The sequence below is a fragment of the Pristiophorus japonicus genome, chromosome 4 (assembly GCF_044704955.1).
Source record: "Pristiophorus japonicus isolate sPriJap1 chromosome 4, sPriJap1.hap1, whole genome shotgun sequence".
In the NCBI taxonomy this organism is placed as follows: Eukaryota; Metazoa; Chordata; class Chondrichthyes; family Pristiophoridae; genus Pristiophorus; species Pristiophorus japonicus.
Genome location: NC_091980.1, coordinates 139,392,420 through 139,464,087, shown reverse-complemented (window position 1 = coordinate 139,464,087; position 71,668 = coordinate 139,392,420). Strand labels below are relative to the sequence as shown.

The following is a 71,668-nucleotide window of genomic DNA, read 5'->3' as shown; positions in this document are numbered from 1 at the left end:
TGGTTCCCTATCTCCCATTCGTGGTGTTTGCTGGGTTCTAGCAGCAATCGGTTCCCCTGATGCTGTCTGCCCATGTTACTAGCAGCCTGCCGTGAATCTGTTTGAGGTGTTCAAACAGGTTCCTGACAAACCGGTCCTGGTTCACCTCTCTGAGCTGACCTTCTGTGAGCACCGGGGCTAGGACATGGGTGGGGGTCCGCATGATCCGGCCAGTCATGAGCTCGTATGGGGAATACCCGGTGCTCTTTGATGTAAGGGGTGGTTTGCAGGGGATCAGCTTTCGCTTCTGACCTTATATGAACGGTTAGGAATCGCTCCCACACCCTTGGTTCTAGACACTGGGATTATGAAGGGACTGTGACAGACTTGGACAGACAATCGGTTTCAAGGTAGGAAGCAGCTATGGCTTTATTGTGTTTAAAAAGAAGTAAAAGGCACACCTTTAATAACACACACAGACCAATGCACACTGAGGGGTACAACACATTGAATAAAATGTCAAATTACAGCCTGTGAGGAAAAGAATACAGCTTAAACTCTAAATGGGGTAAAGAGGAGAATGCAGATACACTTACACAAGTTATCCCAGCCTCCCCGCTCCCAATTCCCCGAACTAACTAAGTTATAGCTCTGAGGGTTCAGGGGCTATGCTCACCAATCCCTTTAGACAGTTGCCGGTGAATCACGGTTTCGGGGTTCGCTGCACTTGGCCTTCTAGGCAAGCCGTACCCCGGACGGAGGAGAGGACTTCGGACTGCGTAGTCTTCGGTTGGGGTGCGTCCGTTGATGCGGTAAGTTGCGTTTTGGATGTTTGGGGTAAGTACCCATTTTCTTTGGTTCGGAATAGTTTTAGCTAGTCCCTTTTGGTAATTTCTCACCCGTTGGGTCATTCAGAGGTAGATTGTAGAGTGGAAGTAAAGGTCGATTCTTCGGTTTTTGCTGAGTTGGTTTTGGTTGGTCGTTTCGCTGGTTGTGGTGGCCCGGGTTGTCAATTTGGTTGCTGAAAACCTTCCGTTTCGTGGGCCTCATGCTCGGTCGGTTCCTGATGAGTTCTGGTAGTTTCCTTCACTATTCCATTTCTTCACTGTAGAGCAAGCAGGCTGCTTGTATCTGTCTGTGTTCCTTTCAACTCTGTGCGAGTTCCAGTCTCTCTGTTCTGCTAGCTTTGAGTTCTGCTAGTTTTCCTGTGTTCTGCTCATCTTTCCTTGTAAAACTGGGGGATAGATATATCCCCAAACAAAGCTCCGTTATCTCCCATCAAATCTCTTGGGCTCTGTTTAAACTGTCTGTCCATTGATTTTCAAATGCCTCCTTTGTCAGCAATAACTCGATTAGGGTGTGAGAATGTGCTATCACTGGGTTTGCATTGTTTTAGGATTGTCCAGTTTTTCTGACCATGATTTCCATTGTGCTTGATTGGGTAATTCTATTATCTCTTAGGGGGTGAATAGTTCCCCCAGACAGTCTGGGATCCTTAATACACGAATTTGGCCCCACCTCCTGTATTTGGTAACTCTTTTTCACAGCCAAAATGTTGTAGAATCTTAAAATTGATATGCTCCTTCCCATAGATGTTTAGGGGATCTCAAGCTTCTGTAATTTAGGTCCATTTTGAATTCCCTTTCCTATGAGTCCAAACACTGGTGGGGGGGGGCGGCGGTCTCCATGAATGCATCCCCTTTTATCCCCCGCAGGCTTCGTCTGCCCCTTTAAACTCATTTTAAAAGCCCAGAAAGGGATTCTTCTCCTCTGTAGGGGAAAGGTACCTGGAATCTTTGCGAGATATTGGTAAATTCTACATTGACTGGCTGGCTCGGATCCCCATTAGGACCAACGGTAAGACCCCAACCAACTTTTGGGGTGAGTCTCCCATTTCCTTCCGCAGCCTTTCTTTAATGGTGCGGTTTAAACGCTCCACAATACCAGATGACTGTGGATTGTGGGCAACGTGCCATTTCCCCTCAATGCCGAGCACCTTAAGGGTTGCCTGCATTACCTGCCCGGTGAAATGGCTCCCTGGTCCATACTGTGGGAGTCCCCACCGGGAGAACACTTCCCTCACTAGAATCTTAGCTGTCCCTAGTGCGGTGGCTGTTCGGCAGGGGAAGACTTCAACCCATTTTGAGAACACGTCCACCAGGACTAGGCAGTATTTGTAGCCTCCCTGGGCGGTGGGTAGGGGCCCGATGTCGTCAATCTGGACTGACTGCCATGGTCCCTCTATCCTCCTGACGTGTCCTAGGGACACCTTCCTTTTCTGGGGGTCAGGGTTGTTCGCAGCACACACCAGGCAGTTCGCACAGAACTCGCGGACGTCCTCCCTGAGTCCCGGCCACCATCCTGCCTGTTCCACCCGTTGCCAGGTGGTATCAGGCCCGGGGTGTCCCGCTCCTGGACCCTCATGGGCCAGTTTTAGGAATTCCCTCTGGTGCTGCTGTGGCACGACCCATTGTCCCACTTTAAACAGCATGCCTTCCTGAACGGTAATGGCTGCTGTGCCGTACGGACCTTCTACTCTCTCTCCTCTAGCTAGTGCGTTCAGGACAGCTTTCAGGACTGGGTCCTGTAGCTGAACTGTTTTTAAGTCCGGGGCCAAAGCTATCCCTGTACTCTCTGCTGCCCTGTTCTTATTCTTGACCGCTGCTATGCGGCCGGTGTCATAGGGGTCCCAGAACTTTCCCGTTCAGGCACCTCCTTTAGCCAGTTTGTCAGCCTGTTGGTTTCCCTCTGCACGGGGTTCTGTTTTTGAATGGGCCTTCACCTTATGTATGTAGACCTTTCCTTCTTCCCCCACTGCTGTCATGATTTTCTCCAGCAGGGGCTTGATTGCCAGGGGTCTCCCGTCAGCGGACGTGTATCTGCGACGGGACCAGATAGCCAGGTACTCCGTACATGAATTGCAGGTGAACATACTGTCCGAGCAAATCGTGTACGGGGTAGGGAATTCCTCGGGGTGGGTCACCACGTACATTACGGCGGACAATTCAGCACGCTGGGCGCTCATGGTGCTGGGGAGCTTGATTGCCAGGGCAATACCTGCCCTTGGGTCATAGACTCCGCACCCAGTGAGTCGTTCGCCAGCAGATACCGTGCTGGACCCGTTCACGTAGATGTCCTGGCCTGTAGGGTGTAACCCAGCCCGAAGGCCAATGTTCACCTCCCATACCCCTTCTATGGAGCACCTGTGGGCTTTCCCTGGATAGATTAGGTTGGCTGCGAGCCTTGGCGTGCGGGGGCCTTCAACTCTGAGGTCCATCTGGGAGAGGAGCAGGGTCCAGCGAGCAATGCGGGCACTGCTCACCGTCCCGTCATTAATCCTCCCATCTAGGAGCATCTGAGTAGGTGTGTGGTGGGTTAGGAGTGTTAGAGGAGACCCTCCCGTGAAGATCAAGGATCTTTTCACTGTCCAATGTGTGGCTAGGAGGTGTCTCTCACAGTTGGAGTACCCCTTCTCCACATCTGTGAGGATCCTGGAGGAGTAAACCACCGGTCTCAGCTGGCCGTGCCGCTCTTGAAGCAGCACTGAGCTCAAACTGTCCCCGCTGGCTGCCACCTCCAGGAAAAACTCCTTTCCTACATCTATCGCTCCCAAGGCTGGCGCGGTCTGCAAGTCCTTCTTGAGCTGATTAAATGCTGCCTCGCAACCCTCATCCCAGTCCCACTCTACACTCTTGTGTAGGAGCCTGAGCAGAGGGGCTGCGGTGGCTGCATAATCCTCAATGAAGTCTCTGCAGTACCCGGTGAGCCCTAGAAAGGATCTTACCTCTGTCACTGTGTTGGGGGCTGGTAACTCCTGTACTGCCTCCCTTCTAGCCTTGTCTATGGCCCTTCCCTCAGCGCGCACAGTCAGCCCCAGGAATTTGACTTCCTTCTGGCTGATCTGTGCCTTCTTGGGGTTTACTTTAAACCCTTCTTCTTTTAGCAGCTCCAGCAGCTCAGCCAGCAGTGGGCCATGCTCCTCCCCCTGATCGCTGAACAGGAGCAGGTCATCCACATACTGCACCAACTGCTGGGGTCTGCTAAAGCCCTTTAAACAGTTCGCCAAACATTGGTGAAAAATGCTGGGATTATTGTGGAAGCCTTGGGGAAGACAGTTCCACATGTATTGTTGGCCCTGAAAGGGTAAAGGCGAACTTGTACTGGTCCTCCCGTTTTAAAGGAATGGACCAGAACCCATTTGAAATGTCCAGCACTGTGAAAGTGGTCGCGGATGCTGGAACACTCCCTATGAGATCCGCTACGGCTGCTACAGTGGGTGCACAGGCAGGGATATTCTTATTTAGTACTTGATAGTCCACGGTGGCCCTCCATGAGTTGTCCGGTTTCTTAACCGGCCACAGTGGAGAGTTCACATGGGTAGTTATCGGTCTTAACACCCCTTGCTCTACCATTGATCCCAGCGCCGTTGTCAGGTCTGTCTCTGTCTTCCTGGGGAAGTTATATTGCTTTTGTGGTCGGGTCATGGGGTCCCCTTCTATACTAACTTCCACCCCCGTTACCCTACCACAGTCATGTTTGTGGGTGGCGAATGCTGCAAGGTGTGCCCGTACATATGCCTGGTACTCCACTGGGGTGTTACTGACCAGTAATTCCAAGTCATAACCCTCCTTTGGCTTCACGGTACACAATGTTCCCTTGGCCCCTTTTTCTGGGATCACCGCCACCTCACCTTCCCTGTCAGTCACTATGGCTCCCCATAGACAGTGGTTCCTGAGATCCACTAGGATCTGGTGGCTAATGATAAAATCAGCCCCCAGGATCCCTTTTTCCTTCTGCTCCCATTTCATCAGGACACACTTCCATTTGGTTTTGAGTGTCCCCAACTGAATGGTGAGTGGGATGGAGAATGAACCAGTTTGCTCATTGCCTGTGAACCCCACTAGACTGTACGGGACCCCGTTCGATAGAGGTGAGGTAGCTGGGTTATCTGCATATACAAGGGTGCTGGAAGCACCAGTATCTAGCAGGTAGGTCCCTTTCACTTTTTCCACCTCCATCGTAATGCACGGTCTCTTCCAGGCATCGTACTCTAGGGAACACAGGTACACAGGCTGCGCTGGCTCTAGTCATGCATCTGGGTGAGTTGGAGCAGAGGGTTTTACCGTACCGGCTACTGCACCGGTTGCGATAGCTACTGCTCCCTGTCCGTTTATGAGCGTCTGAAGGGCGGCTACGAATGTCTCATATGAGTCGGGTGTTCCTGCCCCGGCCTTACGGGCTGGGGCTGGAGTGGCCTTTCCCTTAGTCTCTTTCCATGGGTTCCTACAGTCCTTCCTCCAGTGCCCATTTTTCCCACACCCAAAACACTCGCCCCCTTTGTGGGGAGGGTTCCCACCTTCCTGATGCCACTCTCTCTTGCCTTGGCTGGGTTTAATCTCATGGACCCTCACTTTAGAGGAGGGCTCCTCTGTCCCTCTACAGTTCCGGTAAGCCAGTGTCAACTGTCTGACCACTGTCTCCTCGGTGGTTCTGGGATCTCTTGGATCGAACCAGACCTCGGCTTTTGCCTTTACTCCAGGTAAGCTGTTTGTCACCAGCCTGCGGAGCCAGTGAGCCAGCTCATTAGGGATCAGGTGGGCCCGGTCAAGAACCACACTGCAGGCCCTTTCGTAGACCGGCCACAACCTGTCGACGAAAGCCTGTGGAGTCTCCCCATAGAGCTGCACTGTTTTTTCCACTCGGGAGAAAGGACTCCCGTCGTTCATACCCATGGCCTCTAGAACCTCCTCCTTAACCGTAGCATACGTGTTTCGCCCCTTTCTGCTGTCTGCAGAGAGGGAATGGCACAGCTTGGTGTCTAGCGAGAAGAGCAACAGCTTAGCCTGCTCTGAATCATCGCACCCGTTAATATCCCCTGTGTGTTCCACTTCCAGGAAGTGTACCAAGGGATTCCCCCTGTTGGGTGAGCTTACTTAGGTGGCCTACATAGTCCTCAGTTTTTGGGTGTCGTGAGGGACTACGAAGTTGCTTTCTAGGGGTCCTACTGCCCCATTGGCATCAGGCGGGCCAAACTTCTGCTGCCGGCCCTGGTTCCGGCCCTTCTTTTATTGGCTCACCCTCTTCCCCCTGCTGCCAAGCCGAGTTAAAACTCGGGGCTGCCGGTGTTGGTAGTTTGCAATCCTTGCCTGCCCCGCACTCTGGCTGACACCCCTGCTGCCCTGGGCCATTCCTGGGAGCTGCAGGCGGTGACTGAGGGGTTTCTCCTTGTCCAACCAGGTGTTCCTGGGCTAAACCCGGGTTTATCAGGCACACCATGCCTTTAGCCCGGGATAGAGCAAGGTTCAAGCTTTGGATCTGCTGCTGGCATGGGCCGTGGTCTCCTGCCTCAAATTCCCTGGTACTGGCTACCTTATAGGCTTCCTGAATGTTTCTCACCCTCTCCCCGTACTCTTTAACTTGCTTGGTGAGGCAGGAATTCTCTTCCCGCAATGCCCGTTCGCTATTCTTGGCTTCAATAATCTGACACTGTAAAAGGTCCAGTTGGGTTTTGTACCTTTCTTTAGTGAGCTCTCTACTTTCCTTTAACTGTCCCACCTCTGTCCACAGCCTTTCCCCGACTGTGGCCCTTGCGCTGGACCTCTCTTCTGCCTGTCTCAATACTCCCTTTAATTTCTCATTCTCCTCATCGAGAAGCCGGATCTGTTGCTGAAGGCAAATTAGCCAAATGGCCTTCTCTATCGACCTTTTATGGTCCTTGCTCTCGGTCCATTGAGCTGCAGCATCTTCTGGATACTCAGCAGACAATAGATCGAGTGCCCACTCCTTAGCCACATTTACCCTCTTAAACACATACGAGGAAATCCCCTCTTCCATTTTGCTTCATTTCCTGAAACCAGTCTCTCTCTTATCACGTCCCTTGTATCAGTGTCCCATCTGGGTCGCCATTATGTAAGGGGTGGTTTGCAGGGGGTCAGCTTTCCCTTCTGACCTTATATGAGCGGTTCCGAATCGCTCCCACACCCTTGGTTCTAGACACTGGAATTATGAAGGGACTGTAACAGACTTGGACAGACAATCGGTTTCAAGGTAGGAAGCAGGTATGGCTTTATTGTGTTTAAAAAGAAGTAAAAGGCACACCTTTAATAACACACACAGACCAATACACACTGAGGAGTACAACACATTGAATAAAATGTCAAATTACAGCCTGTGGGGAAAAAAATACAGCTTAAACTCTAAATGGGGTAAAGAGGAGAATGCAGATACATTTACACAAGTTATCCCAGCCTCCCCCCTCCCAATTCCCCTCACTAACTAAGTTATAACTCTGAGGGTTCAGGGGCCATGCTCACCAATCCCTTTAGACAGTTGCCGGTGAATCACGGTTTCGGGGTTCGCTGCACTTGGCCTTCTAGGCCAGCCATACCCCGGACGGAGGAGAGGACTTCGGACTGCGTAGTCTTCGGTTGGGGTGCGTCTGTTGATGCGGTAAGTTGTGTTTTGGATGTATGGGGTAAGTACCCACTTTCTTTGGTTTTAGTTAGTCCTTTTAGGTAATTTCTCACCCGTTGGCCGTTCAGAAGTAGATTGTAGAGTGGAAATAAATGTCGATTCTTCGGTTTTTGCTGAGTTGGTTTTAATTGGACGTTTCGCTGATTGTGGTAGCCCGGGTTTGTCAATTTGATTGCTGACAACCTTCCATTTCGTGGGCCTCGTGCTCAGTCGCTCCTTGACGATTTCTTGTAAGTTTCTTCACGACTCCATTTCACACTCCGGCTGCTTGTGTCTGTTTGTGTTCTGTTCGAGTCTGTGTTCTGCTCCGTTCTGTGTTCTGCTCCGTTCTGTGTTCTGCTCATTTGTGTTCTGCTTCTCTCCTGTGTTCTGCTAGTTTCTATGTTTTGTTAGTCTTTCCTTGTAAAACTGGGGAAAAGATATATCCCAAAAAAAGGCTCCGTTATCTCCCATCAAATCTCTTGGGCTCTGTTTAAACTGTTCTGTCCATTGATTTTCAAATGTCTCCTTTGTCAGCAGTAACTCGATTAGGGTGTGAGAATGTGCTATCACTGGTTTTGCATTGTTTTAGGATTGTCCAGTTTCTTGACCATGATTTCCATTGTGCTTGATTGGGTAATTCGATTATCTCTTAGAGGGTGAATAGCCTGGGGTCCTTAATGCACAAATTTGGCCCCACCTCCTGTATTTGGTAACTCTTTTTCGCAGCCAAAATGTTGTAGAATCTGAAAATTGATATGCTCCTTCCCATAGATGTTTAGGGGATCTCAAGCTTCTGTAATTTAGGTCCATTTTGAATTCCCTTTCCTATGAGTCCAAACACTGGGGGGGGGGGGTCTCCATGAATGCATCCCCTTTTATCCCCCGCAGGCTTCGTCTGCCCCTTTAAACTCATTTTAAAAGCCCAGAAAGGAATGTTTCTCCTCTGCAGGGGAAAGGTACCTGGAATCTTTGCGAGATATTGGTAAATTCTACATTGGGCAGATCAGTGAGCACAGGGGTGATGGGTGAACAGGACTTGGTGCAAGTTAGGATATGGGCAGGTCAGTGAGCTCAGGGGTGATGGGTGAACAGGACTTGGTGCAAGTTAGGATATGGGCAGGTCAGTGAGCACAGGGGTGATGGGTGAACAGGACTTGGTGCAAGTTAGGATACGGGCAGGTCAGTGAGCACAGGGGTGATGGGTGAACAGGACTTGGTGCAAGTTAGGATACGGGCAGGTCAGTGAGCACAGGGGTGATGGGTGAACAGGACTTGGTGCAAGTTAGGATACGGGCAGGTCAGTGAGCTCAGGGGTGATGGGTGAACAGGACTTGGTGCAAGTTAGGATACGGGCAGGTCAGTGAGCACAGGGGTGATGGGGGAACGGGACTTGGTGCGAGTTAGGATATGGGCAGGTCAGTGAGCTCAGGGGTGATGGGTGAACGGGACTTGGTGCGAGTTAGGATACGGGCAGGTCAGTGAGCACAGGGGTGATGGGGGAATGGGACTTGGTGCGAGTTAGGATACGGGCAGGTCAGTGAGCACAGGGGTGATGGGGGAACGGGACTTGGTGCGAGTTAGGATATGGGCAGGTCAGTGAGCACAGGGGTGATGGGGGAACCACAGGAAGCCTGGTGATCTCTGGCAGTCCGGTCGTCATCGCCAATGGGTAGTGTGGTGCGAAGCCTGAGGTAGGCTCGAACTTGTGGGATTCACGGGGTTAGGTTTAAAGTAAGGACTTCAGTGAATGCGCCCCCTATTATGATCTATTAGGGCTAGGGGAAGCTTAGACAGCGGGAGGGGGATGGCAGAAGATGGGAGTTGTTTGGCCGGAGAGCTCCCTAGGAAGCTGCCAGCCCGGCGGCCATCCTGTGATGGTGACCTGGTCCTGGATCTCTTCCCCCTTTCGGTGGCCTCTTCCTCGGCATCGACTCACCAACCTCACCCCATCCTCGATCCCCAACGATGCCCAGCGAGCCTAGTGGGCCTCCAGCCAGGCGATCGGTACTCCACCTCCAGCGGCGATAGCCCCCCCCCCACCCCCCCCAGCGGCAGCAGATGGGCCTCTCCTCCTCGATGATGGCATCTGGGCCTCCTTGACGATGGCTGGATCTCTCCTTCCCCACAGGTGACCTCCTCCTCAGTGGCGACGGGGCCTCCTCTCCTACAACGCCGGTTGGCCTCCCCTCCTCCTTCAGTAGGCACTGGAACTTGTTCCTGGCAGTAAAGGAGTTAATGCACATTAATATATTAACCCTGACCTTCCACTCTGAACTCCAGTGGGCCACTGACCCTCCCAATGCCTTCCCCCAACCAAACCTCGGACCACCTACTTTCAAGAGCGCTACTCGGCGCCGAGCTTGAGGCCAACATCTCGCCGAAGGCGACGAGGCCCATCCAGCAGTGCCTGGTCTTGGACCCCCTTGCCACTGGACCAAGGGGGTCCAGCTAAGCCCGTGTGGTAGCTGGTGTGCAACGGCCATCCCACGTTAACAGAACTCACGCACAGGCATCTTCCACTCCTTTAACATGAAGTTTGGGACCTGGAACGTCAGGATCCTCATGGACAACTCCAACAGCGACAGGCCGGAACGCCGCACCACTATAGTAGCCCGGGAACTTAGACGCTTTTATATCGACATCGCCGCCCTAAGCGAGACCCGGCAGGCAGGGGAAGGCCAGCTCAAGGAACAAGGTGGAGGTTATACCTTCTTCTGAAAAGGGAAACCAGAGGAAGAACGCCGCCTCCATGGAATCGGTCTTGCCATCAAAAATGAGCTGGTCGACCACCGCAAAGACTCCCCCTGCGGGGTTAACGAACGTCGCATGACATCTGACTCACCCTATCCCAGAATCAATGTGCCACTGTCATCAGTGCGTATGCCCCAACACTCAATGCGATAGATGAGACCAAAGAGGGCTTTTACTCCAACCTAGAAAAACCCTGCCCCGCGTCCCTGCGGACAACAAACTGATCCTCCTCGGTAACTTCAACGCCAGGGTTGGCAAGGACACAGCCCTCTGGGGAGGCGTGATTGGCAGAGGGAAAGCCAACTCCAGCGGTACACTACTCCTGAACTTGTCATCACCAACACCTTGTTCCACCAGAGGAATAAATACAAGGCATTGTGGCAACACCCTCACTCCAAACACTGGCACCTGCTCGACTATGTCATCGTCTAAACCAGGGATCGCAAGGATGTGCGCATCACCCGCGCCATGACAGGAGCTGATGAATGCTGGACGGACCATCGCCTAATCCGATCCATCATCGACATTTACATAGCCCCAATGCAGAGGGGGCAGCAGAATCAGTGCCGTAAAAAAGTCAATGCTGGGGTGCTTAAAGACCCAGCTAAGAGAGCCCTATACAGTCAGCACCTCACAGCTAACCTGGCGTGCCTTGATGACACTGAGACGCAGAATGCCCACAGCGCTTGGTCTGCCCTCCAGGCCTCCATAACCAGTGCCTGTGAAGAGACGCTCGGTCACTCAACCAGGAAACACCAGGACTGGTTTGATGAGAATGACCAGGAGATCCAAGAGCTAATAGATCGCAAGTGCACGGCATTTCTGAGCCTTAAACAACAATCCGACTCGGGAGCAGCAAGGCAGCATTACAGACCGCTTAAGGCTGAGGTTCATGATGTGCGAGGATTCTTCATCGCAGTCAAGGTCACCTATGGTCTAAACACCCAAGGCCCCGCCCCATTGCTGCCCAAGGATGGGGAAACACTCATCAAGGGAGGGCCCGCTGGAAGGAGCATTTCGAAGATCTCCTCAAAAGAGATTCTGCCTTTGACTCGAGTGTTCTCGACTCCAATCCGCAGCATGCTACCCGCCACCACCTCAGTAAAACCCCAGCACTGCACGAGGTAGAAAAAGCCATAAGACAACTTAAGAACAACAAGGCTATGGGAGCGGATGAAATCCTGGCTGAGGCACTGAAGTATGGTGGAGAGGCACTGTTGGCGCGAATACATGACTTCATCTCTCTCACCTGGAGGGAGGAGAGCATGCTGGGAGATCTCAGAGATGCAGTGATCGTGACCATCTTTAAAAAAGGGGACAAGTCCGACTGCAGCAACTACAGAGGAATCTCCCTGTTATCAGCCACTGGGAAAGTCGTCGCTAGAGTCCTCCTACAACCGTCTTCTCTCTGTGGCTGAGGAGCTCCTCCCAGAGTCACAGTGCGGTTTTCGTCCCCTACGGGGCACCATGGACATGATTTTTACAGCACGACTGCTGCAGGAAAAATGCAAGGAACAGCACCAGCCCTTATACATGGCTTTCTTCGACCTTACAAATGCCTTTCACACTGTCAACCGCGAAGGTCTATGGAGCGTCCTCCTCCGTTTCGGATGCCCCCAAAAGTTCGTCACCATTCTCCGCCTGCTCCACGACGACATGCAGGCTGTGATCCTTACCAACAGAGTCATTACAGACCCAATCCACGTCCGGACCGGGGTCAAACAGGGCTGTGTCATCGCCCCAACCCTCTTCTCAATCTTCCTCGCTGCCATGTTCCATCTCACAGTCAACAAACTCCCCGCTGGAGTGGAACTAAACTACAGAACCAGTCAAAACTTGTTCAACCTTCGTCGTCTCCAGGTCAGGTCCAAGACAACCCCAACCTCTGTCATCGAGCTACAGTACGTGGACGACGTCTGCGCACATATAGAGGCTGAACTCCAAGTCATAGTCAACATATTTACTGAGCTTTAGGAAAGCATGGGCCTTACATTAAACATCAGTCATCAAGATCCATGGCGCAGCCCTGGACAACATGGACCATATCCCATACCTCTGGAGCCTCTTTTCAACAGAGCAAGCATTGACAACGAGATTCAACACCACCTCCAGTGCACCAGTGCAGCCTTCAGCCACCAGAGGAAAAAAGTGTTTGAAGACCAGTCCCTCAAATTTGCCATCAAGCTCATGGTCTACAGGACCTTAGTAATATCCACCCTCCTGTATGGCTCAGAGACATGGATCAGGTACAGTAGACACCTCAAGTCGCTGGAGAAATAAATACTACCAACGATGTCTCTACAAATCCCCTGGGTGGACATACGCACCAACGTTAGCATTCTTGACCAGGCCAACATCCCCAGCATTGAAGCACTGACCACACTTGATCAACTCCGCTGGGCAGGCCACACTGTCCGCATGCCAGAAACGAGACTCCCAAAGCAAGTGCTCTACTCGGAACTCCTTCACGGCAAACGAGCCAAAGGTGGGCAGAGGAAATGTTACAAGGACACCCTCAAAGCCTCCCTGATAAAGTGCAACATCCCCACTAACACCTGGGAGTCCCTGGCCATAGACCTCCCTAAGTGGAGGAAGTGTATCCAGGAGGACGCTGAGCACCTCGAGTCTTGTTGCCGAGAGTATGTCGAAACCAAGTGCAGGCAGTGGAAAGAGCATGCGGAAAACCAGTCCCACCCACCCTTTCCCTCAACGATGAAGGAGGTGCAAAATTCACAAGAACCACCCCCCTGCCTCCCCCCACCCACCCCCCCAGTGTTTGGGCTCATTTGAAAGGAAATTTAATTTGAGACTATCTACTGAAAAGTTTGGAACTCTTAAACTACGAACTTTAATAGAATTTTGGATTTTAAAAGACAAATTCAAGGCTGTGGGCAGGCCTAAGGAACTAGCAGGAGACAGTCTGATTAAGTGAGGCTACCTGGGTGTGAGGACTAAGTTAACCTGTCTGGAGGAATGAGTATTCGAGAATCCTTCTCCACAAGAGACATTAACATCACAAAATCACTCAGAGATAGCTACCCATCCACATGGGTCTGGAAAACCATTTCAGCATATACATCATAAAGCCTGTATGCAAAGGACTAAGCACAAAAGGACATTGCAATTACCAAACTAATACTTCCATCAGGAAACAGTTTTTAAACATCAACTCACCCAAAACATATCAACTTTTAACGAGCCTGCCAAAATATTACAAAGAACCAAGCCCGCCAAATTATTACAAAGGATTTTGAACTGATTTGGCGCCTAGATTAGAACCACTGGACTCGTATAACTGGCCCCTGTTTTCAACAGAGGTTATGTTGCTAGGTAGCTACTAGGCTGCTACTACCTCAGATGACACACTTCGCTATACAACCGAGACCAAGTTGTTGTCATCAAGACAAGGAGAGAGACCAATGCGACAGTTGTAAACTAACTTCTCCAGCCTCGAAGTCCTGAAGTCCTGAAGGAAGGAAGAACATCCCCATCGCGGCAGCAACCGATCACAGTCAACGTGGTATCAACGAAAAACCACCGCGATCAACCAAACTCGAACAAAACTCTAACGGGAAAAAGTGAAGAATCGGAAAGTTTCCACTCTACAATCTAATCCTGACCTACCAACGGGTAAAACATTACCTAAAAGACTGTAGAAACCTATTTCTAACGAAGAAAACCAGGTACATACCCCATAGATCCAAAACACATCTTACCGCATCAGCGGACTCAACCCAACTGAGTATTGCGCAGCAAGAAGTCTTCTCCGACGTTCGGGGTATGGCAAGCAGACCCTACCGAATCCAGCGAACCCCGAAATCGCGATCTACCGTTAACTGTCAAAAGGATTGGTAAGTATAGTCCATGCCTGCCCTGGAGTCCAACCTAGCTAGAATTAGGTATTGGGAGGTGGGAGGTGTAATTTTACTGTAACCCCCTTTGAATGTGTAGTGTATGGTTCTTTATTAGAGTGTATATAATTTTGAGCTTGTACCTTTCCTTGTATTGTCCTTTATTAGAGTGATTGTAAGTTTGGCCTTGTATTCTCTTACTCGAATAATAAGCCTGTATTTCCTTGACTGTAATAAAAACAAAGTTAGTTTGCACCAAACCAGTGTCCTTTGCACTTTTGTCACACCCCCCGAAATAAATCCAGAGTCTAGAACCCAGAGGAGTGGGAGCGATTCAAACCACTCAAGTTGGTCAGAAGGGAACGTGACCCCCTCATAGAGATCACCCCCTTACAACGACCATCTGTCCCACCTGTGACAGGGACTGTGGTTCTCGTATTGGACTGTTCAGCCACTTGAGGACTCATTTTTAGAGTGAAAGCAAATCTTCCTCGATTCCGAGGGACTGCCTATGATGATGGGTGAACGGGACTTGGTGCGAGTTAGGACACGGGTAGCAGAGTTGTGGATGAACACAAATTTATGGAGGGTCGAAGGTGGGAGGCCGGGCAGGAAAGTGTTGGAATATTCAAGTCTAGAGATAACAAAGGGATGGATGAGGGTTTCAGCAGCAGATGAGCTGAGGCAGGGTGGAGACGGCGATGTTACGGAGGGGGAAGTAGTCGGTCTTGGTGATGGAGTGGATACGGGGTCAGAAGGTCATCTCAGGGTCACATAGTGAGAGAAAAATACTTTCCACAGGCTTTTCAGTAGACTAGGCCTTTAGATTGAAAGTTGTTCTTGTCGGGCAGTGTGTGTAACTGTCCGTGTACACCGAGGGCAGGAGACATTCCGTCTACTGAGGTTATCTTATGTTCTGGGTCAGGGCCTGGGAACCTGGGCTGACTGTGTCTGCCGATCTGGGAATGTGGGAGAGTGTTTAGGAGGCTGCTTGGTGCGGGGAGACATTGAAATCTATTGACATTGGAAGTTTACAAGGCAGACGTGAAATCTAGTGTGTTAGAGCAGGGTTCCCCACCGGGGGTGAGCGGTCCCCTGGGGGTCTGTGAGAAGGTGTCAAGGGGTCCGCCATAAAAAGGCTTCCACGGACTGAAGCTGGTGTTCCACATCAGTGAGCGGGCCCAGAATGGTGCTCCACCCAGTGGCTGCCCCAGGAACTGCAGCTATAAACATCTCCCATTGAGCAGAGTTTCAGTCTCTGGTTTATTCACTTTAACACAGTCCCCGAGTGTTCCTCGCCCTGAACCACACCGGGGTAGAGAATGTTGTGTCCTTCGATGCTCTAGTAATGACTCCATGAGGCAGTGTGTTGTACTTGAACTGTAGTGACCTTAGTCCTTTATTAGCTAACTCCAGAATGAGGATCACACCTGGTGGCCTGCCTTTTATACTAGGCCAGGCACACCTGTACAGGTAACCTACAAGTCTCCCACTGTTATGCCCTCTGGTGGCACACCTTGTGATAGTACTAACAGTATCCATGTAGCCTACATGACATCACTCTCCCCTGAGCCTTTAGTGCAAATTGCCTCTGCATTAATTGCGCTCTGGGCTTAGCTCGATGTGGGCTCAATCTGGTTGACCCTTGGCAGGTCGTTTCAATCTTGGGTGAGTGGTTGGTGCAGTAGAGTGCTGGTGGTTGCTGTTTGCGTGTGTCCCTGACCACTCCATTCTCCCCCCTCCCCTCCCATATAGATTATGTCGGAGGCTCACAGCATTCATATACATTCAAGTTCAGGAAACTGGGTTTTGCATTCCATTTGTGGTTCGGTTGTGAGACAAGTACGTTAGACTGGTGAGATGCCTTATTGATGCAGTGACCGGTGCGTGAGGACAAACTAGTTCCAGGGCTGTTGGATTGAGTCCCTGCAGTCTGGTGGTGACTCAGTGCCCAGTGCTGGGAGTGGGAACCCGGTTGGCTCGCCTAGCCTGCTCTCGGGACTGTTGCCGTGGTCCCTAGCGTCGGGCCGGTTCACTGATGCCTGTGACCTCCCTGTCCTCTCCTTGCGCCCAGGGTCGCTGCTGCTTCCTGAGGAGCTGTTGCCAAGCAATACACAAAGGACTGCTGACTCGCTGGCCTGGGCGTTGTTTGGTTTGGGATCCTGGCTGGTCCCGGTCCCCTTTGGGGAAACTGTGGTGGGTGACCCTTCGTTTACGGGTAGGCCTTGGTGGCGATGGGGTCTGGGGACTGCGCCTCAGCACAGTCTGCTCCTTCCGGCTCGTGGCAGTTGGTGCCATTGGGTGCCGGAGAGATGGAGCCGATCAGGGGCAGGGTATCGATACCGGTGCCATTGCCCTGCTGAGGTCACTTGCTCTGCAGCTCGTGTGTGTCGGCTGTTTGTGGCCACACTCCATAGTGCATGACTCTGGTCCCCGGGACGCAGGCTACAGCATTGGGTAGCTCGCTGGACCTGTGTGCTCCCGATGGGTGTCTGCCCGCTGCATTGGCTGCGTGCAGGTGAAATCCTGCATTGCACAACTTTTCATTACTTATGATGGACACTCTGTGGTTCCGATCGCAATCGCGCGACTTTTCCTCGCTGGTTGCATGTGCACAATTCAGATTATCAGTTACACATTTTACATGATCAGTTACACATTTTGTCTCTGACTGACAGTTACTATTACATTGCTTGAGTGTGTGGAACTGTACCTTTAATTGCAGTGGGTTGCAGGCCTCCTTTCAGAGAGCCTTGCTTTCTTTACCCCAATCCGCTTCTCCGTTTGGTGCCACATGTTGCTCCATCAGCGCTGCACCTCGTGGTCTGACCGCGGCCATCTTTTTCTTCAGTGCTTCACCTCGTGGTTTGGGCGCCATCTTCCTCCATCCACGATGTCGACTGCAGTGATCCTCTTCTCCCCGGGTTCTGTCTCCGAAGCTGGGAAGTCACCTCTGGATTCAATTCTCTTCCTCCGGAGTCCTGCTATGGAGCCTGGAAGGTGCGTTCAGGTCACCTCAGCTGGATCATCTCCATGCAGTCGTGCTGAGCGGTCTGTGCCTCGGGTGCCGTGCTGGTCTGCTCTCTGGTGCCAGGTCCACCTTCAGGTGAGGGCTTGCTTTGCTTCTGAGCGCATAGGACGTCGATCGCTGGAGGGATGAAGTCTTCCCATTTCCAATGGATCTTCTCCATCCACCTTCTGCCGAGCAGCATTGGTCCATCACCTGCAACAATCCACAGGGGTAACTTGTGCACCGCGCCATAATGGAGTACATTTACATCTACACTACCAATGACTGGGATGATTTCATCAGTGTAGGTGCGCAACTTTGCCTGAACTGGGACCAACTTGGGTCGTTCAGCCTCTCAAAGGATTCATCACTAACTGGCTCGCCCCCGTGTCCACTTCCATGAAGACAGGAACACCATTTATCTCGACTTCCATCTTCAGCGGGGAACACTCGGTGGTACAGGTGAACATGCGATGTACCTCTCCGTGGGGCTGCGCTGTCTCTCTGCCTATCGATTCATAATCCGCGCTGGATTCCTGGCCATCTACAGACTCTTCATTGACACAGTGAATCATGTTTCTCTGACAAATTCGCTGAAGGTGGCCCTTTGTGCTGCCGCCTTTGCATACATAGACTTTAAAGCGGCACTGGTGAGTCCTGTGATTCCCTCCGCAACGCCAACATGGTGCTACTTGATTAGCCCCCCTCGGCGCACTCTGAGTTAAAGGACTCGGAGGCCTGTTCTCTCTTCCCTGAAAGGGTTCGCGCTCTACAGTCCAGCCTCTAAATGGTGCTCTGTGCACAGTATCTGCTGGGTTTGAGTCCTGAAGGTGAGTCATCTGCCTAGAGCCGCAGGTCGAGGTGAATATGCCTGGCTCACAGAGATGGCCTTCTGCAGTGTGACTGTGGTATCTGCCGACAGTAGCTGTCCCATAGCGCTTCGGTGAGGAGGTTGCCGGACTCGCGCGGTGCCGCCAGCCTCCTGAGGTCTGCGGCGTACTTGGTGATTTCCTGGGCTTCAGGCAGTCGGTGGGTATAGAACCGTGTCTGGCTGTGAGGATGCTCTCCTTGGGCTTGAGTTGCTCCTGGATCAGGGTTATGAGCTCCTTGTACGACTTGGTCGTTGTCTTCGCTGGTGCCAGCAAGTCCCTGACGAGGCCATAGACGGTGGGCCCACGATTGGTTAGCAAGATAGCTCTGCGCTTATCAGCCAGTATGGCCGGGACGTCTCCTGCCAGGTCGTTTGCTGTGAAGAAATGTTCGAGCCTCTCCACAAAGGCGTCCCAATCATCACCATCGTGAATAGGAAGGACCAGGAGTGAAAAGGAAGGACCAATTTCCCTTAGCAGAGAGGTCAATATCCAGGGGGGCATAGATTTAAAGTCATTGGCAGAAGGATTAGAGGGGAATTGAGGAGAAGGTTTTCAACCAGAGGGTGGTGGGGAGTCTGGGCCTCACTGCCTGAGGTAGAGGCAGAAACACGCATCATATTTAAAAAGTGCTGGGATGTGCACTTGAAGTGCTGTAACCTAAAGGCTACGGACCAAGAGCTGGAAAGTGCTATTAGGCTCCATTTACCCTGCCTGGAGACCGGAACTCCCAGATATGGCACAGACCACAATGGGCCAAATGACCTCCTGCTGTGCAGTAACTTTCTATGATTCTATGAGGAGCTGTGTCTTTGGCCCCAGTATCTGGGCCGTGAATGTGTTGGGTTTGTTATACCTGCTAACGTGTTGTTTGGTGGTGGAAGACCTGTGTAATAGTCCTGGGGCAGTACCACTGTGGGTTTACCCAATCCCCGGGTGGGTTGTTTAACGGCTGACATAGATTCTCACTCACACACCCACGAGTTTATTTTAATATTTCAATCAATAATAAGGGATGGCGGATGAAGTTAATCGTTCGGGGAAGGTGGGAGGACAGGCTGGAACAACTCTGGGAGATAAAACAAATAAATATATCCAGGAGAAGCGAGGAACAAAGCTGTCTACTTTGGGGAGCTTTTAAATCATTCAGTGGTGTGGGACTTGTTGCTGACGATACGTTTGTGGAAAGTTGGTTTCGAGGCCTGATTGATGAGTCCCCGATTGTCCAGTGACTCGCTGTAGAGGGTTTGGGAAACGCTGCAATCGGAGCTTCTCAACAGACAGACAAACACTGCGGTAAATTGGTGTCCTCAATGATACCGTGATTGACGAGAAGTCCAAACCCAAGTATCTTATTACCGTTGAGGCAATGTCCAACATTTCCAAGAGGTCAGAGGAAACGCAGTGACTTTCCTGGGTTTTCTCTTCGGCCGGAATTTTAATATGGAGGAGGAGGGGCTAGAAAGTGATGGGGAAACCCGGGAGAAGGGGTTTCTCACAGGCCCTGCCTCATTTAACTGCAGGGCCTGCTTTGTATTTCAAAACTCTGCTTTCCACCGGCAGCCAGACAGATGGAGAGGCTGTGGGCGGGTAGGCCTGGGGCACTAGGCCGCAGAGAGGATGGAGGGAGGGATCGGGTGGGGAACGGGGTGTGGTCGGGGGCTGGAAGGGTGTTGGGGCGGGGGGGGTGAAAGTATTGGGGCCGGAGTTTCCGGGGGGAGTGGAAGGATTGGAGCCGGAATATCGGGGCAGGACGGGGGGTGAAAGGATCGGGGCGGAGTATTGGGGAAAGGAACGGGGCCGGAAATAGGAAGTGTGGGGGGAGTGATCGGGGACGGAGCATCAACAACAACAACAACAAATATTTATATAGCGCCTTTAATGTAATAAAACTTGCCAAGACGTTTCACAGGATTGTTAACAAAGAAAACAAAATTTAGCAGCGAGCCATATAAGGAGATGTTTGGGCAGATGACCAAAAGCTTTGTTGAGGAGGTGGGTTTTAAGGAGAGCCTTAAAGGAGGAATGAAGTGGAGAGGAGGAGATATTTAGGGAGGGAATTCCAGAGCTTAGGACCCAGGCAGCTGGTGACACCACCACCAATGGCGGAGTATTTCAAATCGGGATGTTCAAAAGGCCAGAATAGGTGGAGCACAGAGGTCTGGGGGATTATAGGGCTGGAGGAGATTACAGAGATAATGAGGGGCGAGGACAAGGAGGGATTTGAAAACAAGATGAGAATATTAAAATCGAGGCACTACTTAACTGGGAGCCAATATCGGTCAGCGAGCACAGGGGAGATGGGTGAGTGGGCCTCACTGCGAGTTCACACACGGCCAGCAGAGTTTTGGAAGACCTCAAGTTTATGGAGGATAGAAAGAGGGAGGCCGGCCAGGAGTGCATTGGAATAGTCAAGTGTAGAGGTGATAAAGGCATGGATGAGGGTTTCAGCAGCAGATAAGTTGAGTTAAGGGCGGAGGCGGGCGATATTACGACGGTGGAAATGGGCAGTCAGTGTTAGAACGGATATGAGGTCGGAAGCTCAATTCATCATCAAACGTGAGACCGAGGTTGCGATCAGACTTGGTCAGCCTGAGACAGCTGTCGGGGAGAGAGGTCGCATCAGTGGAATGGAGTTTGTGACGTGAACCAAAGGCAGTGGCTTCAGTCTTCCCCATATTAAATTGGAGGAAATTTCTACTCATCCAGTGCTGGATGTCGGACAAGCAGTCCGATAGTATAGAGACGGTGGAGGGGTGAGAGAGGTGGAGGAGGGGTAGAGCTGGGTATCATCAGCGTACATGTGAAAACTCAGCTTGTGTTGCCGGATGATGTCACTGAGGGGCAGCATGTAGATGAGAAATAGGAGGGGCCAAGGATAGAACCTTGGGGGACACCAGAGGCGACAGTGTGGGATCGGGAAGAGAAGCCATTGCACTTGTTTCTATGGTTACGGCTGGAAAGATCGGAATGAAACCAGGCGAGTGCCGTCCCATCCAGCTGGACGATGGTGGAGAGGTGTTGGAGCAGAATTTTGTGTCAAAGCTGCAGATGAGGGAAAGATTACTTTTGTCGCAGTCAATGAGGATGTGATGTGTGAGCGAGGTAAGAGCAGTTTCAGTACTGTGGCAGGGACGGAAACCTGATTGGAGGGATTGAAACAAGGAGTTCTGGGAAAGATGATCACGGATTTGGGAGGTGGCAACACGTTCAGGAACTTTGGAGAGGAAAGGGAGGTTGGAGATGGGGTGATAGTTTGCAGGCATGGAGGGGTCAAGGGTTGTTTTTTGAGAAAAGGGGTGATGACGGCAGATTTGAAGGAAAGGAGGACAATACCGGAGGAGAGAGAACCGTGAACAATATCCGCTAACATGGGAGCCAGGAAGGAACGTTGGGTAGTCAGCGATTTAGTAGGAATAGGGTTGAGAGAGCAGGAGGTTGGTCTCATTGACAAGATGTCCTGTGAGAGGGCAAGAGGGGAGATAGGACAGAAATATGCAAATTTAGGGTTAGGGCTGGGAGAGGGGAGAGGAAGTGAGGTCCGGTGGGCCGGAGGAGGGGAGAGGAAGTGAGGTCCGGTTGGCCGGGGGAGGGGAGAGGAAATGAGGTCCCGTTGGCCAGTGAGGGGACAGGAAGTGAGGTCCAATGCGCCGGGGGAGGGAACAGGAAGTGAGGTCCAATGCGCCGGGGGACGGGAGAGGGAGTGCGGTCCGGTGGGCCGGGGGAGGGAGGGAATTGAAAGCAGAAACAGGTGAATGGATGTTGTTGACCTTTTAACAAAGAAGTCCTGAGTTCCTCACATTTATTGTTGGAGGTGAGGGAGGAGGAGGCAGGGGAGGGTGGTTTGAGGAGATGGTTAGTGGTGAAGAGAAGACTGGTGTTATTTTTGCCGCCTGGATGATGTTAGAATAGTGGGTGGTTTTAGTGATGGAGAGCAGGACCCGATGGTGCTTTATATGATCTGCCAAATCTGGTGATAAATGAATAGACCAGTTGTTTGCCAAAGACGTTCAAGTCTGCGTCCCTTGGAGTTAAGGGAGTGGAGATGAGGGGTATAACAGGGGGAATGACTCGGGTGAGAGAGTGTAATGATTGTAGTGGGACAAGGGCATCAACGGTGGTGGAGAGGGTGTGATTCAGTAAGTCAGTATCTGCAGAGATGTCTTGGAGAATAGTACGCCAAAGGCCAGGTAGTTGGGAATTAGAAAGTGCAGCGGTAAGAGACTTGAGGGAGAGTTTTTCCCAGGAGTGGATACAGAAAGAAGTGGGTTTAAGAGCGAGAAGGGGAAAATGGGTCGAGAGTGAGATGAGGAAATGGTCGGAGTTTCCCTCATCGGTGATGGTTACGGAGGGGATAGCGAGGTCACGTGAGATGATAAGATCGAGGGGGTGGTCGTGTATATGGGTGGGGGAGTTGACATGAAGGGAGAGATTAAGGGAGGAAAGGAGGACAGTGAACTCAGAGGAGTGAGAGCAAGATGAGTTGAGATGGAGGTTGGAATCACTGAGGATGAGAAGTCGCTCGGTGCAGAGGCAGAGGGAGGAGAGCAGAGAAGATATCACATTGAGAAAATTGGTGTGGTATTTGGGTGGACGGTACAGAATAAGGATTTTAAAAGAGAGACGTGAGAGGTGGAACAAGGTGAGTTGCTCAAAGGAGGAGAAGTTGCCGGAGGAGTAGGGAGACAGACCGAGGTGTGATTTAGATATAAGGGCTACATCACCACTGCGGCGGTGTGACCGTGGAATATGGTGGTACGTATAGTCAGGTGGGGAAACTTCACTGAGGGGAAAGGTCTCATCACCCCTCAACCATGTCTCCGTCAATGACATGATGTCAATTTGATCATCCACAATACGGTCATGGCTGACAAGGCCTTTATTTACAAGTGAACATACATTATAAGGGAAATGTGGAGAGCGAGGGAGGGGGGAAATCAGAGACCTCGGGGGGTGAAATCGGAGGCCTCGTGGTGGGGGGGGAAATCGGAGGAATCGGGGAAGGTTTCCGATGGCAGTGGGTGGGTGAGGCAGGGACTATTGCCTTTACACTTACCTCCTGGATCCAGCAGTCCAAGCCTCACTTTAGCTGGTGGGTTACCTGAGGCCTGAGAAACCCCACCAGCCAGAGTTACATTTGAAATGGTGCTTAAAACCTCCCTCTTTGACCAAGCGTTTGGTCGCCTGTCCCAATGTCTCAGTGGTGATGGGTGAATGGGATTGAAGGCTGGGAATGACCACAATTTGGCCTGTGTGCCAGCATCACTGTGTACAGTGAAAGAAAGAACTTGCATTTATATAGCACCTTTCCCCACCTCCGGATGTCCCAAAGTGCTTTACAGCCAACGAGTTACTATATTCCCCACTGGATAGTCCTGCATTAGACAGGCCGACACTGCCAGAAACTGTGAGTGCAGCACTGTCAGACTTTAGCATTGATGCCCACAGCAGGGGGCTCCAAGATAAAGCACGAAGGGGCGAGAGAACTGAAAGGAAGGGAATAAATCCCGGAGAAGGAAAGGCAGAAAGCCGCTGAGCAAAGGGTATTGGGCAGCAGTGGGACGGAATCCAGAGCAGGATGGGGACCAGCAGAAACCAGCAGATCACAGCTAACTCAGCAGGGAGTGAACAATTCCCAGCAGGGGAACCGGAATCTGAAACCGCAGCAGGCTCGGCACTACAACAACAACTGGTCAGGGTGAGTGAAGGCTTCAACAAATGTTACATACCACCATCTGTACCACAAGCTTCACACATTGCTCAATGCACCACACCCCCAGCACTCACTCACCAACAATCTGTGCCTAGCAACACTCACACCCACATCTCACACCTTGCACACAATGAGAGCTTCGACTATGGCAGGCACAAGGGTCATTAGTTATTAGAATTCATGTGATCTGTGTGATAAGGTTATAGATAAATTGATTGATATTGTTTGGAATATTTTGTAGTCTCTCTCATTTCACCTTTGTGCGGAGGAGGATGCTGTGATACCTCAGGAGACAGGCTGGGGAACTGGTGAGCTACGGGGATCTGGGGTTCATTCATGTGAATCGGTGTCTGATGTGCCGGTCACGGACTCCTGTCCAGAAGGCCGATTGTCTCGCTGCCTCCTCCCTCCCTCCTGTTCCTTCTCCTCCTCATCAACTTCCTCCTCATCATCGTCCTCATTCTCACCCTCCTCTGCTTCATCCTCCTCCTGAGGTGATCCCACTCCCTGCTGCAAGGGCTGCGCCCTCATGCTGGCCAAGTTGTGGAGAATGCAGCAAACCACCATGAAATGGGACACCTGGTCTGGCAAGTGCTGGAGGGCTCCTCCCAAACGGTCAAGGCAGCGGGACTGTTGCTTCAATAAGCCGATGGTCTGCTCACTGATGTTCCTGGTGGTAGTATGGCTCTCATTATAGGCATGCTGGGCATGAGCGGTGGGGTTGTGGAGGGGAGTCATGAGCCGGATGGAGAATGGATAGCCCTTCTCTCCCAGCAGCCGTCTCCCGGGCAGGGGAATGGTGGAACTGTGGGCGGACTGAGTATCGGGCACATTGCCCCTTCCCCCCCAGGCATCCTTCCTGCCCGAGCCCCCTTCTCCACCGGGCCCACTTCCACCCTGGGCCCCCTCCCCCTCAGGCCCCCTCCCCTCCGGGCCCCCTCCAACCCGGGCTCCTTTCCACCCTCTCCCCCCGGGCCCCTTTCCCCCCAGTCATCCTTCACCCCTGGGCCCCTTCCCCCCAGGACCCCCTTCCCACCGGGCCCCCCTTCCCCCTAGACCCCATTCACCCTCAGGTCCCCTTCCCCCCCAGACCCCCTTCCCTCCGGAACCCCTTCCCTCCCCCGAGTCCCCTTCCCCCCGGACCCTGTTCCCCCCTGGGTCCCCTTCCCCCCGGACCCCCTTCCCCCCAGAACCCCTTCCCCCCGGACCCCCTTCCCCCGGTTCTCCTTCACCACGGGCCGTCAGCCGCTGCCAGTCAAACCCTCGAACCCACCCATGGTGTGGATCTCAGGAGGTGCCTGTGTGCCACACTGACACGGGGAACTGAGCTGGGGAGATGTTACTGGGGCCTCCCCTAGAAACCTCCAGACTTGGACCTTCTCAAAGTTACTTCACAAACCTCCACTTCAGGGGTTCGAGCAATGACCCCGGTTGGACCCTCCCTCACTCCCATCGATCAGGAGCATGGTAACATCTCCCTTCTCGCTGGACCAGCTTCCACAGATGCCCAACTGTTCTGTGAGGTTCAGGATGCCAGGACCTCCCTTGCCCCTTCCCCTCTACATCACAGGCCCTGTAAGGGGCAGTGGGAGGCTCCACCCTTTACATGGCCTATCAGGAACTCCCAGTGCAGGCTCTAACCTGCTGTGTCCGGTTTCCAGCCTAGTGTGCTTCCCTTCCGCCACACTCCCACTGAAGGCTTTGGCCTGGTTCTCTGGCAGTCTCAGGACCTGGTGTGCGTTCCTCATTTGGAGGCATGTGTGTAATCTATAGATGGGAGATGAGGGGTGTTTACAGAGTGGGATCACACACAACCCATTCGTTTCTCCGACATTGAGTTGAATCAAGCTGCAGCTAATGCAGTGAAAGTTCCTTTTAATCTCTCCCCTGTATGGACTCTACATTGGATCAGTTTGGGATGTGTTCACCCTTCACACTGGGTGTGGGACCCACAGCTGGATGCAGGTTCAATCCCTCACTCTGCACGTGCTGATATTGCCTTTGCTGTTCTGCGGAGACACTGAGCACAAACCAGGTGCAGACTGGGGCTGCTAACTATTGAAATGATTCCCACTAATGACAGTCGGCGCTCGCTAAGGATGGGCATGGGTTTATTACCCTTTTAGCATCCTTTGGAGATCAGAAATGCTGGAGTTTGTGACGGTCAGTTCTGACCAGTGACTGGGTTTCAATAACATTCAGTTGGCTCCTGAGACACAATCTTTTCTGTGATTGAAGGTTGCTAAGATCTGCCACTTACTGCAGGCCCATGGACAGTGCAGTGTTGTAATTGTACAGGGGTCGGGGGCGAGTTCTGACCTCCCTCCTCTATCAGCAGTTACAGTGACAGGTTAGTCATTGCCTTGTGCAGGTATCTCTGCCGCAGTCTCCGAAGCCTTCCTTCCATTGTTTGGTGGCCACAGATGTTGTGCAGACAGCTTATGCAGCTAAAGTGTGAGAGGCAGCACACTGCCCTTATTGCTGGCTCATCAGTTTGTGTCTCTCTCGCTCGCTGTGTACCGGGCCAGAGGGCCATATTGGAGGAGAGGGTGGATGGAGGCTTTGTACAGTGTGAGCAAAGTCCCGTGGCTGACTCCTGGCTCCTGTCTACAGAAGGCTCACTATTAGCTGATGCCTTGGTGGTGATGCCGTCCATGTGGCGTGTCCCAGCCACATCCGCCCGGAAAGTGTTGCCGAGATCTGCTGTCGGCAGATCTGGATTGGTGTCTGACACCAGCCATTCCTCACAGCCTCTTCCTCTGGCCCAGCCTCACATCCTCTTCCTCTGGCCCAGCCTCACATCCTCTTCCTCTGGCCCAGCCTCACATCCTTTTTCTCTGGCCCAGCCTCACATCCTCTTCCTCTGGCCCAGCCTCACATCCTCTTCCTCTGGCCCAGCCTCACATCCTCTTCCTCTGGCCCAGCCTCACATCCTCTTCCTCTCACCCAGCCTCACATCCTCTTCCTCTGGCCCAGCCTCACATCCTCTTCCTCTGGCCCAGTCTCACATCCTCTTCCTCTGGCCCAGCCTCACACCCTCTTCCTCTCACGCTGCTTTTGGGGTAAAGCAGGCATTGTCATTTTCTGCGCTGCCCATTCCCCACATCATCCATCCGTGTCTGGAGCTTTCCTGATGCTATTTCCCACCTCGTGGGGCGTACCCAACCGGTGATATCATCAGCAACTGTGTGGGAGCCCCCACCCTGTTTTGAGGTGTGAGAATGCCGTCACGATACATGGGGAATGGGGGATTCTTGTGTACGGATGGAGTGGTCCATTTCCTTTACCGAGCTGCTGTCCAGTTCCCTGTGATTGGGTTTGTGTGGACAGTGCAAAGATTATCATTGAGGAACTCTGCTCTCTCTGGGCCTGTCTCCAAAGACCAAAAGACCAGTCCCACTGGTTATTCATTAATTCTCGAGATTATTACCAATGATTTGGTTTCTGCGTTTGAAGCCAGTCCAGAATTTCCCAGCGGACAGGGTGGATAAAGGGGAACCAGTGGATGTGGTGTATTTGGACTTTCAGATGGCATTTGACAAGGTGCCACATAAAAGGTTACTGCACAAAATAAAACTTCACGGGGTTGGGGGTAGTATATCAGCATGGATAGAGGATTGACTAACGAACAGGTTGGCAATCAGTAACTAGTGGGATGCTGCAGGGATCAGTGCTGGGACCCCAGCTATTTAAAATCTATTTTAATGACTTGGAAGAAAGGACCGAGTGTAACGTAGCCAAGTTTGCTGATGATACAAAGATGGGAGGAAAAGCAATGTGTAAGGAGGACACAAAAAATCTGCAAAAGGACAAAGACAGGCTAAGTGAGTGGACAAAAATTTGGCAGATGGAGTAGAATGTTGGAAAGTGTGAGGTTATGCAGTTTGGCAGAAAAAAATCAAAGAGCAAGTTATTATTTAAATGGAGAAAAATTGCCAAGTTCGGCGGGACCTGGGGGTACTTGTGCATGAAACACAAAAGGTTAGTGTGCAGGTACAGCAAGTGATCAGGAAGGCCACTGGTATCTTGGCCTTTATTGGCCTTACTTTCTCAGCACTCACTACACTCCCCTCCCCCACTACCCTGCACTGTGCTACAATCACTGCACCACACTTCACTAAACATCCTTCTCCTCTTCCTCACACACTCACACTATTTCAAACTTCACTTACACCCCCCATAATCATCATAGGCAGTCCTCTGAATCAAGGAAGACTTGCTTCCACTCTTAGCATGAGTTCTTAGGTGGCTGAACAGTCCAATACGAGAACCACAGTCTCTGTCACAGGTGGGACAGACAGTGGTTGAAGGAAAGGGTAGGCGGGGAGCCTGGTTTGCCGCACGCTCCTTCCGCTGTCTGCGCTTGATTTCTGTATGCTCTCAGTGACGATACTCGAGGAGCTCAACGCCCTCCCAGATGCACTTACTCCACTTCGGGCGGTCTTTGGCCAGGGACTCCCAGGTCAGTAGGGATGTCGCACTTTATCAGGGAGGCTTTGAGGGTGTCCTTGTAACGTTTCCTCTGCCCATGTAGCAGTTCTGAGTAGAGCGCTTGCTTTGGGAGTCTCGTGTCTGGCATGCGAACTATGTGGCCTGCCCAGCAGAGTTGATCAAGTGTGGTCAGTGATTCAATGCTGGGAATGTTGGCCTGGACGAGGACGCTAATGTTGGTGCGTCTGTCCTCCCAGGGGATTTGTAGGATCTTGTGGAGACATCGTTGTGATATTTCTCCAGCGACTTGAGGTGTCTACTGTACATGGTCCATGTCTCTGAGCCATACAGGAGAGTAGGTATTCCTACAGCCCTGTTGACCATGAGCTTGGTGACAGTTTTGAGGGTATGGTCTTCAAACACTCTTTTCCTCAGGCGGCTACTTACCCACAACTCACATCTCACACACACACACGGTCAGCTTTTCCACCATTACAGCCAAATTCTCCAAACACCTCACAACACTCTCACTAACACATTTCCCTCTTTCTTGCAGGAGAACTATTGGTCGAACATCTGTTGTGGCGAAGTTACTAGAATCTTGTTGTGTCTCTGCACTTGTTACAAACTCACACGAGGCATGGATGTATCAGACACGGTCACTCTGTGACCTTCACATTATTTCCAGGACTGAAGAGTCCTGATCCTGGGTGGGACCTCCCCTTTTATACCGGAAAGCCCAGGTGAGGAGCTCACTCCCTGTGGTCAGGGTGTGCATTACAAGGGTGCAGGTACAGTATGCATGAGTTACAGTTACATACTTATAGTCATTGCAAGATGGTGAAATACATGACATCACCTCCCCACTTAAGTCTTTTAGTTTCAGAGGTTAAGTCTATCGGGTGGTCGGTGCTCTCTCGTGGAGCATCGCAGTTGTGGCTCTGGTGGCTGAGCCTCAGCACGCGTCTCTGTCACTTGAGGTGATTCCAGCCTGTCCGGGCTGGCCGCATGGCCTGTGCATGCTGAGGGCTGTCTTTGTTGCTCGTACGCTGGCAGTGATGGGGGTGCTATCTCATAATGCTCTTCTTCCGGTTCCTCCGTGTCTGCACTGAACCTTGTCTTTACTTGGTCCAAGTGTTTGCGGCATATCTGCCCATTGTTTAGTCTGACCACCATGATCCTGTTTCCTTCCTTGCCAATTACAGTGTCCTCAAGCCATTTGGCTCCCAAAGCATGGTTTAGAACAAATACCGGGTCATCTATTTCTATACATCTCCCCCTTGAGCCTCTATCATGGAGCTCGGTTTGGGACTGGCACTTGCCCTCAACAATGTCTACCAGGGCTGGGTGAATAAGGGACAGCCGCGTCATGAGCGTGCTATTCATGAGGAGTTCCGTTGGCGGGACTCCCGTGAGCGAGTGCGGCCGGGACCTGTAGGCCAGCAGGAGGCGCGATAGGCGGTACTGAAGGGAGGGTCCTTGGATGCGTAGCATGCCCTGCTTTATGACTTGGACAGTCCATTCCGCCTGGCCATTGGAGGCCGGCTTGAACGACGCTGTCCGGACATGCTTGATCCCATTGCCCGACATAAACTCCTGGAATTCATGGCTGGTAAAACACAGGCCATTATCGCTGACCAGGATGTCCGGCAAGCCGTGGGTCGCGAAAACCATACGCAGACTCTCCACTGTGATGGATGTCATGCACGAGTTCAATATGATGCACTCGATCCACTTCGAGTATGCATCGACAACGATCAGGAACATTTTTCCCATGAACGGGCCCACATAGTCTACATGAATACATGACCATGGCCTGGTGGGCCAGGGCTATGGGCTAAGTGGGGCCTCCCTGGGGGCATTGTCCAGCTGGGCACACGTCGTGCACCTGCGCACCCAGTGTTCCAGGTCTGAGTCAATCCCCGGCCACCACACATGTGACCGGGCAATGGCCTTTATTAACACGATGCCAGGGTGCTCGCTGTGGAGTTTCCTGATGAACACTTCCCTCCCTTTTTGGGGCATGACGATCCGGCTGCCCCATAACAGGCAGTCGGCTTGGACGGAGAGTTCATCCATCGGTCTCTGAAACGGCCTGACTTCCTCGGGGCACGCCCCGTGTGCGGGCGCCCAGTCCTCAGTCAGGACACATTTTTTTATCATGGATAGGAGGGGGTCCCTGTTGGTCCAGAGTTTGATCTGTCGGGCTGTGATAGGGGAGCCCGCAGTGTCAAAAGCCTCAATGGCCATGACCATCTCAGCGCTCTGCTCTGATGCCCCCTCGGTGGTGGCCAGTGGGAGCCTGCTGAGCGCGTCAGCGCAATTTTCGGTGGCTGGCCGGTGCCGTATGGTGTAGTCCTACGCAGCCATCGTGAAAGCCCATTGCTGTATGCAAGCTGACGCATTAGCGTTGACAACCTTGCTGTCGGACAACAGGGATGTTAACGGCTTGTGGTCCGTCTCTAGCTCGAACCGTCTACCGAAAAGGTGCTGGTGCATCTTTTTCACACCGTACACACACGCGAGTGCTTCCTTCTCGACCATGCCGTATCCACGCTCTGCCTGGGAGAGCGACCTGGAGGCATAAGCCACCGGTTGGAGTCGGCCATCATCGTTACCCTGCTGCATATACACCCAACCCCGTAGGATGACGCATCGCATGTTAAAACCAGTTTTTTACAGGGTTCATACAAAGTCAACAGTTTGTTGGAACACAGCAGGTTCCTCGCCTTATTGAAAGCCCGTTCTTGACAATCCCCCCAAGACCATTCATAACCTTTATGGAGGAGCATGTGTAATGGCTCCAACAATGTGTTTAAGTTCGGCAGGAAGTTCCCAAAATAGTTCAAGAGTCCCAGGAATGATCGCAACTCCGACGTGTTGCCGGGCCTGGGCGCCCGGCGAATCGCCTCAGTTTTTGATTCAATGGGCCGGATCCCATCTGCAGCAACCCTCCTGCCCAGGAACTCGACCTCTGGGGCCAAAAACATGCACTTGGCCTTTTTAAGCCGCAGGCCTACCCGATCCAATCGGCGTAGCACCTCCTCCAGGTTGCGGAGGTGTCCCTCGGTGTCTCGACCCGTTATAAGGATGTCGTCTTGGAATACGATCGTTCCAGGGATGGACTTGAGCAAGCTTTCCATGTTTCATTGAAAGATAGCTGCTGCCGAACGAATGCCAAACGGACACCTGTTGTAGACAAATAGTCCTTTGTGCGTCGTGATGGTGGTCAGAAGCTTGGAATCTTCTGCCAGTTCCTGAGTCATGTAGGCCGAAGTGAGGTCCAGCTTCATGAACAGCTGTCAGTGTGGCAAAGAGGTCCTCCGCTCTCGGAAGCGGTTATTGGTCTTGCAGCGACACTCGGCTGATGATGGCTTTGTAGTCGCCACAAATCCTAACCAAGCCATCTGCTTTGAGGACGGGAACAATAGGACTTGCTCAGTCGCTGAATTCAACGGGCGAAATTATGCCCTCTCTGAGCAGTTCACTTTCAATTTTTTCACGCATCACATACAGCACCGCTCTGGCTTTGTGGTGCACTGGTCTGGCGTCCGGAGTGATGTGTATCACTACTTTGGTGCCCTTGAACGTTCCGACACCGGGTTGAAAGAGTGACTCGAATTTTTGCAATACCTGCGAGCATGAACTTCGCTCCACGGATGAAATGGTGTGCACATCCCCCCATTTCCAATTCATCTCAGCTAGCCAACTCCTCCCCAAGAGCACGGGGCCATTTCCTGGAATGATCCAGAGTGGCAGCCGGTTCTGTAATCCATTATGTGTTACCACCAAGTTTGCACTGCCCAGCACTGGGATGATCTCTTTGGTGTACGTACGTAGCTGCGTCTCAATGTGTTCCAGTTTGGGCCTGCTAGCTCTGTGTGGCCATAGTCTCTCAAATTGTTGGGCGCTCATGAGTGACTGGTTAGCTCCCGTATCCAGCTCCATGTGCACTGGGATGCCATTCAGTAAGACTTTCACCATCATGGGTGGCGTTTTGGTGTATGAACTGTGGACGTCAGCCACGTGAACTCTCTGAACTTCAGCATCCATGGTTGTTCCCCAGGCCTCATCCTGCATTTCAGACCCCTCGTCTGGTTCCTCTGTCTCACAGACTAGCCTCGCTACTGCCTTTTTGCACATCCTGGCCAGGTGTCCCTTGACATTACAAATCCTACAGGTGTAAAGTTGGAACCTGCAGATTTTTGCAGTGTGTCTGCTCCCACTTCTCCAACATGAGCTGAGATTGCTGTTAACAAAAGGACTATTCCCAGGCATCCCTTTCTGATGGCCCTTTTGGCTGTTTCTAAGCACTCTGATGGGGATGTTAATTGTCCCATTACAGGATGTATTGTTCCTCGTGATGGCGTGAATTGCCAATCCCCTTTCCATTGTCCCTGTTGCCAGGAGCTTGTTGCTACCTGGGTGGTGTTGAATTGCCCTTGCCTGTCTGCCTGGACAGTGTCGAATTGCCCTTCCCTGTCTGTGGGGTTCTGTGTCATTTTTATAACATTTATTCCCTGGTTCAACGCAACTTTAAAACCAGGGCTGTGTGCATGGATTAGCTTGGTCTCCTCTCTCCCTTCCATAAAGGTCTGAGCTATCAACGCTGCCCCTTCTAAAGTCAAATCCTTCGTCTTTTTGAGCTTCGTGAAAATGCCGGCATGATTAATGCCCTCGATGAAAAAGTCCCTTAACATCTCCCCCCTGCAGGCATCGGAGAACTTACAGATACTGGCCAAACGCCGCAGTTCCGCCACGAAGTCCGAGATGTTTTGACCCTCCCGACGCCGGTGAGAGTAGAACCGGTGCCGGGCCAGCTTGAGATGCTCACTGGTCAGCTGGCTGAGCTCTTTGAAGGACTTGTCCGCTGGCTTTTGGGGTGCGAGCAGGTGTTTCATTAGCGCATACATCTGTGGACCACAGCTGGTCAGTAGATGCGCCCTCCGCTTGTCAGCCGCTGCCTCTTCCAGCCAGTCCTTTGTGACAAAGCTCTGCTGGAGTCTTTCCACAGTCGTCCCAGTCCTCACCCACACAGTAACGTTCCTCTGTGCTGCCGGTGGCCATCCTCGTGGTTTGGTGATTCCCGCTTCTCGTCGCCAGATGTTGTGTCTCTGCACCTTGTTACAAACTCAGGCATGGATATGTCAGACACGGTCACTCTGTGACCTTCACTTTATTTCCAGGACTAAAGAGTGCTGATCCTGGGTGGGAACTCCCCTTTTATACCTGGAAGCCCAGGTGAGGAGCTCACTCCCTGTAGTCAGGGTGTGCATTACAAGGGTACAGGTACAGTGTGCATGAGTTACAGTTACATACTTATAATCATTGCAAGATGGTGAAATACATGAAAAAACTGTTGTTAGGGACAGAGCAACTGTCTGATTTTTAAATTTACTCTCTTTACTCTTTAGGGTAATAGGAGATAAGATCACCAAGGCTTTAAACATTTCTAACTAATTGGTTTTATTAGCACTGAAGTACAATTAGTTTTACAGACAGAGATTAATACAGGCTATAAGTCAGCCATACAACTCAACTCAGAATGGTCAATTATTCTGCTTTGGGAGACTGAGAGGTTAATTCTCCATCACCATCCTGTGTGGGGATCTATTTGTCTGTCTCATGACTGTCTCTTTCGATCTTACTGAAATGGCTGGTTTTATACCCTTCTTGCTGGCAACAACACACTGTTGGTATGTTTCCACTCTCTCTCTTTCCCAGGGTATAAAACAAGTTGATACGACAGAATCTGATGTTTACAGCAGTTTCTCACAGATCATCAAGACCTCACAGCTGTCTTATCTTTAACCTTCGAGACAGTCTATAAGACTTTTCCAATGTGGCCAACCTTCCCAGCATACCAGTGAACAGTCAGTTTAACAATTCCTTTGTTGAATTAGTACTTTTAATCAAACCCAGCTCCTTTACCAGGTAATTAACAATATTTTTTAAAAGTCCAAAATCCTTCAGCCGCCCCTCAAGTGAGTGCGAGAAATCGAACAACTTTAAATCATTCATTGAATCAGAATTGTGCTCACCACAATCGGTTCCAGTAGGGAGAGTAAAGGGATCAGGTCAGGGACCAATGATGTGGGTGTTGTGGTCGGGTCAGGATACAATATTGAGGAACCAGGTGCAGATGCTGAGAATGTGGAGCCTCCAGCAGCTGCTGCAGATGCTGTTCCCTGACCTCGATAAAAGGTTTAAAAGAATTGGCGAAGGATGTAGTGATGTTGGACCCTGACAAGGGATCGATCATTGACCATGTCAGGTGGATTGAAGATGTGGGATCAGGTTTGAACTCCAGCACGAGGACTGATTCACCTCCTTCCTCTCACCCTCCCTGTGGGATATGGCGATCTATTCCACAGGGCAGGAAACATTGCTGGGAAGTTGCAGCAGTGTGTGCAGCCGGGAGAATCAGGGCTGGTGTAGGTTCAGGCACTGTGCCCCCAGTCAGTGCTGTGATTGGTTGTGGTCTCTGGGACTGCCGGGAAGTTGTCTGACAGAAAGTGGATAGTTGGAGCCTCCAGCCTGCCCTGGGGAAGCCTGGGGGATCAGCTCATGGGCAGACGCTCTCCTTTCCCCATTGACCAGCCTCTGATTGGTCACCGGAGCAGCCAGAGACGGGCACAGGATGGGCCAGCTGAGAATGGCTGCGTTTGGGGGGCTCCCCGCCAACAGCTCCTGAAGCACTGGGAGTAGAGAGGCTGAAAGTTGGAGAATCCGGGGAGGGAGGGAGCTCCAATCCAGCACCTCACAACCCCTGTTGGAATAAGGAGGGTGGAGAGGGAGTGAGGGGCCTGCCTGGGAACAGAGGGAACCGAAACCTGGAGAGCAGGAAGCCGGGTCCCAGCCTCAGCACCACAGATACAGTCTGAGGACTGAGCCCAGCACGGCCTGTCAGTCACAGGCACCTCAAACCTCGGGAAGGGGCCTGAGAGAGCCCCACCCACAGCATCACCAAGGGCAGGGGCCTGAGAGAGCCCAGCCCACAGCATCACCAGGAGTGGGGCCTGAGAGCCCCGCCCATAGCATCACCAGAGGGAGTGGCCTGAGAGAGCCCCGCCCACTGCATCACCAGTGGGAGAGGCCTGAGAGTCCCACGCACAAAATCACCAGAGGGAGGGGCCTGAGAAAGACTCGCCGACAGTATCACCATGGGAGGGGCCTGAGAAAGACCCGCCCACAGTGTCACCATGGGAGGGGCCTGAGATTGTCCCACCCACAGCATCACCAGGGGAGGGGCCTGAGATTGTCCCACTCACAGCATCACCAGAGGGAGGGGCCTGGGAGCAAGCCCTACCCATAGCATGACCGTGGGAGAGCTGGAAATGACATCATCACAGCCCCCAACCAGGATTAATTTAACAGTTTAGGGATTTGTCCCGACAATAAAATGCTGGAAACATGAGTTCAGTGAACGTGGTTCGAAATGTGTATAAATGTCCCTTTGAGCCAGTGATCTGGTGAAATGACACAGTCCCAGCCTCATAGTCCAACTGAACTTGGAACCTGCTCACAGACCGGACCAGTGAGAGGAGCTCAATAATCTGCCAACTGTCCCGGGACCAGAGACGACCATGATAATATAAACACCAGGATTTATTGCTGTTCCCAAGGTAATACAATTTCCCCTCCCTCTCTACACTCCCACACACAATCCCTATTCGCCAGTAATCCCCAGTAGTCTCCACATCCCAGGAATGGGATCCTGAGGAGAAGCTCTGGGAGCAGAGGTCTTGGGGATGGTCTTTAAACCTCTCTGGGTGAGGTGGGTAGGGCTCTCCCTGTTCAGTCCATGTTACTGACCTCAGATCATCAGACAGAACCAAGTTCCAGTTTGCTGTCTTTGGATCCAGGCTCATCGGTGACCTTTGCCCTAGAGAGGAGCGAAGAGATTGGTCAGTCAGGGTTATTCCACTCAGATCAATGATTGACAGCTGCAGGGTAGGAGTGTCAGTATTTCCCAGACAGTCAGCCCCATATTACCTGTTAGACTGGATTCTTCCCATGTTAAATCAATGGCCTTCGATCAGTATCCCTGTTCAATAGCAGTGTGTGGGTCCCAGATAAATGGGTCATTTTCCGGTTGGCAATCAGTAACGAGTGGGATGCTGCAGGGATCAGTGCTGGGGCCTCAACTATTTACGATCTATATTAATGACTTAGATGAAGGGGCCGAGTGTAATGTTGCCATGTTTGCTGATGATACAAAAATGGGTGGGAAAGTAAATTGTGAGGAAGACACAACAAATCTGCAAAAGGATACAGACAGGCTAAGTGAGTGGGCAAACATTTGGCAGATGGAGTATAATGTGGGAAAATGTGAAGTTATCCACTTTGGCAGAAAAAATAGAAAAGCAAATTATAATTTAAATGGAGAAAAATTACAAAGTGTTGCAGTACAGAGGGACCTGGGATTCTTTTGCATGAAGCATAAATGTGAGTAATCAGGAAGCAAATGGAAAGTTGGCCTTTATTGCAAGGAGGATAGAGTATAAAAGCAGAGAAGTCCTGCTACAACTGTACAGGGTATTGGTGAGGCCACACCTGGAGTACTGCATACAGTTTTGGTCTCGCTATTTAAAGAAGGATATACTTGCATTGGAAACTGTTCAGAGAAGGTTCACAAGGTTGATTCTGGAGATGAGGGGGTTGACTTATGAAGATAGGTTGAGCCTATACTCATTGGAGTTCAGAAGAATGAGAGATGATCTTATTGAAACATATAAGATAATGAGGGGGCTAAACAAGGTGGATGCAGAGAGGATATTTCCACTCATAGTGGAAACTAAAACTAGGGGACATAGTCTCAGAATAAGGGCCGCCCATTTAAAACTGAGATGAGGAGGAATTTCTTCTCTCAGAGGTTTGTAAGTCTATGGAATTCTCTACCCCAGAGAGCTGTGGAGGTTGGGTCATTGAATATATTTAAGGCGGAGATAGACAGATATTTGAGCGATAAATGAATAAAGGGTTGTGGGGAGAGGGCAGGAAAGTGGAGCTGAGTCCATGATCAGATCAGCCATCAACTTATTAAATGGCGGAGCAGGCTCGAGGAGCCAAGTAGCCTATTTCTTATGTTCTTATGTAGTGCTGTACACTCAGGGCAAACACTGCAGTGAGATACACGACAACAACAACAGCAACTTTTATTTATATTGCGCTTTTAACATAGTTGTAAGATAGCTCCCATGAGCAGTCTACTGCTCCATCTAGTGGACTACAGATGCAATGCAACTACTGATGTAAGTAAGAAAAGGGATTTCAGGATTCCCCAGCTGAAGTTTTTTGGTAAATGTTCCTGCCAACCAACAGAGAGACTTTGAGAGCTCTTTGTTTGCAGAACAGCTAAAAATCCAAGGTAAATGACAAGCACATTTGGCTGAACTGTCGACATTGCCAGAGACCAGATGGCTGCGCCTATGGGAATAATAGGGTGCTTTGGTGAGTTCCATTGTGAGACTTTCGGAGCATATGTGGAGCGGATAGAAATGAGTTCCATCCCGAATAGTATTGTCGAAGTCCCCGATGATGAAAATCGTAAATGGGAGGTTTTAGAAAGGAAACGGGCTATTTCCTGACTGATGCAGGCCCTGATGTGTATGAAACCCTGAAAAATTTGCTAGTTCCCGTCAAGCCAAAGGACACACCACTAACAGAGATTAGCACTACAGTCCTGAGCTCCTGCAAATTGGTGAAATTTATCATGTTGGAATAAGAGATCAATTAATTGATGAGGGTATCAATGAGGTCATTGTAGCTTTAAAAAAACTATCCATTCAGTGTCATTTTGGAAACTTTCAGGCCTAAGCATTGCGTGACCGCTTTGTTTGTGGGATGAAAAATAAAATGTGAAGCAATCAGAAGGAAGTTGTTGACAATCCCAAACTTGACTTTTGATTTAATTGTCAGACAGCAATGTCGACGGATATGGCCGACCAATATTCCCGAGAATTTCACACCATTTCCAGTGGTCAGACAACTGAGGGCGAATTGCCTGCAAGTTAAAAGTAAAAGGCAGTTGGGTCCCAAGGCCTCAGCAACTGGCCAAGGTAACAATAAATTGAAGTCGTGCTTTCGGTGCCTGGGACAACGCATTGCTCAAAACTGTCCATATGTGAAGGCAGAGTGTTTCTTCTGCAAGAAAACTGGGCGTCTTGCAAAGGCATGCTGACTGAAGAGTAAACCGATCTTAAATGCTAGAAGTAGAAATTGCCAGACACGAAATAGCATTGAAGAGAAACAACAGAACGAGGAAGTTCTGGAGATGCATGTCATCAGGAGCACAAGTGTATCTCACAACGATTCGCGATGTATCGCCATCCACATAGACGTTGCAGGAACCAGGATATCCATGGAAATTGACACTGGTGTATCCATGAGCATAGTACCAAATTCGCTATACCTCGACAGGTTGAGTGATTTTCGACTGGAAAATTTAAGATAGAGCTGCAAGGCTACTCAGAAGAGCAAATCCCTGTTGTAGGATGTACCATCATACCAGTGAAATACAAGGATCAGTTTCAGAGCTTGCTTCTCTTAGCAATGACAGGAGACAAGTCTGCCTTGATAGGTAGAAATTGGTTGGGATCACTGAAGCTGGATTGGAATGAGATGTTTTGTGTGGAAACAAAATTTGCATCGAAAGATGACGTCATCATGGAGTATCCAAAGGTGTTCTGCGAAACAGGCAGTCTGATCCAAGGCTTCACGGTGAATATCAGAGTATAGAAGGACGCAAGGTCAGTTTACTGCAACCCATGTCTTATACCATATGCACTCAAGGAGAAAGTTGAGCAAGAACTCAAAAGACTAGAATCTGAGAACATTATCTCGAAGGTAGAAGAAGTGTTCTATTTCTCATATACTGATGAACTGCCAGTCACTGCTGGAGAGATTGGTAGAGCAACCAGACATGGTCCAGTTATGTCAAAAGATTACCTAGCAAATGGCTGGCCAAACCAGGTATCAGAGGATAAAGATTGTATCATGTGGGGTGCAAGAGTGATTATCCCAAATAAGTTCAGCTCCAAATTGTTAGGAGATCTTCATGACCAGCACCTGGCAATGTGCTTGACCAAGAATTTTGCACGCAGTTACTTATGGTGGCCAGGTTTAGATAAAGATAATCGGCTAGATTTTAGCCGACTTTGCGACCGGATTTTCGCCGCGATTTGATCCTCCACCGCGAAAACCTAGTCGGCGGGATCCTCGGCGCCCTCTTCGCGGCGGCGCTTTCACATACCACCAGGGAGAGGAGCGCCGATGTGAAACGATGTGCAATGCTGCGGATTGCGTTGTCGTCGTACTTTTGGCTCCGTCGGGACACGTAAGCTGCGCCCACAATACCGACAGTGTTTTTATTTTTACATTATTTTGCAGCAATTTATTGGGTAAGTTTTTTGAATGTTTTGTCAATGTTTTTTTTTCTGATTTTTGCATTTTTTTTTTTCCCCCCTTCCAAGGCCTCCCTCGCAGCGCACCCAAACTCAGCCTAAAGTAGTTTGTGCCGTGAATCCATGTGCAATGCCGATTTTACTGATGCAAAGTAAAGACCGAAAGTTAGGCCTGAAAACGGTAATTTTTGGTGTTAAATTACCATTTTTGCAAAACCCCGAAAATCTAGCCCTGTAAAGTAGATTGTTAGTCAGTGTATTGCATGTCAATTGGTAAGCAAGGAACCACAAATACCATTACAGCCATGGGAATGGCCTCCCAGGGTGTGGCAAAGGTTACATGTAAATTTTGCTGAGCTAGAAGGAAATTGTTCATTGCGATTGATAGTCATTCGAAGTAGCTAGAGGTGTAATGATGCAGAAAATAACAAGTAAAACACGAGACAATTTGCAAAGATTGTTTTCTTCACATGGCCTCCCAGAAGAAATTGTGTCTGATAATGGACTGCAATTTTGTTCAGAAGAATTTGCACAATTCATGAGAAGAAATGGTGTGAAACATCCCAAGGTTCCACCATACAACCCTGCTTCAAATGGTGCAGCAGAGCGCACAGTACAACTTGTAAAACGTGCCCTCATCAAGCAAATGTTGGATCCAAATCCAAGGAAATGGCAGTTGTCATTGGAACACAAACTAGCAAATTTTTGAATTACTTATCGTAATAATCCTTATACAACTACTGGTGGAACACCAGCAGAGTTGTTTTTCAAACGACAGCTGCGAACCAGGTAATCGTAGTTAAAGCCAAACTTGCCACAGTCAGTAGAAGAGAAACAATTAAGACAGAAAGAGAGTCATGATAGAGATAGAATAAGAGAGAGAAGTGTGGAATTTAATCAGAAGGTTAGAGTGAAAAACCATCAGCATAAATGGTTAAAGTGGTTACCAAGAAGAGTAGTGAAGATATGTGGTCCTCGCACATATTTCGTCAAGATGTTTGATCATGGAAAGGTTGGGTTTGTTCACATTGATCATGTTTTACCTACAGCTGGAGAAGGAGTTGAAAGTTGGAATGCTTCGATTATTTCTGATGAGTCAGAGGGACTGAAATTGCCCCTTTCTATAAGGCCTGAAAACGGCGGTCACGGGTCGGTGCGAAATGGCCGCCGAGTCACCGCGGAGGGGCCGCCATTTTTGCTAAAGCCCTCCTTTACTTTTGGAGCGGTGTCCGGGACCACTCTGCCCGTTTTCCCGCCGCGTCATGCATGCACCGACCTCTTACCGACCGATGGTCACCCCTCTCCGAAATTGTCCTGTTTGTAAATTGCCCCGCAGGAGTGGCGCCACCCACCAGTCGGTGCCCCCAACAGCTTTTTCTGTCGGTACCCTATCTGTGGCTTGGCGGTGTGGCCGCTCTTAAAGGGAAGGTGGCGCTGCTGGTGACTCCGTTTTTTGTTTTATCGGCCGACTGCCAGGTTGGTCTGACAATTATGCCCCCGGGTTCAGTCAGGCCGCCATCAGGCAGCCTGGCACCCCCTCCCTGGTGGCCCAGTGTTTGCAACGGCCCTGCCCATTTAACTGAAGGGGAGGGACATTGTGATGCATCAGATATAATTGTCCGCCCCATGCATTGGGGAACACGTCAAGAGTTTTAAGTATGACCCGTTTCGGGCGGAGGGCAATTTTGGCCCCAGATAATGTTGGTACAAGGAGAATACCAGTAGCAAATCCTACATCAGATTTACGAGAAACAAATCTAAGAGAAAGTCAGAATTGAAGTCTGAGCCTGAGTCAGGCAGACAAACAGTCTGAAGTTGTAGAGAGTCCAAAAGTAGATCAAGGGTTGCCCTTTGAGAAAAACTCTCCTCAGGCTCAGCCTGAAATGAGTCCAAGTTCGACACCAAGTTTGGAAAGTTCTGTCAAAGGGTGAAGGTAATCTCTTCGAAACAGAAAACCAGTGGTTAAGTCTGATTTGTAAATATGGAAAAATACGTTTATATCTTTTGTTGTGCATACCATGCAAGTTATGTATGATGATTATTTTGTTATGATTACATCTTCAATAAGGAGGGAGAAGTGTAATAGAGGTCCCCTCATGGACTATTGCTCCATCTAATGGACTACAGATGTAATGTAATCACTGATGTAAATAATAATAGGGTCATGTGGCAAAGTCCCATGATGACAGCTTCTGTTCAGAGCCATCTTGTGTGCATGTGCTTCTTAATAATGTCGTAAGAATATATCCGTAGTAAAATGCACCAAGGCGCTTCATGGAAGTGTTATAAGACAAAACAAATAAATTTGGCACTGATCCACACAAGAAGAAATTACTGCAGATGACCAAAAGCTTGGTCAAAGAGGTAGGTTTTAAGGAGCGTCTTAAAGGAGGAGCGAGTGGTAGAGAGGTGGCGAGGTGGAGAGGTGTGGGTCCCAGTGCTGTACACTCAGGACAAACACTGCAGTCAGACACACAGAAGCAGTCAATTTAATCACACAAGCCCCTAGCACTGTGTATCATTTTACACACAGCAGTGAGGTTTCAGTTGTGAATTGAGAGGAATCTTAAGGCCCTTCTCTACATAAAACTGTTGCTCCCTGTTCACTCTGAATTGACCAACATCCCCTCGGGCCCTGGATCTGAGACTCGGAATAATTCCGATCTGTGAGGAGGGAACAGATGCAGGAACTCGCCCTGCGAATCCATCGCAGTGAACCCTGACTGAAGAAACGTCATAGAAAAAGAAAGAGTTAAACACAAATTAAAACAATCAGTGTGAACCCCGTTTCAGATTATAAACACATTTCGGGATATTCCCGCTCTCCCTCTGATCCCAGTCGACTGCTTAATGGTGATCCATGGGACAGGGGCTGCCCAGAGGAGCTGTGTGGGAGAAGAGTTATAGTCGATGGGCCCCTGTATTCGGTGGAAGCTGGCCCTGTAAACAAAGCTCACGATGATTGGGAATTGTGACACAGCGAGGTCCCACCTCCTTCATATTACTCGATGGGGGGGTTATATATTCCATACTTATATATTCCTACATTACAACAGTAAGTACGCTTCAAAAATAGAACTCCATTGTCTGTAAAGCACTTTGGGATTCCTGAGGTTGTGACAGGTGCTATATAAATGCAAGCCTTCCTTTTTTTACTTTATTCTTTAATAATACTGACAGCCCTGTGAGGAACGGTGTCGCTTTAAAAGACACTCTGATTAAACGTAAGAGTAGGCCATACGGCCCTTCAAGTCTGCTCCGCCATTCAATAAGATCATGGCTGATCTTTGACCTCAACTCCACTTTCCTGCCCGATCCCCATATCCCTTGATTCCTCTACCTCCAAATATCTATCTGTCTCAGCCTTGAATATACTCAATGACTCAGTGTCCACTGTCCTTTGGGGTAGAGCATTCCAAAGATTCACAACCGTCTGAGTGAAGAAATTCTTCCTGATCTCAGATATAAATGGCTGACCCCTTATTTTGAGGCTATGCCCCCTGGTTCTAGACTCTCCAGCCAGGGGAAATAACCTCTCAGCATCTACCCTGTCAATCTCCCTCGGAATCTTATATATTTAATGAAATCACCTCTCATTCTTCTAAACTTCGCAGAATACAGGCCCAATCTACTCCTCATATGACAAGCCTCTCATCCCAGGGATTAATCGAGTGAAATCCGTTGCACCGCCTCCAAGGCATTTATGTCATTTCTCAGATGAGGAGACCAAAACTGTGCACAGTACCCCAAGGGTGGTCTCACCAAAGCCCTGTCCAATTGTACTAAGAATCCCTTACTCTTGTACTCCAATCCCCTTGAAATAAAGGCCAACATGCCATTTGCCTTCCTAATTGCTTGCTGCAACTGTAACTTTGTGTTTCCTGTGCGAGAACACCCAAATCTCTCTGAAAACCAACATTTAAAAGCTTCTCATTACATAAAATATTCTGCTTTCCTATTCTTCCTGCCAAAGTGAATAACCTCATATTTTCCCACATTATACTCCATCTAGCACCTTATTGCCTCCTCACTTAATCTGTCTCTATCCCTTTGCATGCTCTGTGTGTCCTCCTCACAGCTTACTTTCCCACCTAACTTTGTATTGTCACCAAATTTGGATACATTGCACGAGGTCCTTTCATCTAAATCATTAATATAGATTGTAACTAGCTGAGGCCCCAGCATTGATCCTTGCGGCATCCCACCAGTTACAGCCTGCCAACCGGAAAATGACCCGTTTATCCCTACTCTCTATTTTCTATCTATTAACCAATCTCTATCCATGATAATATATTGCGCCCAACCCCATGAGCCCTTACCTTGTGTAGTCAACTTTTATGTGGCATCTTATTGAATGCCTTTTGGAAATCCAAATATACTACATCGTCTGGTTCCCCTTTATCCACCTTGCTCGTTACATCCTCAGAAAACTCTAATAAATTGGTTAACCACAATTTCCCTTTCATAAAACCATGTTGACTCTGTCGAATCATACTATGAGTTTCTAAATGCCCTGATACCACTTCCTTAATAATGGATTCTAGTATTTTCCCAACTACTGATGTCAGACTGACTGGCCTGTAATTCCTTGTTTTCTCTCTCCCTCCCTTCTTGAATAGCGGGGTTAAATTTGCTACCTTCCAATCTGCTGGGAGCATTCTAGGATCTAGGGAATTTTGGAAGATCACAACCAATGCATCCACTATTGCTGCAGCCACCTCTTTTAGAACCCTCGGATGTGGGCCATCAGTCCAGGGGATTTGTCGGCTTTTAGTTCCATTAGTTTCTCAAGCACCTTTTCTCGACTGATATTAATTACTTTAAGTTCCTCACTCTTATTAGTCCCTCGGTTCCCCACTATTTGTGGTATGATTGGCAGTGTGTAACCCCGCCCCTACCTGACCCATGGTGGGTGAAGCTCTGGCCCATTACAGTGAGGAATGTTTAAAGCAGGTGTCACTGGGGACTGAGGATTAATCTCAGGCTCCTGATCCACAGACACAGGGAGCTGATATTAAAGTTCGGGATATTCCCAGCTGTCTGAACACAACTACCCCACCTGCTCTCACTCCCTTATATTGGAGAAAAGCTGCACCATCTTACTGATGATTCCCAATATATCTGAGTGATACTTTTCCCATCCATTCAGCCTCTCTTGGATAAGTTGCGATATATTGGACAGGTTCAGGGTGAGCGCTGGAACATCTGGGTCTGTAACTCTCTTAGTCCCTGTCACTCTGGAATGAAAGAGGAGAGAATGTTTTTATCAGTGGGGACATTTCAGATCAGAAACCCAAAGGGGATCGAGTGATCAGTGCAACAAGCTGCCCCCCTTCTAATGCTGGTCCTGACACCCCGCAGCAACCCGTCCTGAAAATGGCAGTATCCCGGGATTTGCCGTCTCCCTACATTCACATTGATCTCCACACGTGCAGTGGGATCCTGGTTTGCTGCCACTTCAGCTCAGTTTGTGATTTTCAAAGCCGTCTGTGTTCAGTCCAGTTTCTCTGTACTGGAGCCTCATCTTTCCATTATTGATCATTATTATTATCCCGAGGGTCTCCAGTCTGTGCCCCGCTCTCTGCAGGAACACACTCACTACAATCATGTGAAGTTAGGAGAGGAGAAGGAACAGCCTCCCAGGGACCTGGGGTCAGTGGGATGCCCTCACAGACGTCTCGATTCTAACCCCATGCCCCCCGACGGGCGGGAGAGGGTCGGGGGTTAAAGCCTCGGGATCGAGTAACCCGACCCCAGCCCGACCCTGTTCCCAGCTATTCCAATTTTAACAAACACAAATCAGGCCATCGACGAGGCTCCTGTGAAGGGCAGGCGGGGCCTAATGAACAATGGAAAGTGTGGGCCTGAGGACATAATGGGGGCGATGGGTGGGTGAAATGTGAGTGTGGGTCAGGGGGAGGCCTGTGCTGTCGGCTCCCCGGCAGCAGATCCGAGACGGGAGGAGCCGACTGGCCAAAGTAAGTGCTAAAGATCTGCTCCTTTTAGCACTGCTTGTGGGCCCGGAGGAGCAGGAGAGCCCCAGGCCTCACAAGGAAGCCTTCTGCCTCCCTCAGCCACAACCCCCGCTTGGCCCTCCCTCGGAGCCTCTGCTTTCCTCTGCACTGAGTGACGGGGAACGCCCCCATGGTTGGGTCCCCGGCTGCGACTTTCTGCTGCTTGTTTCACTCCGTCCGCCGGCTAGGCTGTCAATTACCGACAGGGCCGCCACGTCCCCATCCTTCCCTGGTTAACGGCCTCCCCTGCACCCTCCCCATCTCCCTGGTAATATCGGGGTCAGAGTGTCCAGGGACACTGACATTACTGGGACGTCTCAGCACCCACTCATTTCTCTGTTAGTGGATAGAATGAGCCAATCACAACACATCTTACTGTCACCCTGACACTGGGACCTGCCTCTCTCCTCATTCTCCATGGGCTGGCTGATAGAACAAGCCAATCACACAGAACTTACTGACCCAATGGAATAAAGCTGTCATTGACACACATGGAGCCTTTAGAAGCCTCGGTTAGATACAGGTGAAGTTTATGGTCATTGGAAGCTGGGAGGCCGGCCAGGAGAACATTGGAATAGGCACCTCAGGGTCATATAGGATGCTGAGGTTGCAAACAGTGTGGTTCAACCTCAGACAGTGAGCATGGAGGGGGATGGAATTGGTGGTCGGGATTAAAAGACAATGGCTTCAATCTTCCCAATGGTTAATTGCTGGGAATTTTGGCTCATCGAAGACTGGATCTCGGACAAGCAGCGTAACAAGTCAGATGCAGTGGAGGGTGGAGAGAGGTGGTGGTGAGGTAGAGCTGGGAGTCGATATTGTACATGTAGAATCTCCCATTGCCCACATGCTGCCTGAGCCAAGAACCCCTCAGACCCCAGTTACACATCACTCAATATTCCCATCATTTGAAAGCTCCTTATCTGGGAAGGTTTCCAAGCCGTGATTCTACTTTCACTCTTCTCCCAGATACAGGTGAAGGTTCCCTATCAGCAGCAGGTACTGTGTGACGGAGAGGGACTTACCTGGAAAGGAGCTGCTTCGAGTTCTGTGAATAAAGAGAGGAGATCAAATCAGTCAACGAACAAACCAACACCCAATGGAAGCAAACGGTGAATTTGGGATTGAGAGCAAAGAGTTCAGTGTGTAACAGTAGGTGGGGCCAGTCACAGGAATGGGAAATAATCCCACATTTCACTGCACTCCATCCTGGGGCAGCACCAACACTCCGAGGGCAGGGCTGAGGGGGCACCGACACTCCGAGGGCAGGGCTGAGGGGGCATCGACACTCCGAGGGTAGGGCTGAGGGGGCACCAACACTTCGAGGGCAGGGCTGAGGGGGAAGCACCAATGCTGGGCCCCACCAACAATCTTCAAACAATTCAGCCCTCACACCAGCCTCACAGAAAGGCCCCATTCCCCAGCCATGGCCCTATTTATATTGAAGATGTACCTGAATAAAGGAGAGAGGGTTCCTCTGTAGCAGACTCTGGGTTTCTGCATCTGTTAATGTAATCTGTTCCATTCTCTTGTTTAATGCTTCAGAACAGCTTCTAATCTGTGCGAGAGCTCGGAGCCCCTCCTCATCGATCAGTTTCAGTGCGTATTCTTCATCTTCTTCCAGCTGTCTCCTCCATTCAGAGAAGCTCTTCGATAGCTTTCCTTTCAGCTCCTTGATTCGTGTCTGAAACCCAAACCAACTCTCATTACAAACGGCCCTTCCACACAGTGTTACCCTGAGCACACGGCACTTTCCAGGGACGGGACAGTTTGTTTAGATCACCACTCGATCACCCGTTAAAGATAGACAAGCAGTGGGGGTGTCTACTGGCAGTGGGGGTGTCTACTGGCAGTGGGGGTGTCTACTGGGAGAGGAAACAGAGTTTAACCATGTTACCTTGAGCCTTGAGCCTAAAAGAAGGAGCGCTGTATTTAGACTGTGTGTGGCACTGCCACCTGGTCCACCCACACCTGGAGTGATGGCTCCAGTTTTGGTGCCCACACCTGGTGAAGGAGATCGAGACTCTGGAGAGGACAGGGCCAGAATGACACGTAGTCTGATGGAGTTTAGTTCTGAGGATCGGCTCCAAGAGGTCGGGTGATTTAGAGAAAGGCAGGCCGAGAGGGACATGATTGAGGTGTTTAAACTGATGGAGGCATTATTGGACTCACTCGTTGGGTGAGGTACTGGAGATGGATCGGGATGGTAGGACTAGAGGGCCTGTGTATAAAATCCATAGGCACAGAGTTAGGTTAGAGGCCAGAGACCTCGATCTCTGGAACAGACTCCCTGAACATGTGGTGGGTATGGAGTCACTACCACCCTTTAAAAGGGAGCTGGGGAGGAATTTCCCCGAGCTTGTCCTGAATTGGCTGCAGGTGTTTATTCTCTCTCGGTTTGCCTTTCCCAGGTGAGTACATTGTTATGTTCATAATAACTCCACAGGAATGTGTTGTAAGCTCAAACCATTGTGACCTTGGTCTCTTTAATGTAACTCCAAAGTGAGGAAGCAGCATGGTGAATCACCTTTTATACCTGCTTGCCCAGGGTACACAGGTGACCTTTAGATCTCCCACAAGTGTGCCCCCTGGTGGCAAGTCTTACACATTGGTGAAGTTTGCATACATAACATCACTCCCCCCCCAAAGTCTTATGTACAAGTTATTTACAGGTTGAGGTGATCAGGCGCTCTGCGTTACCGGGTCGATCGCCTGAGTTGAAGTTCTGGCGTGGGTGAGTTGGTCGGATCATTGCTGCACGGCAGCGCATTTGGTCTGATCGGACTGTCGGGCATGGTGGGTTCATCCTCGTGACTAACAGTGAGGTCGATTGCTGGTTGGGTGTGTGTTGATGGATCATAGATGGTAAAGTCTTCTTCAAACTGTTCTTGGTTGTCAGTGAATTGCAGTTTGGTCTGATCCAAGTGCTTGCTGTACGTTTGCCCATTCAACAGTTTAACAACAAACACTCTGTTCCTCTTCCTTGGCTAAAACAGTGCCAGCAATTCATTTGGGACCATGATCATAGTTGACAACAAACACAGGATCACTAACCTCAATGTCACGCTTTACAGCCGTGCGATCGTGGTGCGGGTTATGCCGGTATCGCTGGGTTTCTCCATGATCATTGAGATCCGGGTGGACTAAGGAGAGCCTGGTTTTGAGTGCTCTCTTCATTAACAATTCTGCCGAGGGAACCCCGGTAAGCGAGTGGGGGCACGTCCGGTAGCTGAGCAGGACCAGAGATAACCGGGTCTGCAAGGAGCCGTCCGTTACACGTTTCAAGCTCTGCTTGATAGTTTGGACTACCCGTTCCACTTGACCATTGAATGCGGGCTTAAATGGGGCAGACCTAACATGCTTAATGCCATTGCGGGTCATGAACTCGTTGAATTCCGAGCTAGTGAAACATGGTCCATTGTCATTAACAAGGACGTCGGGCAAACCATGGGTGGCGAACATGGCCCTGAGGCTTTCAATGGTGGCAGTGGACATACATGATTACATTATTATACATTCAATCCATTTAGAGTAAGCGTCCACTGCTACGAGGAACATCTTTCCTAGAAAAGGGCCAGCAAAATCTACGTGGACCCTGGACCACGGTTTGGAGCGCAATGACCACAGGCTCAGTGGGGCCTCCCTGCTTGCGTTGCTCAACTGTGAGCAAGTGTTGCATTGGTGTACGCACGACTCCAATTCGGAGTCAATGCCGGGCCACCAAACATGCGACCTGGCGATAGCCTTCGTCATAACTATGCCTGGGTGCGTACTGTGTAGTTCATGTATAAACGTTTCCCTGCCTTTTTTTGGCAAAACCACGCGATTCCCCCATAGGAGACAATCCGATTGGATGGACAATTCATCCTTACATCAGTGGAACGGCTTAATTTCATCTTGCATTTCACCGGGAACCGCCGACCAGCTCCCATTAAGGATGCAGCTTTTTACTAGTGATAGCACAGGGTCTTGGCTCGTCCAGGTCATGATCTGGTGAGCCGTGACGGGTGACCCCTCGCTCTCAAAAGCATCCATTACAAGAAGCAAGTCTGCGGCTTGCGCCATTTCCACCCCGGTGGGTGGGCAATGGTAGCCGACTGAGGGCGTCAGCGCAGTTCTCAGTGCCTGGTCTGTGGCAGATTACATAGTCATACGCAGACAATGTTAGTGTCCATCTTTGGACGCTGGACGAAGCATTGGTGTTGATACCTTTGCTTTCTGAGAGCAGTGAAGTAAGCGGTTTGTGGTCGGTTTCGAGCTCGAACTGGAGACCAAATAGGTATTTGTGCATTTTCTTAACCCCGTACACACATGCTAACGCTTCTTTCTCAACCATACAATAGGTTCCTTCAGCCTTCGATAAGCTTCTGGACGCATATGCAACTGGTTGCAGTTTGCCTGACACATTTGCTTGCTGTAACACATAATCGACCCTGTACGACGATGCATCACAAGCTAGTACTAAACGTTTACATAGGTCATACAATACAAGTAACTTGTTAGAGCATAGCAGGTTTCTGGCCTTATTAAAGGCTGTCTCTTGAGATTTACCCCAAACCCAGTTGTCACCCTTGCATAGCAATAAATGCAAGGGTTCCAGCAAAGTGCTCAACCCCGGTAGAAAGTTATCAAAATAGTTGAGGAGTCCCAGGAACGAACGCAGCTCCGTCACATTCTGTGGTCTGGGTGCATTCTTAATGGCCTCCATCTTGGAGTCCGTGGGTCTGATTCCATCTGCCACAATCTTTCTCCCCAGAAATTCAACCTCTGGCACCAGGAAAACACACTTGGAGCGTTTCAGCCTGAGTCCCACTCTGTCCAGTCGCTTTAGAACCTCTTCCAGGTTGTGCAAGTGTGACCAGTGATCAAACATAGAAACATAGAAAATAGGTGCAGGCCCTTCGAGTCTGCACCACCATTCAATATGATCATGGCTGATCATGCAACTTCAGTACCCCATTCCTGCTTTCTCTCCATATATCTTGATCCCTTTCGCCGTAAGGGCCACATCTAACTCCCTTTTGAATATATTTAATGAACTGGCCTCAACAACTTTCTATGGTAGAGCATTCCACTGTTTTACAATTCTCTGAGTGAAGAAGTTTCTCCTCATCTCGGTCCTAAATGGCCTACCCCTTATCTTTAGACTGTGACTCTGGGTTCTGGACTTCCCCAACATCGAGAACATTCTTCCTGCATCTAACCTGTCCAATCCCGTCAGAATTTTATATGTTTCCATGAGATCCCCTCTCATTCTTCAAAATTTCAATGAATATAAGCCTAGTCGATCCAGTCTTTCTTTATATGTAAGTCCTGCCATCCTGGGAATCAGTCTGGTGAACCTTCGCTGCACTCGTCTTGGAACATCACAGTGCATGGAACCGATTTCAGCAGGCTCTCCATGTTCCTCTGGAAGATGGCCGCAGCTGAGCGAATCCCAAAGGGGCATCTGTGGTACACGAACAGTCTTTTGTGCGTGTTGATGCATATCAATTTCTTTGATGGTTCAGCGTGCTCCTGTGTCATGTCGGCAGAGGTTAGATCTAGCTTGGTGAACGACTTCCCCCTGCTAGCGTTGCGAATAGGTCTTCTGCTTTAGGTAATGGGTTCTGGTCCTGTAACGAGACTCAGTTGATTATTACCTTGTAGTCTCCGCAGATTCTGACCATCCCATCGCTCTTTAGCACTGGCACAATTAGATTGGCCCACTCATTGAACTCAACTGGCGATATGATTCCCTCTTGTTGAAGTCTGTCCAGCTCGATCTCGACTGCTTCTCGCATCATATATGGGACTGCTCAGGCCTTGTGATGAACGGGCTTTGCCCCAGGAACAAGATGGATCTGCACCTTGGCGTCTGTGAAGTTGCCGATGCCTTGCTCAAATAACACCGGGAATTTGTTTAGCACCTGGGCGCACGAAGCCTCATCCACCGAAGTCAGTGCTTTGATGTCGTCCCAGTTCCTTCGGATCTTTCCTAGCCAGCTTCTGCCGAACAGCGTTGGGCCATTGCCTGGTACAATCCATAGTGGTAAATCATGCACCATTCCGTCGTACAATACTTTCACTGCCGCACTGCCGATGACAGGTATGAGTTCTTTGGTGTAAGTGTGCAGTATTGTGTGAATCGGGCTCAGTTTTGGCCTCTGTGCCTTGTTGCCCCACAGTTTCTCAAATTGATTGATTGATTCACCCATGTGTCAAATTCCATGGAGACTGGAATGCCGTTAAGTTTAACTTTTAACATTATTGGAGGGCTTTTGGTGGTGAAGGTGTGTACCCCATACACTTCCTCTTCATCCTCACGTTGAGTAGCCTCTCCTGCTCATTCAGCGTGATCCACGCTGGATCGGACGTCCTCTGCTGACTCAGCCACGTGGTGAGTCAGAGGTTGTTGCACATTTGCTGGAGGTGCCTCATTGTTCCACAGCCCTTGCACACATAGTGCTTGAATCGACATTGATGGGCTCTATGACTGCCGCCGCAGCGCCAACATGGTGTTAATGGATACGCATTCACACCCCATAGCGGCCTCAGAGTCACCCTAGGCCTGGCCTCTGCGGTCGTGTAGGCCCTGCCATGTACAGTTCTGCCTGCTGAAGGCATTATTTTATGCACAGTACTTGCCGGTGAGTTTCAATGCTGTGAAGATATTTGTTTCGTGTTGTCGCTCATGGATGTGAAAGCCTGGGCTATCGTGATGGCCTTGCTCAGATTTAGGGATTCAGCAGACAGCAGTTTGCGAAGAATGACCTCGTGGCCGAGTCGAAGTACGAAAATGTCCTGCAACATTTCCCCCAAGGATCCTGCAAATTCGCACTGTCCCGCAAGGCATCTTAGGTCAGCGACAAAGCTCACCACGTTCTGGCCCTCGGAGCGATGGTGCGTGTAAAAGCGATACCTGGCCATCAAGATGCTCTTCTTCGGCTTGAGGTGTTCCCGAACCATTGTGCACAGCTCTGTGTAAGTCTTGTACATTGGTTTGACCGGTGCCAGCAGATTTTTGAGGAGGCCATATATCGAAGACCCCACATACGGTGAGGAGAATCGCCCTGTGCTTGATCGCCGTATCAGCCTTGTCCAGTTCGTAGGCTACAAAGTATTGGTCGAGGCACTCAACGAAGGCTTCCCAATCATCACCCTCAACAAATCTCTCAAGAATACCATTGGCAGCCATTACCGCGTGAAAGTTCGTGATCTGTAACTCGTCGCCAATTGTTATGTTAAGAATAACTCCACAAGACTGTGTTGTAAGCTCAAACCATTGTGACCTTGGTCTCTTTAATGTAACTCCAAAGTGAGGAAGCAGCATGGTGAATTACCTTTTATACCTGCTTGCCCAGGGTGCACAGATCACTCCTAGGTCTCCCACAGGTGTGGCCCCTGGTGGCAAGTATGACACATTGGTGAGGTTTGCATACATAATATACATGGTTCGGGGTGGATCAGTGGTGTGTGTGATTGAACCCTGTCTGCATGGGGCAGTCTCGCTGGGGCTAATGGGCTTTTCTTCCTTTTCTTTTCTATGTTCATATGATACAAGCTTCAGGGCAAGTCTTCACCTGCCAGCCTCTGGCTGTGTCTGTCTCAGTAAATCCTTTCAGTAAGAACATAAGAAATAGGATCAGGCGTAGGCTATTTTGCCCCTCAAGCCTGCTCTGCCATTCAATAAGATCATGGCTGATCTGATCATGGACTCAGCTCCACTTCCCTGCCTGCTCCCCATAACCCTTTACTTCCTTATCACTCAAAAATCTGTCTGACTCCGCCTTAAATGCATTCAATGACCCAGCCTCCACAGCTCTCTGGGGCAGAGAATTCCATAGATTTACCACCCTGTGAGAGAAGAAATTTCTCCTCATCTCAGTTTTAAATGGGCAGCCCCTTACTCTGAGACGATGTCCCCTAGTTTTAGTTTCTCCTGTGTGGAAATATCCTCTCTGCATCCACCTTGTTGCACCCTCTCATTATCTTTGGTTTCAATAAGATCACCTCTCATTCGTCTGAACTCCAATGAGTATAGGCCCAACCTACTCAACCTTTCCTCATAGGTCAACCCCCTCATCTCTGGAATCAACCTAGTGAACCTTCTCTGAACAGCCTCCAAAGCAAGTATATCCTTCTTTCTGGGCCCCGAGCTCTCGCTTCTCCTGGGCCTCAATCACATCCCTCTAAAAACGCTTGCCGCTCCTTCCCCCTGATCTCGCCATTCCTGCCCGCCCTCCTGCAGCAGCACGCGCTGCTCCCTGCAGTTGTATCCCGCCACACGCTGCTCCCTCTAATGGCCCCGGCCTGCTGATGGTTTTGCAGGCCCAGAAGAGGCGAGAGCCCAGGGGTAACACGGGCCAGCCAGCACTGCGATATGTTGTGCGCACTGGGTCCGTGCAGCAGAGCTGGTCTCCAGTCATCTTGGTTAATCCTTGCCACTGGACCAAGACCTAGCTCTGTCAAGCCCATGTGGTGGCTGGTGTGCAACGGTCACCACACCTTAACAAAATCCATGCACAGGCATTTTCCACCCTTCAAGATGTAGTTCGGGATCCAGAGTATTAGGCCCTTCATTGAAACACCTGTGAACTCATCCCTTTTCAGCGTGGAAGCAAGTCATCCTCATTTTGAGGGACTGCCAATGATGATGATGATGATGAAATCCAGTGCCCAAGTGATGTAATAATATTCCCTGGGAGGGGCAGGTAGAGTTAAGCAGCTCCCCTCACATCAAACACACGGGAACTCCGTGTAATCAGTGACTCGGCCCCAACACAACCAGCCCGGTTTGGAAGCCTGTTTCTGATGTGTTCATTGACTCAGTGGGGAGACAAACCCTTTCTAAATCCAGCTCCACTTTTCCCTACCTTTATTTCAGCTTCTGATCTCGCTGTTTGCTGGAACAATTCTGCTGGACTCCCCGAAGCTTCTCGGTTTCTCTCTCCAATTCTTCCTGTAAAGGCAATTGGAAAGGATTTAAAGTCACAACCTGCATTTATATAGCGCTTTTAATGTAGTAAAACATCCAAAGGTGCTTCACAGGAGCGTAATCAGACAATAATTGACACTGAGCCAAAGGAGGAGACTTTAGGACAGGTGACAAAATGCTTGGTTGTTGTAGGTTTTACGGAGTGTTGTAAACGAGAAGAGGGAGAGGTGGAGAGACAAACAGGTTTGTGGAGGGAATTCCACAGCCTAAGACCCAGACTGCTGAAGGGACGGCAGCCAAGGGTGGGGCAAAGGAAGTCAGGGATGCACATGTGGTCAGAATTGTAGGCATGTAGAGTTCACGGAGAATTGTCGGACTGGAGGGGCTAATAGAGATAGGGAGGAGTGAGGCCATGGAGGGATTTGAACACAAGCATGAGAATTTTAAATTCGGGATATTGCCGGACCGGGAGCCAATGTCGGTCAGCGAGCACAGGTGTGATGGGAGAACGGGACTTGGTGCGAGTTAGGATACGGGCAGCAGAGTTTCGGTGAAGCTTATGTTTAGGAGGCATAGTAGGAGGCTGGTCAGGAGTGCTTTGGAGTAGTCAAGTCTGGAGGTAACAAAAGCATGAATGAGGGTTTCAGTAGCTGATGGGCTGAGGCAGGGCAGAGACGGGCGATATTACAGAGGTGGAAGCAGGTGGTCCCAGTGATGCAGAGGATAAGGGGTCGGAAGCTCAGCTCAGGGTCAAATAGGTCGCTAAGATTGTGATAAGTCTGGTTCAGGCTGAGACAGTGGCCAGGGAGGGGAATGGAATCGGTTGCTAAGGAGCAGAGTTTGTGGCCGGGTCCGAAGACAATCGCTTCGATCTTCCCAATATTTAGTTGGAGGAATTTCTGCTCATCCAGGACTGGATGTGGGACAAGCAGCGTGATAAATCAAAGGCAGTGGAGGGGTGGATAAAGGTGGTGGTGAGGGAGAGCTGGGTGTCTCACCGTATATGCGGAATGTGGCGATGTGATGTTTGGATGATGTCACCGAGGGACATCATGTAGATGAGAAATAGGAAGGGGACAGGGATAGATCCATGGGGGACTCCAGAGGTAACGGTGCGGGAGTGGGAAGAGAAGCCACTGCAGCAGATCCTTTGGCTATGACTGGATCGGTAAGGGTGGAACCAGGTGAAGGCAGTCCACTCAGCTGGACAACAGAGGACAGGCATTGGAGGAGGATGGTGTGACACCGTGTCAAAGGCTGCAGAGAGGTGAAGAAGGATGAGGAGGGATAGTGCACCAGGGTCATCGTCACAGAGGATTTTTAGTCGGGCTGTTTAAGTGCTGTGGCAGAGGTGGAAACCTGATTGGAGAGGCTCCAACATGTACAAGTGCTTTGGAGAGGAAAGGGAGGCTATGATGGGATGGTAGTTTGCAAGGACCGAGGGGTCAAGGTGAGTTTTTTTGATGAGGTGGTGATGATGGCAGATTTGAAAGGGAGTGAACAGTATCTGAGGAGAGAGGCCCATTTACAATATCAGCGAGTATGGGGTCTGTAATATAGAGCTCCACCTTGTGGAGAACTGCTGATGTTTATACAATAAAAGCATCATGTGAACAAGTCACATGACAAGTTGCTGAGTACAGCCATCTTGTATGTGTGTACTTTAGTGATGTCGTAAGAATATATCACATTTGGTATGGGATTTCTGGAATCCCTGGCTGAAATTTTTGTTGGTGGATGATCTGGCTAACCAACAAAGCGACTTTGAGAGGTTCTTTGTTTTGCAGCACAGTTAAAATTCCATGGTAAATTTCAAACACAATTTGTTGAAGTGTCAGAGTTAAGATGGCCATGCCTATGGGAATAATAGAGCACTTGGGTGAGTTCCATTGTGACTGAGAGACTTTTGCAGTGTATGTGGAGTGGCTCAAATAGTATCGTCGAAGTCCCGGCTAATGAAAACTGTGACTGTGATTTTAGAATGAAAACGGGCTATTTTCCTGATTGAAGCAGGGCCGAGGTGTATGAAACCCTGAAAAATGTGCTTGTTCCCATCAAGCCGAAGGACACGCCACTGATGGAGTTTCAGCACTACAGTCCTGAGCCCCTGGAAATTGCTGAAAGTTATCGTTTTGGAACACAAGATCAATTACATGACGAGAGTATCTGTGAGTATATTGTAGCTTAAAAAAAGCTATCTATTCAAAGTCATTTCGGAGACTTTCAGGACCGAGCATTGCATGATTGCTTTGATTGTGGGATGAAAAATGAAGCAATCAGAAGAAAGTTATTGACAATCCTTAACTTGACTTTTGATTTAGTTTGTCAGACAGCAATGTCGATGGATATGGCCGACCAATACTCCCGAGAATTTCGTGCCATTTCCAATCGTCAGACAACCGAGGTTAAGCATGGGGGCCAGGTAGGGAGGTTGAACCGTAAACAATATCAACGAGTATGGAGGGCAGGAAGGGAGGTGGGGGGGGGTTAGTAGTTTAGTGGGAATAGCTTCAGGAAAACAGAAGGCAGGTCTTATGGACAAGGTGAGCACAGAAAGGGCATGAGGGGAGACAGGGGAGAAATTACAGAGAGATGTGAGTTCAGGGCTAGAGCAGGGGAACCTTGGGATTGTTTGGAAGGCCAGGGGAAGGGAGGGAGGGGGCAGAGGCAGCTGATCGGATGTTCTCAATCTTGCTGACAAAGAGGTCCATGAGCTCCTCGCACGTGTTGCTGGGGGTGAGGGTGGACGGGGCAGAGGAGAGGGGTTTCAGGAGACTGTTGGTAGTGGAGACAAGAAGCCATGAACATGCCTCCTTCCGGTTTAACCAAGGCAGGTTCGGTCTGGGCCGAGTAACCTGCTCAGGGGAGGCGGGTGGGTAATTATAATATTTAAATAAGGCTCCGTGCCTCAGATTTGGGCAGCGATTGGATTTAACGGCTGCGGGCCGTGTATCCCGGGGCTCGGGAATCCCCACAGCTGCAGGGAGGAAGGAGCTGCCAGATCCAGCAGGGAAGTGTTTTTCCAGCACTGCGTGTGGGCCTGGAGGGGCAGGAGAGCTTCCCCTGGACCCTCAAACAAACCTGCCGCAAGCTATCCCCCACCCCACCCATCTTCAGACACCACACCCCGCCAACAACTCGCTCCCCGCAAATGTTTCTCCCCGCCAACTCCCCTCCCCAACCCCCCTCTCCCCCCCTCTCTCCCTACACCATCTCACTCTCCCTCTCCCCCTATATGTCTCCCCTGCCCTCTCTCTCACTCCCCCCCCGCCACCTCTCTCCGCACTCCCCCCCTGCACTCTCTCCCCCCTGCACTCTCTCCCCCCCTGCACTCCCACCGCCCCACCCCCCTCAATCTCCCCGCTGTGCTCTGAGTCCCGCCCCACCGAGCCCTGATTTTGATTGATTGGGACTGCCCCCAGCATTCTCCGGCTCCTGCCTTGTCCTGCAGGATTTCCCACCCGGCAGTGCTCAGCCACACAAACTGGCCGGCTGTCGGACGGGAAACAGAATAAAACAATTCTAATGAAGTCCTGCCGTTAAATTCGGACATCTGTATTCCAGAATTTCTGTGTTTCCGGGCCACCGACAGGCCCTCCCGCTCCCTCCCCACCTCCCCGGGAATCTCAGGGCCTCAGTGTCTGGGCCCTGAGCACAAATATTGCCTTCTGTGGCTCTCAGTAATGAGGCACTCCCTGCCCTGTATAAACTGAGTGACCACACACACACCGGCTACTTTTCACAATGACACAGCGTGTGCTGCATTCTCACACAGACTCAGCTCCTCCATTTTCAGAATCAGCCCAGGGGAAAGGGAGACAGACTCAGACACACCAGCATTTCTCAAACAGCAATTCCCTCTTGTTGTGAGGAACAGTTTATCTACCCAGCCCCTGAGTCTCCCCCGTGCGTGTCCCTCACTCCCCCCACCGGGAATGGTCCTCTCCCTGCTGCTCAGGGAGCAAAATCCCCCAACATTACCCAGGGCTACAACATGCTCTGCTCTACAGCCCTGTGCCATGGAGTGCCAGTTCTCACAGGTGCCCACACAGTGAATTACTGAGCTCTGCAGTGCCCTCCCCAGGAGGGGCTGAGTGTGGGTGAGGGGCAGTCACCCTGGGCCACTGTCACACCCCTCCCAGTGCCCACCATGTTCTCTCAGACAGACTGCAAGAGAAAGGGGAGGGAGCAAATCTGACGGACATAAAACAAACACCCAGACCTGGGACAGCAAGAAAACACTGGGCTCAATCAGCACTGTCTGCAATCAGTTCCAATTAATGTTGGTCATTAACAGGAAAACTCTCGCTCACTGTATTTAATATCAGGTATTGTGTCACTGACCTGAATTGAAGTTTGTGCCGAGTCTTGATTCAGCATTGTGTGGGATTTATATTTCTCTGTTATACAGGAACCGCGCACACACACTCTGCATCATCTTTAAGGTAGAAATAAAGAACTTTCTTGTGTTCTGGACAGTGTCTCTCTCTGACATCAAACAGTCTCGATTAGCGGCTGTCACGGGCTGGATCAGCTTCGGGTCGCATCCCTGTTGATCTTGAAAAGGTTTCACACAGCACCGGCGACAGTGAGGAGCCAGAGCAGGAAGTGAAATTCTTATAAACACTCGGTGCTGGGAGTGACATTGTTAGTTTAATTTCATGACTCACTTTGGCTGAAGATTAACCCTTTCAGGCCTACAGCAGAAGTTCACAATTACTATCAGAAAAACAAGATTGGAATTTTACAATCTGGAGGCAGAATACAGCAAGCTGGGCTCAGTAAACACAGACCCAAAACTGATCAGCTCAGACCAGACCCAAAATAGTTTAACAAACAAATTAAAACTGATGTAGAGTCAAAATAACCTTTACAAACCCTGCAGAGAGAAAGGGGAAGGAGCTCTCTGGGACGAATAGAAAAATATACAGAAAAAGTTAAAGGTCCATCAGAGGAGCAAAGAGAGATGGAAAAAGCAAAGCAGCAGAGGCTCCAAGTCTCAGTAAACTCAACACCAAACATGTCCAACCAATGCAGAGCTGCAGCAACAAAGACAGAATAATGTTGGACCACAAATCCAAAACAGGAGAATCCAGTCAGAGGACATCAGGATCAAACTGTACAGGGCTCTGGTCAGTCCCACCTCGAGTACTGTGTCCAGTTCTGGTCAGTCCCACTTCGAGTACTGTGTCCAGTTCTGGTCAGTCCCACCTCGAGTACTGTGTCCAGTTCTGGTCAGTCCTATCGCGAGTACTGTGTCCAGTTCTGGTGAGTCCCACCTCGAGTACTGTGTCCAGTTCTGGTCAGCCCCACCTCGAGTAATGTGTCCAGTTCTGGTCAGTCCCACCTCGAGTACTGTGTCCAGTTCTGGTCAGTCCCATCTCGAATACTGTATCCAGTTCTGGTCAGTCCCACCTCGAGTACTGTGTCCAGTTCTGGTCAGTCCCACCTCGAGTACTGTGTCCAGTTCTGGTCAGTCCTACCTCAAGTCATGTGTCCAGTTCTGGTCAGAGCCACCTCGAGTACTATGTCCAATTCTGGTCAGTCCCACCTCAAGTACTGTGTCCAATTCTGGTCAGTCCCACCTCGAGTACTGTGTCCAGTTCTGGTCAGTCCCCCCTCGAGTACTGTATTCAGTTCTGGTCAGTCCCACCTCGAGTACTGTGTCCAGTTCTGGTCTGTCCCACCTAGAGTACTGTGTCCAATTCTGGTCAGTCCCACCTCGAGTACTATGTCCAGTTCTGGTCAGTCCCACCTCAAGTACTGTGTCGAATTCTGGTCAGACCCACCTCGAGTACTGTGTCCAGTTCTGGTCAGTCCCCCCTCGAGTACTGTATTCAGTTCTGGTCAGTCCCACCTTGAGTACTGTGTCCAGTTCTGGTCTGTCCCACCTCGAGTACTGTGTCCAATTCTGGTCAGTCCCACCTCGAGTACTATGTCCAGTTCTGGTCAGTCCCACCTCAAGTACTGTGTCCAATTCTGGTCAGACCCACCTCGAGTACTGTGTCCAGTTCTGGTCAGACCCACCTGGGCTGCAGACCATGGAAGCTTGTCTGATGGGAGGCACTAATGAAATTAAGTCTACTTTCTCATCTGCAATCTCTCCCCCAAAAACCTGTTAAGGCTGGGGGTGAATTGTAAACTTCAAAGGTAAAATTAATATATTTTTGTTTGGCAAGGGTATTAATGGTTATGGAAGCAAGTAGAGGAATTAACAGATCAGCCACAATCTAGTTGAATGGCGGAACAGGCTCGAGGGGCTGAATGGCCGACTCCTGGTCCTCTGAAATGCCTCCCGATCCTCTTGTACTACAAGGTGGAGATCATTCTTGAGTGGGCCGCAGCGACATGTTTTCAGATAGTCCTTGACACAATGTGATTTGTACTGATAATCAGCAACCAGGAATGATCACTAATTTTGTATCTTAAATTCCAAGTGCATGTGTGTGCGTGTCTGCGTCTGTGTGCGTGTCTGTGTGCGTGTGCACATGTGTGGTTGCGCATGACTCTGAGTTTTTTTTTAAATGTTCCTGAGATGTGGGCATCACTGGCAAGGCCAGCATTTATTGCCCATCCCTAATTGCCCTTGAGGGGTGGTGGTGAGCCACCTTCTTGAACCGCTGTAGTCCTTGTGGTGAAGGTACTCCCACAGTACTGTTAGGGAGGGAGTTCCAGGATTTTGATCCAGCGACGATTGAAGGAACAGCACTATACTTCCAAGTCAGGATGGTGTGTAACTTGGAGGTGGTGGTGTTCCCATGCGCCTGTCACCCTTGTCCTTCTAGGTGGTATAGGTCGCGGGTTTGGGAGGTGCTGCTGAAGAAGCAGTGGTGAGTTGCTTCATTGCATCTTGTAGATGGTACACACTGCAGCCACAGTGCGTCGGTGATGGAGGGAGTGAATGTTTAAGGTGATGGATGGGCTGCCAATCAAGCGGGCTGCTTTGTCCTGGATGGTGTCAAACTTCTTGAGTGTATTTGGAGCAGCACTCATCCAGGCAAGTGGAGAGTATTCCATCACACTCCTGACTTGTGCCTTGTAGATGGTGGAAAGGCTTTGGGGAGTCAGGAGGTGAGGCACTTGCCACAGAATACCCAGCCTCTGACCTGCTCTTGTTGCCACAGTATTTATGTGGCTGGTCCAGTGAAGTTTCTGGTCAATGGTGACTCCCAGGATGTTGATGGTGGGGGATTAGGCGATGATAATGCTGTTGAATGTCAAGGGGCGGCGGTTAGACTCTCGCTTGTTGGAGATGGTCATTGCCTGGCACTTGTGCAGCGTGAATGTTACTTGCAACTTATCAGCCCAAGCCTGAATGTTGTTCAGGTTTTGCTGCATGCGGGCATGGACTGCTTCATTATCTGAAGTGTTGTGAATGGCACTGAACACTATGCAATCATCAGCGAAGATCCCCATTTCTGACCTTATGATGGAGGGAAGGTCATTGATGAAGCAGCTGAAGATGGTTGGGCCTTGGACACTGCCCTGAGGAACTCCTGAAGCGATATCCCGGGGCTGTGATGATTGACCTCCAACCACCACAACCATCTTCCTTTGTGCTAGGTATGACTCCAGCCAGTGGAGAGTTTCCCCCTGATTCCCATTGACTTCAGTTTTACTCGGGCTCCTTGGTGCCACACTCGGTCAAATGCTGCCTTGATGTCAAGGGCAGTCACTCTCACCTCACCTCTGGAATTCAGCTCTTTTGTCCATATTTGGACCAAGGCTATAATGAGGTCTGTGGCCGAGTGCTCCTGGCAGAACCTAAACTGGGTATCAGTGAGCATGTTATTGGTGACCCTTGCAGTTGACAGTGTGAAAGGCCTTTGTAAAGTCGAAGAAGGCCATGTATAAGGGCTGGCTCTGTACCCTGCATTTTTCCTGCAGCTGAGTAAGTGCTACTTGATAGCACTGCTGATGATTGAGAGTAGACTTATAGGGTGATAATTGGCTGGATTGGATTTGTCCTGCTTTTTGTGGACAGGACATACTTGGGCAATTTTCCACATTGTCGGTTAGATGCCAGTGTTGTGGCTGTACAGGAACAGCTTGGCTAGAGTTGCAGCTAGTGCTGGAGCACAATCTTCACAACGACAGCCGGGATGTTGTCAGGACCCATAGCCTTTGCTGTATCCAGTGCACTCAGGCTTTTCTTGGTATCACGTGAAGTTAACCGGATTGGCTGAAGACTGGCTTCTGTGATGGTGGGAAGCTCAGGAAGAGGCCGATATGGATCATCCACTCGGCACTTCTGGCTGAAGATGGTTGCAAATGCTTCAGCCTTGTCTTTTGCACTTACTGCTGAGCTCAACCATCTTTGAGAATGGGAATATTTATGGAATCTCCTCCTCCCGTTAGTTGTTTAATGGTCCACCACCATTCGCAGTTGGATGTGGCAGGACTGCAGAGGTTTAATCTGATCCATTTGTTGTGGGATCATTTTGCCTTGTCTATAGCATGCTGCTTCTGCTGTTTAGCCTGCATGTAGTCCTGTGTTGCAGCTTCCCCAGGTTGGCACCTCATTTTTAGTTATGCCTGGTGCTGCTCCTGGCATGCTCTTCTCCACTCTTCATTGAACCAGGGTTGGTCCCTAGGCTTGATGCTAATGGTAGAGTGAGGGATATGCCGTGCCATGAGATTACAGATTGTGGTGGAATACAATTCTGCTGATGGCCCACAATGCCTCATGGATGCCCAGTGTTGAGCTGCTAGATTTGTTCTGAATCTATCCCATTTAGCACGGTGGTAGTGCTACACAACACGATGGATGGTGTCCTCCGTGTGAAGATGGGACTTTGTCTCCACAATGACTGTGCTGTCCCTGCTACCAATGCTGTTTTGCAGCTTAGTAGCTGCAACTGCAATGCATTTCCTATTTTTGAAGAATGCATCTGCGACAGGTCGATTAGTGAGGGCGAGGTCAAGTAGGTTTTTCCCCCGTGTTGGTTCTCACCACCTGCTGCAGGCCCAGTCTGGCAGCTGTGTCCTTCAGGGCTCGGCCAGCTCTGTCAGTACTGGTGCTACCGAGCCACATTGAACTCCATCCACCCAGAGTACATTCTGTGCCCTTGCTACTCTCAGTGCTTCTTCCCAGTGGTGTTCAACATGGAGGAGTTCTGATTGATCAGCTGAGGGAGGGTGGTAGGTAGTAATCAGTGGGAGGTTTCCTTGCCCATGCTTGACTTGAAGCCATGAGACTTCATGGTGTCCAAATCAACATTGAGGACTCCCAAGGCCTCCCTCCCGACTGATCGCAACCGCTGGTGGGTCTGTCCTGCCGGTGGGACAGTACATACCCAGGGATGGTGATGGAGGAGTCTGGGACATTGGATGAAAGGTATGATTGTGTGAGTATGACTATGTCAGGCTGTCGCTTGACTAGTCTGTGGGACAGCTTTCCCAATGTTGGTACAAGTCCCCAGATGTTGGTGAGAAGGACGTTGCAGGGCCGACTGGGCTGGGTGTGCCACGGTCATTTCCAAAGCCAGTGCCGAGGTCGATGCCAGGTGGTCCGTCCGGTTTTATTCTTGTTTTTCGTAGCGGTTGTGTATAACTGAGTGGTTTGCTAGGCCACTTCAGAGGGACCATTGCTGTGGGTCTGGTGTCACATATAGGCCAGACCGGGTAAGGACGGACGATTTCCTTCCCTAAAGAACATTAGTGAACCATATGGGTTTTTACAACAATCCGGTAGTTTCATGGTCACCATTACTGATACTAGCATTTTTATTCCAGATTTATTTAATTAACTGAATTTAAATTCCCCAGCTGACATGGAGGGATTTGAACTCACGTCTCCGGATTATTATCCAGGCCTCTGGTTTACTCATCCCATAATGTAACCACTGTCCTCCCGTTCCCCTGATGCTCCGAGGCTGACTGACCTGTGCATGGCTCAGTCGGTGGCATGTTCTAATCTGCGACTCGAGAGTTGTGCGACTTGCTCAGGCTCGGAGATTGAGCTCCGGCAGGGGGAGAGGGGGCGCTGGAACTAGAGGGTGGAGCGGGGTGGGGGTGTGGAGTTGGAACTAGAGGGTCGGGGGGAGCTGGAACTAGAGGGTGGTGGGGAGCTGGAACTAGAGGGTGGGTGGGGGTGAGGGGAGCTGGAACTAGAGGGTGGTGGGGAGCTGGAACTAGAGGGTGGGTGGGGGTGAGGGGAGCTGGAACTAGAGGGTGGGGGTGCTGGAACTAGAGGGTGGGGGGAGCAGGAACTAGAGTGTGGAGGCCGGGGTGGAGTTGGAACTAGAGGGTGGGGGGATGGGGGCTGGAACTAGAGGGTGGGGGGAGGGGAGCTGGAACTAGAGGGTGGGAGGCTGGAATAGAGGGTGGGGGGAGGGGAGCTGGAACTAGAGGGTGGGGGGGGAGGCTGGAATAGAGGGTGGGGGGGAGGGGAGCTGGAACTAGAGGGTGGAGGGCAGTGTGGAGTTGGAACTAGAGGGTGGGGGGGAGGGGAGCTGGAATTAGAGGGTGGGGGGAGGGGAGCTGGAACTAGAGGGTGGGGGGGGAGCTGAAATTAGAGGGTGACTGGAGAGCACAGGATGAGGATGAAGGAGCAGGAGGGGGAAGAAAGTTGGAGCCTGGCGATGGGGCACGGGGGTGGGGCGGGGAGGAGGAGGAGCAGCAGGAGAAGGACCGGGGAGCTTTGACACAATAGCAGTGCGGCGTTATCTTTCGTTACCTTGCGCCCCAGTTACTCTCGGGGCGGTAACACCAATATCGCGAGCGGGACGGGATTTCCAGGCCTGGCACAGGAACTCCCTCCTCACGGCTGTTACTGCCCCCAAACGGGGCTCGACGCAATTTTTATCCCATAACTACCCGATCAAATCCCTTAATCATCTTCAACACCTGAATTAGATCATCCCTTAATCTTCTATAGTCAAGGGAATGCAAGCCTTGTTTAGATTTCTAGATTTCACTTCCTCTGCCTCCCCACCTGCTCAACTATTCTGGGACTGGGCACATTATTGTAAAAGCCACTAACCGGTATCTGACGAATAGTGTCTCTGATCACAGGCTGAATTCTTTGCTGGGGTTTGTGTGCCTGATAGTTCCAGACTCCTCGAGGCTTCTTTCACTATTGGTTTCAGGGCATTGGCCAACAGGGAGCACAAAACAGGGTCAATCAGTTCCTCTCGCCTCCTGCCCAAAACAACACAACAAAGCTCACCTGGTCTGGGAATGAGTGAAACTGGTTCAGCTGTAAACTGAAGAGCTCGAGTCTTGACCTCTACAACACACACATTGTTGTCTGTGGAGAAAGAGTCAGACTGAACACTGTGAGCTCAAAGTAAAGTGTGACCTTAGTCTTTTATTGCAGGTCTCCAGAGTGACTCTCCAACACCATGGCTAGATCGGCGAGCTGCACCATTTCCACCCCGTGGTGGGCAATGGCAGCTTACTGAGAGCATAGGCGCAGTTTTCTGTGCCTGGCCTGTGGACAACGTAAGTGCCCATCTTTGAATGCGGGCCGATGCATTGGTATTTATCCCTTTACTCTCGAAAAACAGGGATATAAGTGGCTTATGGTCAGTTTCCAATTCGAAGTTTAGCCCAAACAGGTATTGATGCATTTTCTTTAGCCCATAGACACATGCTAACACTTCTTTTTCAATCATGCTGCAGGCTCTCTCAGCCTTAGACAGACTCCTGGATGCATAAGCAACCAGTTGCAGTTTCCCGAAATCACTGGCTTGTTGTAATACACACACGATGTCATATGACGACGCATCACATGCTAGTACCAAACGCTTACATGGATCATACAACACAAGCAATTTGTTTGAGCATAACAATTTTCTCGCTTTTACAAAGACATTTTCTTTTGCCCCAAACCCATTCGGCACCCCCTTTCGTAGTAAGACATGTAATGGTTCTAGCAGTGTGCTGAGACCCGGTAAGAAGTTACCAAAGTAGTTCAAGAGTCCCAGAAACGACTGTAGCTCCATCACGTTCTCGATTGCCTCCATCTTCACGTTGGAGGATGCTGTCTGCCGGAATCCTCCTTCCCAAGAACTCCACTTGAGGCGCCAGGAAAAAGGACTTTGAGTGTTTTAACCTGAGCCCCACGTGGTTGAGTTGACTAAGAACCTCCTCCAGGTTCTGCAGGTGCTTGACTGTGTTCTGACCTGTGACCAAGATAGTGTGCGGGACCGACTTCAGTAAACTTTACATGTTTCTCTGGAATATCGCCGCCGCTAATCGGATTCCAAACGGGCATCTGTTATAAACAAAAAGACTATTGTGCGTGTTGATGCAGGTGAGGGCCTTTGATGATTCCTTAAGTTCCTGCGTCATGTAGGCTGAAGTCAGATCCAGCTTCGTGAACGTCTTCGTGAACGTCTTTCCTCCCGCCAGTGTTGCAAAGAGGTCGTCGGCCTTTGGTAGTGGGTATTGATCCTGCAGGGAGAAACGATTGATAGTTACTTTGTAATCGCCACAGATTCTGACGGTGCCGTCTTCCTTGAGGACTGGGACAATAGGACTGGCCCACTCGCTGAACTCAATCGATGAAATGATGTCCTCTCTTTACAGCCAGTCTAGCTCAATCTCTACTCTTTCTCTCATCATGTACGGTACTGCTCTAGCCTTGTGATGGATGGGTCGTGCCCCTGGAATTAGATGGATCTGCACTTTTGCTCCTTGGAATTTCCAGATGCCTGTTTCGAACAGCGAAGGAAATTTGTTTAAGACCTGGGCACACGAAGTGTCGTCAGCAGGCGATAGCGCTCGGACGTCGTCCCAGTTCCAGCGTATCTTTCCCAGCCAGCTCCTGCTGAGCAGCGTGGGACCATCGCCTGAAACCACCCAGAGTGGTAGCTTGTGCACTGCTCCATTGTAGGAGACCTTTATGGTAGCATTGCTGATTACAGGAATCAGTACTTTCGTGTAAGTTCTTAGTTTCGTGCAAACTGGAGTTAAGACTGGCCTTGAGGCCTTGTTGCACCACAACCTTTCGAAAGTCTTTTTGCCCATGTTGGACTGGCTCACGCCCGTGTCCAGCTCCATTGACATCGGGAGTCCATTTAGTTCAACATTCAGCATTATCAGGGGACAATTCGTGGTGAATGTGTGCACCCCATGTACCTCTGCCTCCTCTACCTGAGGCTCTGGTTCGTCATGATCCTCCGTGGATCTGTCCTCCTCTGCAACATGGTGGTTTGCAGGTTTAATAGGCTTAGCAGCTCGCCTGTACACTCGTTGGAGGTGTCCCATTGTTCCACAGCCCTTGCAAACATACCCTTTGAATCGGCATGAATGGAAATAATGATCACCCTCCTGCAGCGCCAACAAGGTGTTAATGGCCTTGCATTCATCACCCTTAATGGTGGACTCTGAGTTATCTGCGGACGTGTAGCTGCAGGTATGTGTGACCTGCCCTGTACATTATGATTTGAAAACAGCATCACTTTATTCACAGTACTTGTAGCAGCACTTGTGTGCTGAGAGATTTGCTTCGTATTGTCACTGGTGGCAATGAACGCCTGGGCTATCGCTATGGCCTTACTCAAGGTTGGGGTTTCTGCAGTCAAAAGTTTGCGAAGTATGGTTTCATGGCCAATGTCAAGTACGAAAAAGTCTCTGAGCATGTGCTCCAAATGTCCTTCAAATTCGCAATGTCCTGCAAGGCGTCTTACCTCAGTGACATAGCTCGCCACTTCCTGGTCTTCAGACCTTTTGTAGGTGTAGAACCGATACCTCGCCATCAGAACGCTTTCCTTCGGGTTCAAATACTCTCGAACAGTGTGCACAAATTGTCGTATGATTTCTCCGTGGGTTTCGCTGGAGTGAGCAGATTCTTCATGGGGCCATACTTTGGTGCCCCATAGACGGTGAGGAGGAAAGCCCTTTGTTTGGCAGCCCATCTTGCTCGTTGGTCACGAAGTATCGGTCGAGTCGCTCCACAAAAGTTTCTCAATCATCTCCCTCTGAGAATTTCTCCAGGATGCCCACTGTTCTCTGCATCTTTGGGTTCGCTATCTGTATCTCGTTGCCAGTTGTTGCATATGGAGAAAGAGTCAGACTGAACACTGTGAGCTCAAAGTAAAGTGTGACATTAGTCTTTTATTGCAGGTCACCAGAGTGCCTCTCCAAACTGTGAAGCCTCCTTAAATACCTGTGATCCCTTGGGACTCCAGGGGATGAGCCCTTTGGTGGCTGTACAGAGTAAATACAAGTCCAGATATATAACACACATGTGCCGAAAGTACGTGTACAGGGTCACGCCTGAATCAGGAGCAGTTTTAAATATCCCCCAAGTAAGTGAACTGTATCAGCATCTTGTTGTAAACAAATGGCGACAACATACTGGACCATCTCAGATCACTCCCACCTCCTGCACACACACAAATCACAGCAAACAGACATCTGGCTCCAGGGTGGGTATGGAGCAGCAAAGCATTTCTACAATGTAGCTGTAGGAAATGGTTAATGAGTCTGTTATGTATTGATGCCAGAGGGCGCCACTGTCGGAGGTCATTGGGTTGTACACACGTGTGTGCGGTCACTGGTATATAAGCGGGGTACTATGTCACGTGTGTACTTTGGGCGTGGATAAAGATGGATTAGGTTCACACCTGAGGCGGTTTACAGTAACAAGACTCTTGAGTCATTACGTTTTGCGACTGTAAGATTCCAAAATTTGTGGAAACCTCCCAGTGTTTGGACTCACTGAAAAGGAAATTCGATTTGGGCCTATTAAATAGAAAGTTCGGGGTCCGAAAATGCATATGGAAGAAATCTACGAGTTTTAACCAAGTTTGGGATTTTAAAAGGCATGTTTGGGCCTGTGGGGAAAAACTTCAGAAACAGAGGGGTGGGATCAACCTTTACCTTGGAACTTGGGTATTGTAGCTCATCAGTTTGTCTGGGGGAGCTATTTAACCATAGTCAGGCTCCCAGAAAACGTTAGCATTTAAACAATCAACCACGGAAGAAACATTATCCACCCCACCCACAGGACCCAAATATCACATACATATTCCAACACCTTTTTCAACATGCATCGAAATATCTGGCTCAGCCCAGACTTCCTGAAGCCAAAGCAGTGCTATCAGAATGGACAAGAGTTCACCAGCTCATAAATAAGGAGTATCACAATCCCAAGGTCTATCAACGCCAGATTAAAACATTTAATCAAGTTTCAGTTAGCTAGCCCACCAAAACTTATACAAAGAAGATCACTTAAAATCAATGGGCAGCAAAACTTAAACAAAAGAAACGTTAGATTTGGTGCGAAGATTAAACAGGCTCTCAGAGTATAACTGCGGGCCTATCGTACGAGGGAACTATTTCTGAGAAAAACTTTTTCTTACCATCACTTCGGAACAACAAGATCAAGATCGAGAGCACACGGCGAGAAAACGCAGGAAGAAACATCGCGACATCGGAGAAAAGAACTTCAAAAACCAATCAGTGGAACATCAATACTAACTGACTTGGTAACAGCCATCAACCGGACCACCGCGACCGACGAAACTAACCAGGAAAATCATCCACCAAGAAAACCGGGATCCACACAAGTTTTCCACCCGACAATATGTGCCTAGACTATCCAGTGGGTAAAAATTATCTAAAGAACTTAAAACCCTATTGCTAACAAAGGAAATTGGGAAATCACCAGAGATAAATCCAAAACACGTCTAACCGCATCAGCGGACTCATCCCAACTGGCTTCAATACACAGCAGAGGTCTTCTACCACATCCGGGGTACGGCAAGGCAAACCGGCTACAAACAAAGAACCCCGAAACCACGAAACAGCCCGAGCTGTCAAAGGGAGGATCTGGTGAGTATGAATCCCTGGAGCCCTGGAGTTTAACCTAGTTAGAGAGTAAGTGGAAGGTGGGAGGTATTTCTGTTGTGTTTATTACCTGTAATAAAGTATTCCCCATTGTTTAGAACCTTTTTGTAAGGTTTTACAGTTTTTATTGGAGTGTATTTGTGTTATCTGCTTTCTTGAATAAAACCCAAACCTTCTTTGTACAAAACAGTTGTCTGCTGCATTTTATCATACTCTGATTAATAAACCCAAGGTTGAGAACCAGGGAGTGGGAGCGACTCGCAACCGCTCTGGTCAGGAAGGCAAGCTGACAGACCCACCACCGCTACAGAATGGCGAGCCAGGTAGGAGCTTGGGCAAAAGGGTGTGATGCAATAGACACTGTTTTTGAGGAAAGAAGCAAAATGCAAGAGAGGATTTCCTCTTACATATTCAAGAAAGTCAATATAACAAAGAAATGGGTACTGAACCTATTGCACGCTGATCGTCCTGTGGACGCTGCAGCCAAATGGACTGAGAGTAAGGACCATAAACGCTCTGTGGAGAAAGCAATATGGTTAGTCTGCCGACAGCAACAGGTCCAGCAATTGGACAAGAAAGTCAAGTCGCTGAAACATAGAAACATAGAAACAGAGAAAATAGGTGCAGGAGTAGGCCATTCGGCCCTTCTAGCCTGCACCACCATTCAATGAGTTCATGGCTGAACATTCAACTTCAGTACCCCATTCCTGCTTTCTCGCCATACCCCTTGATCCCCCTAGTAGTAAGGACCTCATCTAACTCCTTTTTGAATATATTTAGTGAATTGGCCTCAACAACTTTCTGTGGTAGAGAATTCCACAGGTTCACCACTCTCTGGGTGAAGAAGTTCCTCCGCATCTCAGTCCTAAATGGCTTACCCCTTATCCTTAGACTGTGACCTCTGGTTCTGGACTTCCCCAACATTGGGAACATTCTTCCTGCATCTAATCTGTCTAACCCCGTCAGAATTTTAAATGTTTCTATGAGGTCCCCTCTCATTCTTCTGAACTCCAGTGAATACAAGCCCAGTTGATCCAGTCTTTCTTGATAGGTCAGTCCCACCATCCCGGGAATCAGTCTGGTGAACCTTCGCTGCACTTCCTCAATAGCAAGAATGTCCTTCCTCAGGTTAGGAGACCAAAACTGTACACAATACTCCAGGTGTGGCCTCACCAATGCCCTGTACAACTGTAGCAACACCTCCCTGCCCCTGTACTCAAATCCCCTTGCTATGAAGGCCAACATGCCATTTGCTTTCTTAACCGCCTGCTGCACCTGCATGCCAACCTTCAATGACTGATGTACCATGACACCCAGGTCTCTTTGCACCTCCCCTTTTCCTAATCTGTCACCATTCAGATAATAGTCTGTCTCTCTGTTTTTACCACCAAAGTGGATAACCTCACATTTATCCACATTATACTTCATCTGCCATGCATTTGCCCACTCACCTAACCTATCCAAGTCGCTCT

General features: G+C 50.1%; 1 protein-coding gene across 1 annotated transcript; it reads right to left on the bottom strand.

The window, feature by feature from the left end:
- Positions 1-33,506: 33,506 nt before the first annotated feature.
- On the bottom strand, positions 33,507-66,364 carry LOC139262691 (E3 ubiquitin-protein ligase TRIM39-like). Its single transcript, XM_070877843.1, has 6 exons — positions 66,304-66,364; positions 54,334-54,419; positions 46,932-47,162; positions 46,504-46,526; positions 44,568-44,701; positions 33,507-35,944 (listed from the first exon to the last, which is right to left on the bottom strand). The coding sequence occupies exons 1-6, from the start codon at positions 66,362-66,364 to the stop codon at positions 35,430-35,432; spliced, it is 1,050 nt and encodes a 349-aa protein (XP_070733944.1). The 3' UTR covers positions 33,507-35,429.
- Positions 66,365-71,668: the final 5,304 nt, after the last annotated feature.

Coding starts and splice junctions, on each gene's coding strand:
- LOC139262691 (XM_070877843.1), bottom strand. CDS start 66,364: ATGGAGGCAATCGAGAACGTGATGGAGCTACAGTCGTTTCTGGGACTC. Junction 54,420..66,303: donor GGGACTCTTGAACTACTTTG/GTAACTTCTTAC, acceptor TTGCCTTTACAG/GAAGAATTGGAGAGAGAAAC. Junction 44,702..46,503: donor TCGAAGCAGCTCCTTTCCAG/GTAAGTCCCTCT, acceptor CTTTCATTCCAG/AGTGACAGGGACTAAGAGAG.